General features: G+C 38.8%; 1 non-coding gene across 1 annotated transcript; it reads left to right on the top strand.

The window, feature by feature from the left end:
- Positions 1-45,768: 45,768 nt before the first annotated feature.
- Trnah-gug (transfer RNA histidin (anticodon GUG)) lies at positions 45,769-45,840 on the top strand. The gene has a single exon. It is a non-coding gene; the product is annotated as a tRNA-His (tRNA).
- The last annotated feature ends 26,249 nt before the right edge of the window (positions 45,841-72,089 follow it).

Genomic DNA, 72,089 nt, shown 5'->3' with positions numbered 1-72,089 from the left:
GTATCAAGTTACTACGCCTATCACAAAAAGTGCAGAAAAAGTTAATTAAAAATATTTTACACACACTTCTTTCCTTTCTGTATTTGAAATATTGATACAAAATTTCATTAACAATTTTTCTATTTAACACTTGCTGTTACAAGTGAAAGCAAAAATCCAAAATTGAAAAAAAAGCAATAAGTAAAAGCTAGATTTGTAAGCGAAATAAGCTTCGTGACCGAATCAATCGAAAAAGAAACCTTTTAAAAAAATCAGGAAAATGTAATCAAAACGAACCTTATGAAAGTATATTAAATAATAAAACTTCGATCTGTCCTTACAAGATCCTTCAAACCTAGGTCACGAAGGTCGATTCCGATTTGGTTGACTCAGAAATTTAATATAGACTCGACTTCTACCAAGAGAGGCTTCACCAGCTACGTAATGGTTGGACTGACCTATTTCTGGCTTTACTTCCGCTTCAGAAATATGACGGGGGTGGGGGGGGGGGGGGGGGGAGGGGGGGAAGCGACATTTTTTTTTTCTGAGTTGTGTTGATGATAAGCAACGGATGCACATTGTTATTTTTGTCAAATCCCGTCAGGGGGGTGGGGGGGGGGGGGGAAGGTTAATGACTTAATGTTGACGTCACTTAGGAGAGGATCACTGAGGTACCCTGATATAGAAAATGATAATCACATTTTGACATTCTTTATTAAAGCCAGGCTATTTTAACTAGCGCAACTCGTTCACATATTAAGCCATCGACTATCAGAAGACTTACACACTTTAATCTGGTAAGAAATAGTATAAGTGCTAAAGATCGCTCTACATTATCAACTAGTCTTATCCAAAATAGATGAATTATGAACAGAAAATACAAATGAGTAGCCTTTCTATTGCCAAAGTATTTTACATTCAAATAAGCGTAATAATATGACATTTTTTTTGTAAATCAACTCCTTGGTAGGCTACTGTTAAAAATATTCACATGTACATTAGTAGAAAAAAATTGTATCTGGCTAAGTTGTCAATTCCTTTTGTTACTCGGTTCTCTTCAAACACAAACATTAATTATTAAGATCTATACACTAAATAGTGAACTTTATCCGTGTTCATTAATTAAGAAGACCTTCAGATTAAATATTTAACTTTGTCCATATTGATTAATTAAAAAGACACACACATTAAGTAGTGAACGTAGTTAATATGCATTCACTAAGAAGATCTACAGATTAATTAGTAATTTTCGTCCATAGTCATTAGTTAAGGACCTGCAAACGCGAAGTCTCAGAAACAGGTGAACTCTACTTCCCCTTGCACCATGGAACGCAAAGAGAACGTTATACTTTTTACAAAAAAATAAATAAATAACTGACCATAGACATCAATTAGATACATCACTAATGTCCTGAACTCTTGACTTAAACCTGGACATAGATTAGAGAGACCACACAACCTTAACGATTTACTCAGTTCAGTTCGTAGATTATACAGATTATAAAAACAGTTCTAACTGCTATCCCCCAAATCGTTCAACCTTTGACCAATAGATCAAATACTAGCTCAATATCTGCTATCCCCCATCTTTGACTAATAGATCTAATATTAGCTCATTATCTGTATCTCCAACCTGTGACTAATAAATCTAATACTAGCTAATTATCTGCTATTCCCCAAACAGTTCGACCTTTGACAAACAGATCTTATACTAGTTCAATATCTTCTACACCCCCCAACCTTTGACTAACAGATCTAATACTAGTTCAATATATTATACACCACCCCCCCCCCCCCCCCCCCCGCAACCTTTGACTAACAGATCTAATACTAGTTCAATATCTTCTACCCCCCCCCCCCACCTTTGACTAATAGATCTAATACTAGCTCATTATCTGCTATCCTCCAACCTTTGACTGATAAATTTAATACTAGCTCAATTAGTGCTACCCCCCCCCCCCAACCTTTGACTAACAGATCAGTTCAATAACCGCGCCAGCTTTTATCTCCCCATTAAGTTGCAGGCATATACGAAAGAGAAACAATTGCACCAGATTACTCCTTAAACTAGACACAAGCAGATGCAGATGTGCATATCTGAATAGCAGACAAGATTTGTCTTCACAGCGGTGAGACAGGAGAAAACAGATGAGGGTGTTGTCTGTTTCAAATATCACGGTGTGTGGACATTGTCCAGAGGTTGACACTGGGTGCGGGTGTGTCTATTGTTTATCATTTTAGTTCTTTGTAGAAAAGGACTGTTTGTGTCTATTGGTTTTGGCAACATGACTATCTTTTCGGTGTCTATTAGTATGTTTAGATTATGATAAATGGGCTGTCATACAGCACTGTATAACATGTAAGAAAAAGGCTAACCTTATATTATAAAACATTGTATAAGCTTAGACAAACGAGCGGTTTCTAGCCATAGTTTAGATAACTATTGATCTTATTGAGCACCTCTATATACTTTCCATACGTTGCTAGCTTGGATTCAAAGTAGAAAATACATCTCCATTATTTAAGTCTCAACTCCACACCCCTACATAATATATATATATATATATATATATATATATATATATATATATATATATATATATATATATATATATATATATATATATGTCCGCGACCGAATTAAATGTGCTAACACTTGGAAATCTAGATATTATGACATTAGCACAAAAAATAAATTTAATAAAACTACCACTTTTAAGTTTTATTTATTGATTTTTTAATACCATTTATAATTTTTCTGAATACAATCATTTTAAACGGTGCGGCCCTCCGCTCAAATCCGCTACCAAAAAGTGGCCCTTGAGCCAATACAATTACCCCCTACCTCCACCCTCCACCCCCACCTTATCTAAAGCACACCCAGCTACACCACGGTGGAACTTAAAAACATATTTAAAGATGGAACTATTTTAAAACCGCTGTGTACTACACGAAACAAACTTTGACCTCAATTACGATAAGATGGCGGATAAGTTTGAAGACAAAATCAATCGCAAAGGCCTAATTACAAACAAGAACAGAATTTGATCAGTAAAAAAAAAAACCTCTTTAGAATTTTTGCCAAAAATCATTCACTTCAAAGTTTGGTGAAAAAATAGTTGCTCCGACCTGAGTTCGTTCCTACTCCTTTGATATCGTAAACCGCATTCCAGTATTTACCCGATCATAAAATTCGCACGCCTACATATTTGACTTCAAACACAAAGAAAGGGAGATAAAATAATTACATCATCAAAGTTTGTCAACTTTTTGAGCAGCGTTTTCAATAATGTGATCAATTACCTCCCTTCTGATGTTTTTTATTCCAGACTTTTTCTTGTGTTGGTAATGATGGTTTCAAAGTTCTATTCAATGTTCAGGTGTGTTTTATAGAGATGTAAGCGGTTGTGTAACGTAGTTTCTAAGTACTATACAATGTTCAGGTGTTTTATATAGATGTAAGCGATTGTGTAACGTGGTTTCAAAGTTCTATTCAATGTTCAAATGTGTTTTATAGAGATGTAAGCGGTTGTGTAACGTAGTTTCTAAGTTCTATACAATGTTCAGGTGTGTTTTATAGAGATGTAAGCGGTTGTGTAACGTGGTTTCAAAGTTCTATTCAATGTTCAAATGTGTTTTATATAGATGTAAGCGATTGTGTAACGTGGTTTCAAAGTTCTATTCAATGTTCAAATGTGTTTTATAGAGATGTAAGCGGTTGTGTAACGTAGTTTCTAAGTTCTATACAATGTTCAGGTGTAAGCGGTTGTGTAACGTAGTTTCTAAGTTCTATACAATGTTCAGGTGTAAGCGGTTGTGTAACGTAGTTTCTAAGTTCTATACAATGTTCAGGTGTGTTTTATAGAGATGTAAGCGGTTGTGTAACGTGGTTTCAAAGTTCTATTCAATGTTCAAATGTGTTTTATATAGATGTAAGCGATTGTGTAACGTGGTTTCAAAGTTCTATTCAATGTTCAAATGTGTTTTATAGAGATGTAAGCGGTTGTGTAACGTAGTTTCTAAGTTCTATACAATGTTCAGGTGTAAGCGGTTGTGTAACGTAGTTTCTAAGTTCTATACAATGTTCAGGTGTAAGCGGTTGTGTAACGTAGTTTCTAAGTTCTATACAATGTTCAGGTGTGTTTTATAGAGATGTAAGCGGTTGTGTAACGTGGTTTCTAAGTTCTATACAATGTTCAGGTGTAAGCGGTTGTGTAACGTGGTTTCAAAGTTCTATTCAATGTTCAAATGTGTTTTATAGAGATGGAAGCGAATGTGTAAGGTTATAATCAGTGGCGTAGCGAGGTCAGGTGTCACCCGGTGCGGCACTTAATGGTGTCACCCCATCAGAGGCGTAGCGACCCTTCCCGGGGACAAATTTACGATTTGCACCACCCCCCCCCCCTCAAACTTTCGATTTGCACCCCCCCCCCTCAAATTTTTCTCTATATATTTTACTATTTTTTGCCTTGGTGTCTACCCCCCCCCCCTAAAAAATGTCACCCGGTGCGGTCCGCACCCCCCGCCCCCCCTCCCCCCCTCGCTACGCCTCTGGTTATAATAGTTTTGAAGTTCTACCAAAAGTTCAGGTGCGTTGTATGGAGATGTAAGCGATTGTATAAGGTAAGAATGGTTTTAAAGATCTACCTAATGTTCAGGTGTGTTTCATATAGTTGTAGGCCATTGTATAACGTGGGTCCTACGTTCTAAACAATGTTCAGGTGTGTTTTATATAGATGTAAGCGATTGTGTAAGCTAATAATGGTTTTAAAGTTCTCCACAATGTTCAGGTGTATCTGTACAGTGTTGTCTGCGGTTTCCAAAAATGTTGTTTCTTCACCCCCCCCCCCCCCACCTCTTCACCCCCCCCCCCCCCCCCCCACCCATAGAAAACCTTAGAGCTCTCCAACTCTCATCCTCACCTCATATATATATGACCCACACACACTCACACACCTACCCACACAGACAGAGGCACACACATATATGTATATATATATATATATATATATATATATATATATATATATATATAAGGCATTTTTTATTATTTTTTTTTGTTGAATATTTTATTTGATTTGTAATCTCTGGTGCCAGGTTACAGCAACATCAGCCACCACACAACAACCTCAGCCACCACAACAACCTCAGCCACCACAACAACCTCAGCCACCACAACAACCTCAGCCACCACAACAACATACACAGGCATTGAAGAATAATAAAATATTTCTAAAGCGCAGCCGAATGTCAAGCCACCTGAGTAATCAACATACGCCACTTTAATGTTATTTATAATTTAATATAGCTTATAACTTTCTGCTAAAACTAGAGTAAATATTAACTTTTATATCTAAGATGTCTACAAATATAGACCAAATTCAAATAAAAATTAAACATTGACATTTTTTTTTATATAAAAGAAGTCTTGTTTTTATGTTTGTTACTACTGAATTTCTCCATTGGTTAACGAATAAGAAAAGCCAAAGCTACAAATAGTTCCCCTTTGTTTTATATAAGCATTAAACGGGAAGTAAAAAACGTATTTTTTAAACGTGAAATAGGCCTAATTCTAGCTTATTATGGAGATGGAGTGGATTTAGGTGTTCCATAAAAGATTTCCCATGAGCTCACGAGAATGTATGTGTGTGTATGTGTGTTTATTTGTTAAACACATTAGCTACACATAGAGTTGGAACTCTTATAATAAATGGGGAAGCTGTTTTAAACTCTAGGTCATTGACCTGCTAATTTATCTGAACGCTGATGTTAGCTTAGGTTATTGACAACATTTTTAGCTAACGTCCACCCAACCCACACAAGACACCCACACACTCACTACTCTTCCACTCCACCCCACACATCACAAGACGCCCCACATTCACTCCTCTTCCACCACACACATCACAAGACACCACAACATTCACTCCTCTTCCACTCCACCCCACACATCACAAGACACCCCACACATCACAAGATACCCCACATTCACTCCTCTTCCACCACACACATCACAAGACACCACAACATTCACTCCTCTTCCACTCCACCCCACACATCACAAGACACCCCACACATCACAAGACACCCCACATATCACAAGACACCCCACACATCACAAGACACCCCACATATCACAAGACACCCCACATTCACTCCTCTTCCACTCCACCCCACACATCACAAGACACCCCACACATCACAAGACACCCCACATTCACTCCTCTTCAACCCACACATCACAAGACACCACAACATTCACTCCTCTTCCACTCCACCCCACACATCACAAGACACCCCACACATCACAAGACACCCCACACATCACAAGACACCCCACATTCACCCCTCTTCCACTCCACCACACACATCACAAGACACCCCACACATCACAAGACACCCAACATTCACTCCTCTTCCACCACACACATCACAAGACACCCCACATTCACTCCTCTTCCATCACACACATCACAAGACACCCAACATTCACTCCTCTTCCACCACAAACATCACAAGACACCCCACACTCACCCCTCTTCCACTGCACCCCACACATCACAAGACACCCCACATTCACTCCTCTTCCACCACACACATCACAATACACCCACACACTCACTCCTCTTCCACTCCACCACACACATCACAAGACACCCCACACATCACAAGACACCCCACATTCACTCCTCTTCAACCCACACATCACAAGACACCCCACACTCACCCCTCTTCCACCACACACATCACAAGACACCCCACACATATCCTCTTCCACTCCACCACACACATCACAAGACACCCCACATTCACCCCTCTTCCACTCCACCACACACATCACAAGACACCACACACATCACAAGACACCACACATTCACTCCTCTTCCACCACACACATCACAAGACACCCAACATTCACTCCTCTTCCACCACACACATCACAAGACACCCCACATTCACTCCTCTTCCACCACAAACATCACAAGACACCCCACATTCACTCCTCTTCAACCCACACATCACAAGACACCCCACACTCACCCCTCTTCCACCACACACATCACAAGACACCCCACACATCACAAGACACCCCACATTCACTCCTCTTCAACCCACACATCACAAGACACCCCACACTCACCCCTCTTCCACCACACACATCACAAGACACCCCACACATATCCTCTTCCACTCCAACACACACATCACAAGACACCCCACACACACTTCTATTCCACCCAACCCACACATCACAAGACACCCCACACTCACTTCTCTTCCACCCAACCCACACATCACAAGACACCCCACACTCACTTCTCTTCCACCCAACCCACACATCACAAGACACCCCACACTCACTTCTCTTCCACCCAACCCACACATCACAAGACACCCCACACTCACTTCTCTTCCACCCAACCCACACATCACAAGACACCCCACACTCACTTCTCTTCCACCCAACCCACACATCACAAGACACCCCACACTCACTTCTCTTCCACCCAACCCACACATCACAAGACACCCCACACTCACTTCTCTTCCACCCAACACACACATCACAAGACACCCCACACTCACTTCTCTTCCACCCAACCCACACATCACAAGACACCCCACATTCACTCCTCTTCCACTCCACCACACACATCACAAGACACCCACGCACTCACTCCTCTTATACCCCACACATTTTAAAGTGGTTTATTATAAAGATTATCCTCAAGAAAATAGATATATAATTGGAGTTTTTTTTAAATCTATATTGAAAATTGTCAATATAATGGGTCTAATGACTAGCGATTGTAATCTCAAGCAAGCATTTGTTTTGTGCATTGTGAGAATAACACACAAAAGCTAGGTAACATATTTAAGATTGTTGTTTTATCGACTTTTAAGCACGAATTTAAATCGTAAAGACGTTCTATTTATTTAAGAGGATATGTTATACAAAGATCAATAAAAAATCTTTAAATTGTGTCTGCCGTATTAGCATGCAAGTTTAAACACAAATGGCACATCTAAATTTGCTCAGTTACTTTAGAATCATACAATAAACTCATCAGAGAGATGTAACTTAAGGTTTAACATCTTCACTTAATTCAGCAATTTTTGCTGACGGTACTACACGAATCTTGAATATAAAGTTATTTTAGCAAATATCGCAGACGGTATTAAGCTGAATCTTGAATATATAGTTGTTTTAGCAATTATTGCATACGGTACTAACACGAATTTTGAATACGAGCCGACCCGCGGCGTATCACACGCCGCTATTTAGTTGTTTTATTTTCTACTTTTCAGTAATTCATAATTTGTGAATTCGACAGTATCGATGCTGTCACTGAAAATATTTGCTTTAAAACACTAAAACCCTCCCCCCCCCCCGTGAAGATAGCCTCCTCTTAGTTACCACCCCTAAGTTTAAAATAGTTTCAGACTAAATTATCTGCCCCTAATAGCCGTCACTAAACCCGACTCTACGATTGTAAACATTTAGCGTGAACCACAGCTCACCAGAGCATGTGGGGTGGGGGGTGGTTGCGATATGCCTGGAGAGGAAGAGAGGGGACTGCTAGGCGCGCTTACAGCTTGGTGTTTTCTAGCGTCTCCAAGAAAAGAATAATATATATAATTATTTTTGCAGACGGTACTAATACGAATTTTGAATATATAATTGTTTTCGCATTTTTTGTACACGGTACTAATACGAATTTTGAATATATAGTTGTTTTCGCATTTTTTGTACACGGTACTAATACGAATTTTGAATATATAGTTGTTTTCGCATTTTTTGTACACGGTACTAATACGAATTTTGAATATATAATGGTTTTCGCAATTTTTGTACACGGTACTAACACGAATTTTGAATATATAATTGTTTTCGCAATTTTTGTACACGGTACTAATACGAATTTTGAATATATAATTGTTTTAGCCATTATTGCAGTCGGTACTAACACGAATTTTGAATATATAGTTGTTTTAGCCATTATTGCAGACGGTACTAAGCTGAATCTTGATATATAAATTTGTTTCAGAAACATTTTAGGCAGGACCCAGTCGAACCTTGAATATATTCAGTTATTTCAGCAATTTTTAAAGGCGATATTAACTCAAATCTTGAATATATTCAGTTATTGCAGCCATTTTTAAAGTCGATATTAACTCAAATCTTGGATACATTCAGTTATTGCAGCAATTTTTAAGTCGATATTAACTCAATCTTGAATATATTCAATTGAGTTTGTTTCAAGAACATAATTATTCAGTTATTTCAGCAATTTTTAAAGTCGATATTCACTTGATTCTTGAAAATTTTCAATTGAGTATATTTTATGAACATAATTATTCAGAACACAACAGACAGAGCTTGGTGGAGTCTTTAAGGCTCTGGTTAGGTCAGCTCATCTAGTGTAAACAAAACAAGCATGAAGTCAAATCTAACAGGTAGCCAAGCTCCTTAGGTCGCCAAACTCTCCATTTTTGCTGCTCTCTCATCTAGCGCGGGATTTTTTCTTTCTTCCCACGGCGCAGACGTGAGTAGCAGGAGACCGCCGGCACGTGCCCTCGCGAGCGACTTGGCGGGGCGAGGCTGGGTCTGTAGTCGCTGCCTCGTTCTGGCGCGGCCGTCGTCTGTCTGCTGGACTAGGCGATTACGATTTTTAATTTGAATAGTACGTGATACAGAAATTAAAGTTTTAAACTGCTAGTTCTCGAAATTATACTTTTTAGACAGCTCATTTTTATAAATTATAGTTTTTAGTTTCCTGGCTTTTATAATTCCTAGTTTTAAACTATCTATGCTTATTTTGTCGAAGGCTGGTTTTCTAAATAAGGATCTTGGACTACTTATTTTCTAAATTATAATTTAAGTCTTTTTTATTTTTATCTCATGTTTTAGACTACTGGTTTTGAACTGCTGTTTTTTTTTTTAAATTGTTTTTGATTTTATGCTTGTTTTCGAATTTTAAGAAAAGGCTAAGATTTACTGGTTTAACTTTTCGTCTAGTATTACGTTAGCAGTCATTATTAATAATTGTTATGCAAAGTCGTTTGCATTTTGAGTCATATTGTACTTCATGCTCAAATTCTATTTCTAAAATAGTTAGCACTTAATTTAAGCAAGTTAATACAAAAATCTGACAGACAATATGAAGAGAAATAAGTGAAACGAAAAAACAATCTCGCACTGTTATTTTGCTGACCGTTTTTATACTTTATTTCTCTGGTCTATAAATCTTATGAGGCTGTTCTTATCAGTCAGTCAACACGATTCGTTGTACGTCATACAATTCACTCCGTCGTTAAAACGTCGTAGTCGGGCTAGACAAGCGTTGTTCTTGTGTTCCATTCATATTTTAAATTAAAAAACAAGAAACTCGATTTTTGCTCAATTCGGTTTCACGAGTATTTTGTTTCGATCAAAATTTGTTTATAGTGATTTGTTTTTACCGAAATTTATTTCCTCTGAACACAGTTCACATTTTTAAATTTGTGACAATATAATCACGGAGCTGTCAAAATTAGTTTTTTTTTTAATTTGTGACAATATAATCACGGAGCTGTCAAAATTAGTTGTTTTTTTTTAAATTTGTGACAATATAATCACGGAGCTGTCAAAATTAGTTGTTTTTTTTTAATTTGTGACAATATAATCACGGAGCTGTCAAAATTAGTTGTTGTTTTTTGTTGTTAAAAAATAAAACCCTAGTGTTGGAATTTTTCTGAGACTTAATGTGAGTGAGCAGTTTTACTTGTGGACATTAACTGGTCATTTTGCACATGCTGAGGTGAGTACCTTTTATACATCTGTGTAGTTTTACTCTATATCCACGAAACATATTTAAACACTCTTTCTTATTAGTCGATATATGCGTTTTTCTGTTTGTTTTTGAAAAACCAAAAACGGCTTTAAATTGGCTTTAAGTATTCGTCTGTTTATTAGCCAGCTTCGTTATCCTCTATGTAAGTAAGTTTTAAATAGTAAAGTATCAAGTGTACGAGTTCGCGATTTCAATAAAATAGTTTCAGTTCTTTATTTCGCATAGAACTAGAAAACAGAGGCGAAATTTTTTAAAATCAAAATGAAAATGAATTTTCGTTTACAAGCTAAACGTTCTAAGATATTATATTATTTGACGGCTGAAGAAAGAATTTTTCTGGGAAAAAATTTTCGGCTACGCTTTCACAACAGAAGCTGTCAGTTGTTTTTCGTTACTTTGACGATCGACACTGCTTCATTTAAAATTTTTCCCGGTGTGATAATGACAAGGGAATCTCAATAATTGTACAAAAATGAAAACAAAACAACTTCTAATTTTGGAGTCGTCAAATTTTTCCGACGATTCAAGGATCTTGTACCGTAAATATTCCAAACACACGAATTTTACAAAGTAATTAGTTTCTTATTCTTCTTGCATGCTACATGTAGTAGGTGCGCCACTACCCTTTGCTAGAGAACTAGATTTAAAGTTACTGTCTTTATCTTTCGCCATGTTATTCCAGCATTCCTTGGTTGCTTCTCAGATGATCTCTAAAGCAGTGTCGTTTCTTTTTTGTTTTGTGTTATGAATGAGGTTCGAGATATATAATAGACATGACTCTTCATTGAACAGTATTCCAATATTCCTTTCTTTTTCATTCATATTATCTCTCTCTCTCTCTCTCGCTCGCTCTCTATCTTTCAAAAACACACACACACAGACACACACACAGACACTCACATTCTATATTTCACAAAGACACACACACAATATCTCTCTCAAACACACACAGACACACAGACACAGACTCACATACATTCTATATTTCACACAGACACTCACACACCCTCTCCCTCTTATCCTTACTCTGCCTATGTTTTTTGGAGTCATCACACAACATCATAACGCGTATACGTCTGTACTGGTTTTGCTTGGCCCTATGCAGGTAATAATCAATAGTCGATGCGAATTAAGCTTTGAGAGTTCTTGCACATAGGCAATAGTAAAATACGTTTGCGCTACATAACACTTTTAGAAAAGTACAGAAAAGTTAAGTTGTACCGAAGCAAAGATAATTAGAATAGGAAGTTTTACCTGCTTGATATATATATATATATATATATATATATATATATATATATATATATATATTGTTACGACCCCAAGTGGTCTTTACCTGGGTTTGGTCCCATCGAGGAGGGCCAGGTAATTAAAATGAAATGCTTAGGCATGTTAATGCACTGACCAGTGCTGGTCGTGAGAATCTTTGGGCCGTGATGGCCACACCGGATTAGATTCCACGCGTGTAGGCGTGGCAGACTTGGGGTCTTGGGGGACTCGGCTATTAACGTGGCCAACAGCCCATAAATTACCTGGTGACACCACGGGCTGACCGTTGATGCTTGATCTAGGCTAGTGACGGTCCGTGTTTTACGGCTGGGAAAAACCTTCCAGGTCGGAGGGGGCCGAGGGGACCGTCATGGACGGATATGACCTAGGGTCAGGCCTTAATTAAAATCGTTCCCACGGTGTAGGGCGGGGGACGAGTACTTTAGGAGGGTAGACCGGAGACTAGGGGGACACACTCGACACAGACACTCGGGACACACACACGGAGACGGACGGACGTCTCGAATAGCTAGGTTTAGGGGAGACAGACACGGGTCGTCTCTGAGAGCTAGTGGAAAGCCACGACATGTTTTAGACTTAGGCTAGGCTAGACGGTTAGGGACAAGTAGGGTAGTCATACTAAGTACTTTAGTTGTAGATACTTGTGTATTTTTCCTATTGTGTTCCATGTGGTGGCGGGTTAATGTTAGATGTTGTATTTTGTGGCGAATAAATAGAGATTACTGAAGTTGGCTTTTATTTATTTTTTAATTTTCTTCTTCTTGTTTACGATCCCCTGACTAGTTCGAAAGGATTAGAGAAGGGGGTACGTAACAATTGGCGGCTAGCGTCTGGGATAGGACAGACAACGAGTTGAATAGTTTCTTTTGATGCCATTTTCAGTTGGGGGCTCACGAGCTTGTGTTTTAGTTTTAAGTTTTATGAGTAGTGAGAGTAAAGTTGTTCACGAAATCAGGAGAGTTTTCCAAACATTGAGTAAGTAGCGAGCTTATCACCTTTGTATTGACACTGAGTTTATTTTGCTTGATTTTTATGTTGGTCCAGTAGAGCTGGAATTTTTTTTGTTGATTCAGTATAGCTGGAGGGATTAATGCCCAGTATACTCGAATATTTTTGTGTGGTCCAGTGGAACTGGAGTGTTCGGGTTTATTCAGTACAGCTGGAGGGTCATTCCCAGGTACGTGAATAAATTCGTAATTTTTATTTGGTTTGCTCAGTATAGCTGGAGGGTCAATTCCCAGTATACGTGAGTAAATCGTTTGTGATCCAGTGTAGCTGGATATTTAGTTTGGTTGGCCCAGTATAGCTGGTGTCTACCTGTTCAAGTGTCAAAGGTGATAGCCCTACTTTTAATGTTTAAGTTAAAGTTGTTTGTTGTGAGCCACATTTTTAATAGTTAACCGCCACCATTTAGCTGGATAAGTTCCGTAAGTGTGAATCATGGACGTAATGAGTTTTATTGAGTGTCCAACTCTAGAAGTTTTAGACAGGTTTTGTCGCGTAGAGTTGTTGCGTCTAGTTGAGGAGCTAGGACTAGAGGTTGATGTCTCGGATAGAGATAGAGTTCTACGAGATCATATTTGTGTTGAGTTGGTAAATACAGGTAGATTAGAGGAGGAATGTCTAGACTCGATAGAATATTATGAGATAGGACGTATTAGAGTAGAAGAAATTGAGAGAAAGTTTCAAGCTAAGTTGTTAGAGATCGCGAGAGAAAAAGAGGATAAGTTGTTAGAGATCAGGAGGGATATATTCATGTCAGAATCTTGGAAAGAAATTAACATTAAAAGTTTAGAGAAACTGTTCGGACATGAAGTTAAACTATTAGAGATCAGGAGGGAACGGGATTTACTTAGGCTATGGGAGGAGGCGCAACTTAGTGGGTTGTTTGACTTTCCAGAATCTGTCTCTGTTTTCTCTCAGGCTAGTGTAGTAGTTTCCGAGGATCGGTATAGAAATGAAGATAGTTCGTTGTCTGATAGAGTTGGTAGTGAGTTTTGTCAGTCTCAGACTAAGGCTGCCACTAGCTTTGGCTCAGTCCCTGAAGTCGACTCTAACCTAGCAGAACCAGCACAAACGTCAAAACGTGCTGATAGCTTACGAGTTGAGAGTTGTGTGCCGACAAGTACTGAAGGCAGTCAGCAAGTTATTGGTTTAGATAAAATCACGGCGACCACTCTAATGTTGACCAGTCATGAAAAGGGGCTGTCAATATCTGACCCAGTGGATACAACCACCGATGATATCACGGCGACCACTCTGTTATTGGCCAGTCATGAAAAGGGGCTGTCAATATCTGACCCAGTGGATACAACCACCGATGATATAACGGCAACCACTCTGATGTTGACCAGTCATGAAAAGGGGCAGTCAATATCAGAACCAGTGGTTACAACCACCGCTGAAATCACGGTAACCACCGAGAGAGTGAATACCCATGAGAACAGGCTGTCCTCGTCTGAACCTGAACCAGTAACTGCATCTGATCAAGACCTTACTACTTGTCATCTTGATGGCGTCATGACCTTATCCGGAGGTCATGTGAATGGTGACCTACACCTTCAGTTAGACGAGTCAACGAATCTTCTGCCAGCCGCGGTAACAGACGAAATTGTTACCCATTGTCTTGGAGGTGAGCCTAACACGGGCTGTCCTCCCATGATCCCAGCAGTATTTAATTTCTCCCCGACCAAGTCCAGCAACCCAGAGGCCATGACCTCACCTGGAGGTCACGTGGATGGTGTTCTACATCCAGAGATCGAAGAGTCGGTGAATCTTTTGTCAGCGGTGACGAGCAAAGTCGTTACCTTTTGTTTAGGAAATGAGCCGAGCTCAGGCTTCCCTCCCCTTATCTCGGAGGTGATTTATTGTTCTCTGACCGACCCGGTCAAGACCAGCAACCTGGAGGCCATGACCTCACCTGGAGGTCACGCGGATGGTGTTCTACATCCCGAGTTTGAGGAGACGACGAATCTTTTGTCAACGTCGGTGACAAGCGTAGTTGTTACCTCTTGTTTAGGAGTTGAGCCTAACTCAGGCTTCCCTCCCCTTATCACGGAGGTGATTTATTGTTCTCTGACCGACCCGGTCAAAACCAACAACCCGGAGACGGTGACCTCAGCGGGTCACGCTACTTCTCTCAACCGAGGGTGCGTACAAGCGAGCGCACACCCCATTGCTTTCACGGAGACGGGGCGTGTACTCGTTCCCTCTTTGTGTGACCCGATGTTCAGGATTAACATCGTGTCAAAACATGGCTACACTGCAAGAAGTCCTGTGAAACCACGCCTTATGTGCGAGTTGTTGTTGTTGTGGACGGACAATAACTCTGTCACTAAAATTGTGCTGCGCCGGTATAAAGTTCGGCTAAAGATTTATATTTACGGACTCATGATGACCCGCAAGACGGAAACATAATGACAATGTGTACCTTTGTGTTTCAAACCTATTAGAACTGTTCCCAAGATAGACTGTTTCATGTTTTCCCAGGATGCAAGTGTTCTAATCAAAATGAACTGTTTTCAGGCTAAAAGAATGTACCTTTTACATGTCTTGTTTTAAAAAAAAAATAATATGTGTTATTGATGTTTTACATGATGATGAATTCGTGACAGTTTTTAATTGTATTGACAGGTTTTGTTGACTGATGACGTAACTATCAGTAAAACGAAGACTGTTGGTTTCAACATTGAGATTATGTGCGACAGTGACATATGTGTTGCAGATTTGCGGTTTTATTTACTTTGATGTCTATGTTTGATGACATTGTGTTTGGGGTATTTGGTCAAACTTGTTATTGTGACTAAATCATCCACTTTTCTTATCTTTTTGATGATGATGATGTTAAACTGTTTTAGTCCTATTTAGGTTTATTCTGGGACTTTTGAGGAGTTGTGAGATTGGGCTGGTGGTCTAATAAGAAATGTTCAATTAATTCACCAAGGGGCGAATTAATTTCTTGAAGGGGGGTGGTGTTACGACCCCAAGTGGTCTTTACCTGGGTTTGGTCCCATCGAGGAGGGCCAGGTAATTAAAATGAAATGCTTAGGCATGTTAATGCACTGACCAGTGCTGGTCGTGAGAATCTTTGGGCCGTGATGGCCACACCGGATTAGATTCCACGCGTGTAGGCGTGGCAGACTTGGGGTCTTGGGGGACTCGGCTATTAACGTGGCCAACAGCCCATAAATTACCTGGTGACACCACGGGCTGACCGTTGATGCTTGATCTAGGCTAGTGACGGTCCGTGTTTTACGGCTGGGAAAAACCTTCCAGGTCGGAGGGGGCCGAGGGGACCGTCATGGACGGATATGACCTAGGGTCAGGCCTTAATTAAAATCGTTCCCACGGTGTAGGGCGGGGGACGAGTACTTTAGGAGGGTAGACCGGAGACTAGGGGGACACACTCGACACAGACACTCGGGACACACACACGGAGACGGACGGACGTCTCGAATAGCTAGGTTTAGGGGAGACAGACACGGGTCGTCTCTGAGAGCTAGTGGAAAGCCACGACATGTTTTAGACTTAGGCTAGGCTAGACGGTTAGGGACAAGTAGGGTAGTCATACTAAGTACTTTAGTTGTAGATAGTTGTGTATTTTTCCTATTGTGTTCCATGTGGTGGCGGGTTAATGTTAGATGTTGTATTTTGTGGCGAATAAATAGAGATTACTGAAGTTGGCTTTTATTTATTTTTAATTTTCTTCTTCTTGTTTACGATCCCCTGACTAGTTCGAAAGGATTAGAGAAGGGGGTACGTAACAATATATATATATATATATATATATATATATATGTTTATACATAATATTGCATTGACATCGGAGACATGCTTACATGTTACGTTCGAAAAGAAATTTATTCATTAGAAATGAGTGAAGACTGATTTCGGAATTGCACACACACACACACATTTTTAATCATTTGATAGTTTATATCGAAGAAATTTCTTTAAAAATATATTTATGAAATACAGCCTACTACTACAAAAGTTACAACATTTTCACCGAGAAATGAAACCTACTCTCAGCTCTGTGACCAAGAAAATACAAAATGAAAAAAAAAATTATTCCACTACTGAAATAAAATTTGCATTGGACCCCACTTGAAGTCCGAGACACGCTCGCTTTGATTTCCGGATGAAAGAAGCCCCCGTACCCGACCCACACGCATTTCCCCGACCCGTACGCAAATCCCGACCCACACGCATTTCCCCGACCCACACCCAATACCTGACCCACACCAAATACCTGACCCACACCCAGTACCCGACCCACACCCAGTACCCGACCCACACCCAGTACCCGACCCACACCTAGTACCCGACCCACATCCAGTTCCCGACCCACATCCAGTTCCCGACCCACATCCAGTTCCCGACCCACATCCAGTACCCGACCCACACCTAGTACCCGACCCACACCCAGTACCCGACCCACACCCAGTACCCGACCCACACCCAGTACCCGACCCACACCTAGTACCCGACCCACATCCAGTTCCCGACCCACATCCAGTTCCCGACCCACATCCAGTTCCCGACCCACATCCAGTTCCCGACCCACATCCAGTACCCGACCCACACCTAGTACCCGACCCACATCCAGTACCCGACCCACATCCAGTACCCGACCCACACCTAGTACCCGACCCACACCCAGTACCCGACCCACATCCAGTTCCCGACCCACATCCAGTACCCGACCCACACCTAGTACCCGACCCACACCTAGTACCCGACCCACACCTAGTACCCGACCCACACCTAGTACCCGACCCACATCCAGTACCCGACCCACACCTAGTATCCGACCCACACCTAGTACCCGCCCCACACCCAGTACCCGACCCACACCTAGTACCCGACCCACACCTAGTACCCGACCCACACCTAGTACCCGACCCACATCCAGTACCCGACCCACATCCAGTACCCGACCCACATCCAGTACCCGACCCACACCTAGTACCCGACCCACACCTAGTACCCGACCCACATCCAGTACCCGACCCACATCCAGTACCCGACCCACATCCAGTACCCGACCCACATCCAGTACCCGACCCACACCTAGTACCCGACCCACACCCAGTACCCGACCCACATCCAGTACCCGACCCACATCCAGTACCCGACCCACATCCAGTACCCGACCCACATCCAGTACCCGACCCACACCCAGTACCCGACCCACATCCAGTACCCGACCCACACCCAGTACCCGACCCACATCCAGTACCCGACCCACATCCAGTACCCGACCCACATCCAGTACCCGACCCACATCCAGTACCCGACCCACACCTAGTACCCGACCCACACCTAGTACCCGCCCCACACCCAGTACCCAGTACTGAGATGTATGTATACAAGATCTGTTCTATCCTCGGATAAGCTATAAAGGTTTGTGTGATTTTCATATCTATTAGGTTTACCCGAGAGTGATTCTATAGAACTTTGAGAGTTACATGACCCTGGTTGTATAAATCTTTAATAGTTGCCTGCCTTTATTTGAAAAATCTGTAATGGTTACTTACCCTTATTTCGACACATCGTTGATTGCTACCTACCTATGTAGACACATATCTTCGATGGTTGCCTCCCCATATTCGTACATATCCTTGATGGTTACTTGCCTTTATATGTACACTTTGATGGTTACCTGCACTTATTTGTACAAATATTTGATAGTTACCTCCCCCTTATTTGTACAAATATTTGATGATTACCTGACCCTCTTTGTATACATAAACATCTGTGAAAGTAATTTCATCCGTTTATTAAAGTGAGGGCGGTTGGGCGAGGTGCTGACAAATCAACTACCGCGTAACAAAAATATTTTTTTTTTTTATTCGCCATTATAGAATCACTTATCAAAGCTACATACTTTTTTTTTTTAAAGTTTTTTGCTTCTTTCGCAATATTTTCTTTCTGACTAAATCCTTATATTTAATTATAATTTGCTTGTCTCAATATACATTGATATCAGGTCTTATTTCATCGACCCGGGGTTGTTGCCCTTGATGGAGCCGGCATCAAAGGATTGCCTCCACTTACATGGGCTTTCAGCTTTTTGAAACCCCAGCTCAAAATTATTTCATAAAGCCTGCTCAGGTCACAGATGCTAATCAATACATAAAAAAGGTACACATAAAATGTAGAGATAAAAAAGTTAGACAATGTTTCGCCATACTGTCTTCGTCGGATTTAAGATAAGCGTTAATCTTTATTGAACTATGTATCTTTTCTTTTTTTTAAATTTATTTGTACTTTTCGCAAATTTTATCCCTAGTAAATCGGAACATGGTGCATATGCTATAAAATTATATTGTAATACGAAAAGTTTTTTTAATATATTACTATTAATAGCATGTATGATGGCCGTCGTTATTTATACAATAAGATATAGCTTTAATGCCAAAAGTTAATTTAAGAATTGAGATCAGGTAGAGTTTAAAATTTAGGTCTAAAATAGCTCAAAGTATATGTAAGTATACCATGATGGTTATTAGTTTAGGATAAGACTTCTGATGTGCGAAGACCAAGCTATGATGCCATGTCTAAATATAGAATCTGCGAATAGGAAAGTACGTTTTATCAAGCATGGATGATAATGTTATAGAAACAGGTTGAGCCTTGTCGACGGACAAATACCTACGGATAACATTTTAAAGCACGCCGATAAGAAAAGGGTGCGCACAAGGCACCGGCTGATAATTACACATTCATTGCGTCTGGTGTTGCCCATAACAACAGGGGAAGACAACTCTGACAAGTCGCACCGCACGTGGTATTGTTTACGTTCGCGCGTCTAAATCTCGGCGATCCGAGATCTCGCGATAGGCGAATCATTAGAAGCTAGAACAGGGAGACATGTTTCTTATTTGAATACACGTGTGTGGGGGGGGGGGGGGTGGGGAGTGGTGGGAAATACCTGTAATGTGTAGATCAGCAAGCAACCCTCACCCCCCACCCTACCCCAACACATTCACCCAGACATCACAATACACCAGATTAAATCTTTAGCGTGTATAAGCAATACTTAAAACAAAACTGTAACAGCAAGTAACTATCACATGTTATATACCTATCGGCGTTGCTAGGGGGTGTAAGTGGAGGGGCGAAGGGAACACCCCACCACATTGCGTAGCGCCACCTAAGTCCGTACACATAACAGTCTAGTATCTTTAAAAGAAACATATCAACTTACCATCACCAACCTATCACCTTACCATCACCAACCTATCAACTTAACATCACCAACCTATCGACTTACCATCACCAACTTATCAACTTACCATCACCAACCTATCACCTTACCATCACCAACCTATCAACTTACCATCACCAACCTATTAACTTACCATCACCTAACTATCAACTTACCATTACCTACCTATCAACTTACCATCACCAACCTATCAACTTACCATCATCAACCTGTCAACTTACCATTACCAACCTATTAACTTACTTTCAGTACCAACCTAAAAAAAATTAACATTTTCTGTCTATTTTGACTATAATACTTCTTTTTCTGTCTACCTAAATATTAGTCTAGTTTTATATTTCTTGAAAATCTACTTTGACTTAATAGTCTACTTTAATGTTGTGTTTATATTTCTTGAAAGTCTACTTCGACATAAATATCTACTTTTATATTTCCCGCAACTCTCCTTTAACAATAAAGTCTACTTTAATATTTCTTGAACAGCCGACAAGTATAGTTTCTTAAAAAAAAACCGTGGTCAACGCTTCGAACACAACCTTGGTGCGGTTACCATGACAACGCGACCTCCGGTTTCACTTCGCAGGAGGGCAACCTCATCACGTGACTAGCTCCAAGCAGGCGCCATTCAGATTCTATGCAATATGTGTGCTCGAAATTGCATAAAATTTTGATGGCATTTACTTGGGATTTAAATCAACTGGTGTTTTAAAATATGTTTTAACACGGACGAAAACTACCAACGGTTTAGAAATCTAGATTTAAAAAAAAAATATTGTGTATTTATTTGTTTAGGGTCTTCTACAAACCACATAAATGACCAAAATACTCCTGCATTGGGTTTCCATGAGTGTAAATATAGAAAAAGAAAGAAGAAAAAAATAAAATGCTCCGAACAAACAGTTGAGACGAATGCATTAGAACAAGCAGATTCGTTTACCTCGAGAAAATACAGTTTACACTGTGGAGCATAGCAGGAATGGACGGATTGTTTAAAGTTCGACCTGGAGATTTTCGTTAATTGGAGGCAGGACGGTGGTTAGCGTTAACAGCTGTCGTCTTTAAGTTCCAGGTGTCGCAGTTCTGCTGAACATCAGGACGGAATCTCGGTTTAATTTATCTCCATTAGTCCAAGATTTGAATAAACTTTGAATCTTGGTTTAATTTATCTCCATTAGTCCAAGATTTGAATAAACTTTGAATCTTGGTTTAATTTATCTCCATTAGTCCAAGATTTGAATAAACTTTGAATCTTGGTTTAATTTATCTCCATTAGTCCAAGATTTGAATAAACTTTGAATCTTGGTATCTCCATTTGTTCAAGATTTGAATAAACTTTGAATCCATTAGTCCAAGATTTGAATAAACTTTGAATCTTGGTATCTCCATTTGTTCAAGATTTGAATAAACTTTGAATCTTGGTATCTCCATTTGTTCAAGATTTGAATAAACTTTGAATCCATTAGTCCAAGATTTGAATAAACTTTGAATCCATTAGTCCAAGATTTGAATAAACTTTGAATCTTGGTATCTCCATTAGTCCAAGATTTGAATAAACTTTGAATCTTGGTATCTCCATTTGTTCAAGATTTGAATAAACTTTGAATCCATTAGTCCAAGATTTGAATAAACTTTGAATCCATTAGTCCAAGATTTGAATAAACTTTGAATCTTGGTATCTCCATTAGTCCAAGATTTGAATAAACTTTGAATCTTGGTATCTCCATTTGTTCAAGATTTGAATAAACTTTGAATCTCGGTTTAATTTATCTCCATTAGTCCAAGATTTGAATAAACTTTGAATCTTGGTTTAATTTATCTCCATTAGTCCAAGATTTGAATAAACTTTGAATCTTGGTTTAATTTATCTCCATTAGTCCAAGATTTGAATAAACTTTGAATCTTGGTATCTCCATTTGTTCAAGATTTGAATAAACTTTGAATCCATTAGTCCAAGATTTGAATAAACTTTGAATCTTGGTATCTCCATTTGTTCAAGATTTGAATAAACTTTGAATCTTGGTATCTCCATTTGTTCAAGATTTGAATAAACTTTGAATCCATTAGTCCAAGATTTGAATAAACTTTGAATCCATTAGTCCAAGATTTGAATAAACTTTGAATCTTGGTATCTCCATTTGTTCAAGATTTGAATAAACTTTGAATCCATTAGTCCAAGATTTGAATAAACTTTGAATCTTGGTATCTCCATTTGTTCAAGATTTGAATAAACTTTGAATCCATTAGTCCAAGATTTGAATAAACTTTGAATCTTGGTATCTCCATTTGTTCAAGATTTGAATAAACTTTGAATCTTGGTATCTCCATTTGTTCAAGATTTGAATAAACTTTGAATCTCCGTTTACTTTATCTCCATTAGTCCAAGATTTGAATAAACTTTGCAAGTTGTTTTTTTCTAATCCAGTGGTTCGTAAGCTGTGTTAGATCGAACCCCAGCGATTTGGAGAGCCAGTGTCAGGGGTTCGGCGGAGGTTCAAAGCACACATCCGACTCATATGATTAGATGAACGGGCATAAGAAGCTTGTCGTTCAGTACCTCCAAAAATGTTGAGAACCACTGTTCTAATCTTTTAAGATATGTTGTTAACAAAGACAATTCTAGGTATAAAAAGAGTGTGTGTGTTGGAGGGGAGGTGATTAGTTGAGTGTCGATTGAGTTGTTTTATTTTTTGTAGATTCAAGTGCAGAATGCTTGAGAGCTAAATTCTAACTGTTTATAACCGTACAATCACAGGACCACAAGGAACAATAAACATCTGTAGTAGTTTATATAAGAGAAGCTTTCGAAAAAAAAAACCAACGAGTCTTCTTGTAATGATCGATAAAAATCAGCAAGAAAAGATCGATGGTTTGAGTGATGATTGGTTCGAAACCTGACTTTTCTTTAGTGCAGGCGGAGCAGAGTTTATGAAATTTCGAATGTGCGTTGCCACCAACAATCTATGCTCAGAATTTTGGAATAGACATCGGATACCATTTTCATGACTTTCACATAATGTTGGCCAAAAGCATGATCTCATATCAAGATTCGAAATCTGACCAGCAATTGTCTACAACTTACGTTCTTCTCCTCGACCAAAGTCATTGATATAGGACAACACGTTTTTGAAGCCCGGCTCAGTTTTCAACGTTAAGCAAGATCTATTTTACATTTTTCCAAAATATCGATTTATTCGAATAACTGAACTACACTTACAACATGTTTATCACTCATTACTTATAATTATATCATTGGCCAAGCTCAATTATCGGATACAAGAAAACAAAACAGCTGCTTATTGATCACGTTTACACAGCTACAGTAATCCTTTCGTATTTTCAAAACAAAAGCCCCGTGTGAAAAACTCTTATGTTTACTGTGAAATACTCTCGTGTTTACTTTGAAATACTCTCGAGTTTCTGGTTTAAAAAAAAGCTCTGTATAGACTAGAAACCTTTCGTATTCCAACCACAGAAATGCGCTTTGTAATTTGAAATCCTTTCGTGTAGTTAGCTATAGCAGCGCCCTGTGCTCACAATTTTCCATCGCCGCAACTCACTGTGTAGGCTAGCCGCCCTCGTTTTTCCGTCTATAGGGCTGGTAAGTAGGTCACCAACCAGTTCTACGGCTGAATAAAATCTACATGAGCCATAGAGCTGGTTGGTGACCTACTTACCAGCCCTATAGACAAGCCCCTTGTAGACTACACTGTCCTCGTATTCCCATCATTCAATGCCAATGGCAGACTGAACGCCCACATTTTTTCATCAATGCAATTCCTGTGTAGGCTATATGCCCTTGCATTTACACCATGACAGTTCCTATGTAATCTATATGCCCTTGCATTTACACCATTACAGTTCCTATGTAATCTATATGCCCTTGTATTTCCACCATTACAGTTCCTGTGTAGGCTACATGCCCTTGTATTTACACCATTACAGTTCCTATGTAATCTATATGCCCTTGTATTTCCACCATTACAGTCCCTGTGTAGGCTATATGCCCTTGCATTTACACAATTACAGTTCCTATGTAATCTATATGCCCTTGCATTTACACCATTACAGTTTTTATGTAATCTATATGCCCTTGCATTTCCTTAATTGCAGTTCCTGTGTAGGCTATATACCCTTGCATTTACACCATCACAGTTCCTATGTAATCTATATGCCCTTGCATTTCCTTAATTGCAGTTCCTGTGTACGCTATATGCCCGTGTATTTCCAACATTGCAGTGCCCCCCGTGTTGGCCAAATGCCCTCGTAATTCCAGTTTAATGCCCCGTTAAAACGAATCGCCCTATAACTCCCACCACCAAATCGCAGGCCAAATGCCCTCGTATTACCCCCCCCCCCCCCCCCCCCATTGTAATGCCCTGTGTAGGCTTATGATTGACGGTATAAGACCCCAGCGCTGATGTTCTCTGCCTTTCCATCAGGCAGGCGCCACGCCCGCCTACACCACGTGATGGCGTGCCTATCCTCCGTTAGGGCCCGCAATCCACTACCTCTCTGACATTAGCAGACATCAGTGCTCGTTCCTGGACTATAAATTACGTCCCTTTGTAAACGTCACACGCGCCGGCGTCACCACTGTGGGACCGCGGTCCCCCGTAAACTCAATCTGGGGACACGCTAATGGGGGGTGGCAGTCCCTGCTGGAACTCCACGCCAGGCTAGACAGCCATAAAACACATTCTGGATTTTCCATAATGAACGCACGACATATGGGCTGAGAGAAGGTAATTTTATTTACTCGTAGGTAAACTGTAAGTGGGCAAGGAATTTGACAGCTGATTGCATTAAAAAATGTAATAATTAGCGTAAATTAATTTGACGTTACGCGATGGTTATCGACCCAAGAAGTAATAACTTTAGGGGGAAAATTGTGAAATGTTTGTAGTTATATTTTATGTGATAAAAATGGCCACCCAGGATATACTAGTGTTAAGAATTATTGTTTTAAAATGTAGAGAATTTACATAAAATGTGTTTTTAATTAATGATTTGTTTTTAAAAACAATGCTGCTGGTAATATTAGTTCTAGAAAATCTAATAATTGGCTATTATGCATTCGTAATGCATTTTTTAACTGTAGTTTTTGAAGATGTTATCAAAGTAAGGCGTCAGATGTTGAATTTTATTTTCAGTTGTTTTTTTTACATGAGAATGTTTTTTTTTTAAATTCTGTTATATGTTTTTGTTAAATAACATCAAACATTCGTGTGTTTTATAATTCATTGTGGTTATCAAATCTTTGCCATCTTTGATGAGTTTATCAACTTAACGTTGGCCATCTTTGATAAGTGTATCAACTTAACGTTGGCCATCTTTGATAAGTGTATCAACTTAATGTTGGCCATCTTTGATAAGTGTATCAACTTATTAATGTTGGCCATCTTTGATAAGTGTGTCTAGTTTATATTGGCCATGTTCGATTAATGCGACAACATAATGTTGGCAATAATGTATACTTTAAAGGAGGCTTCTGTCATTTTGAGTTGAGGCCCTAAAATAACGAGCTGTTGTAAAATGTATTAAATGTATGACATCCAAATACAACATTTCTAGAAAACAATTAAAAACCAAACACGCCGACATCCAAAGAACTAAAATGGAAGACTAGTAGTGACCCTATACTGGTAGTGACCCTATACTGGTAGCGACCCAGGGATGGTAGTGACCCTATACTGGTAGCGACCCAGGGATGGTAGTGACCCTATACTGGTAGCGACCCAGGGATGGTAGTGACCCTATACTGGTAGCGACCCAGGGATGGTAGTGACCCTATACTGGTAGCGACCAAAAACTGGTAGTGACACTATACTGGTAGCGACCAAAAACTGGTAGTGACACTATACTGGTAGTGACCAAAAACTGGTAGTGACACTATACTGGTAGTGACCAAAAACTGGTAGTGACACTATACTGGTTGTGACACTAAGTTGGTTGTGACACTATACTGGTAGTGACCCTATACTGGTAGTGACTATAATGCAGGGTAAAATTCGTGTGCAGGATGGGTGTCAGAAGACACGACCAAAGTTTTGATATCAGAAATATTGATTGTACCACGTGACAATACTGACACATAGGCCAGGCCGGAGATTAAAGAATAACATCCGCCATCTTTACTCATCTTCATGTGAGAATGGGTGGAGATGAGGGGAGATGGGGAGAAATATTTTTTTGATACTCAAGATTATGTGCATAATTAGGGATTTGCGCACACTATTGAACACAATGACGTATACGTTAACTAAACCTAACTTATCCCCAAATGATTAATACAACTTCTTAATGAAATTGTTTTTTCTGCCTTTTTTTGCCCGTTATGGGTCAAAACTGACAAGCGAAATTTTGACCACTTCTAACGGACCTATTTCTTTCAAAATTGGCACGTGTGTGAAGATCTGATGACAACGCAATGAATAAATCGGATGCTTGATTAATTTTTAAATAATTAGCTAAAAGGTCATATTTACAGTACTATTTGAAATTGCTTTTAGCTTTGTATATTGGGACCTAGCAGTATTGTATGTAAGGACCTAGTCTTCTATGTAGGGACCTAGAGCTGAAACATTCTTAGTCTGGTATATTGCGACCTAGTGTTGAAATAAAATAAGCTAAGTGCTGTATGTAGCGACCTAGTGTTAGATGTAGGCACCTTGTCTTTTATATAGTGACCTACTGTTGTATGAAGGGACCTAGAGTTATAACAAGTTGAGTGTTGTATATTTGGATCTTGTGTATGAACAAGCTTAGTTTTGTATATAAGGACATATTCTTGTATGTAGGGACCTAGCGTTGTACGTAAGGACCTAGTCTTGTATGTAGGGACCTGCTGTTGAAACAAGATGACTCTGGTAGCAGGTTGTAGGGACCTACTGTTGTATGTAGGGACCTACTGTCGTATGTAGGGACCTACTGTTGTATGCAGAGACCTACTGTTGAAACCAGCTGACTCTGGTACCAGTGTGTACTATACCCAACAGTTGAACGAGCGAGACTGCTCGTGACCCACACACTAATCTCCCGGGGGAGGTGAAGGACCAACGGTCGCCAAGTGGACAGTCTTGGACGTGGATGGGAATAAGGTCCGTGTAGCAGCCCAGTCGAGGGGGGTGGGGGCGTGGGCGGGGGTGAAAGGGTTGATGAATGGGAGAATAGGGGACAGCTATTTATAGAAGAAAAATATTGGTGCGCTAACAATGGTCGGTTTACTTAGTCAGTGTGTAATAAAGTGTGTTTATATTGGTTGTTTACTTAGGTTACGCGAAAATATGCATGTACACATACACGCATATATATATATATATATATATATATATATATATATATATATATATATATATATATATATATATATATATATATATATATATATATATATATATATATATATATATATATATATATATATATATATATATATATATATATATGCCTACATATATATACATATATATACATATATATATATACATATATATATATATATATATATATATATATATATATATATATATATATATATATATATATATATATATATAATGTACACATACACGCATATATATATATATATATATATATATATATATATATTGTTACGACCACTTGGTGTTTAACCTGGGCTGACCCGTATGTTGGGGTAGCGATCTCACGCTCATCCATCAACCTGGCGGTGGTCAGAGGCTGACCAGTGCTGGCCGTGAGAACCTTTGGGCCGTGACGGCCCCACCGGATTGGGTACCACGCTGTGGGCAATGCATACCTGGTGTCTTGGGGGACTCGGCTATTAACGTGGCCAACAGCCCATAAATTACCTGGTGACACCACGGGCTGACCGTTGATGCTTGATCTAGGCTAGTGACGGTCCGTGTTTTACGGCTGGGAAAAAAACCTTCCAGGTCGGAGGGGGCCGAGGGGACCGTCATGGACGGATATGACCTAGGGTCAGGCCTTAATTAAAATCGTTCCCACGGTGTAGGGCGGGGGACGAGTACTTTAGGAGGGTAGACCGGAGACTAGGGACACTCTCGAGACACTCGGGACACGCACTCGGAGACGGACGTACTCGTCTCGGATAGCTAGGTTTAGGGGAGACAGACATGGGGTCGTCTCTGTGAGCTAGTGGAAAGCCACGACATGTTTTAGACTTAGGCTAGGCTTGACAGTTAGGGACAAGTAGATTAGTCAAATTAAGGACTTTAGTTGTAGATAGTTGTGTATTTTTCCTATTGTGTTCCATGTGGTGGCGGGTTAATGTTAGATGTTGTATTTTGTGGCGAATAAATAGAGATTACTGAAGTTGGCTTTTATTTATTTTTATTTTTCTTCTTCTTGTTTACGATCCCCTGACTAGTTCGAAAGGATTAGAGAAGGGGGTGCGTAACAATTGGCGGCTAGAGTCCGGGATAGGACAGACAACGAGTTGAATAGTTTCTTTTGATGCCATTTTCAGTTGGGGGCTCACGAGCTTGTGTTTTAGTTTTGAGTTTTATGAGTAGTGACAATAAAGTTGTTCACGGAATCAGGAGAGTTTTCCAAACATTGAGTAAGTAGCGAGCTTATCACCTTTGTATTGACACTGAGTTTATTTTGCTTGATTTTTATGTTGGTCCAGTAGAGCTGGAATTTTTTTTGTTGATTCAGTATAGCTGGAGGGATTAATGCCCAGTATACTCGAATATTTTTGTTTGGTCCAGTGGAACTGGAGTGTTCGGGTTTATTCAGTACAGCTGGAGGGTCATTCCCAGGTACGTGAATAAATTCGTAATTTTTGTTTGGTTTGCTCAGTATAGCTGGAGGGTCAATTCCCAGTATACGTGAGTAAATCGTTTGTGATCCAGTGTAGCTGGATATTTAGTTTGGTTGGCCCAGTATAGCTGGTGTCTACCTGTTTCAAGTGTCAAAGGTGATAGCCCTACTTTTAATGTTTAAGTTAAAGTGTTTGTTGTAAGCCACTTTTTTGTAGTTAACCGCCACCATTTAGCTGGATAAGTTCCGTAAGTGTGAATCATGGACGTAATAAGTTTTATTGAGTGTCCAACTCTAGAAGTTTTAGACAGGTTTTGTCGCGTAGAGTTGTTGCGTCTAGTTGAGGAGCTAGGACTAGAGGTTGATGTGTCGGATAGAGATAGAGTTCTACGAGATCATATTTGTGTTGAGTTAGTAAATACAGGTAGATTAGAGGAGGAGTGTCTAGACTCGATAGAATATTATGAGATAGGACGTATTAGGGTTGAAGAAATTGAGAGGAAATATCAAGTTAAGTTGTTAGAGATCGCGAGAGAAAAAGAGGAGAAGTTGTTAGAGATCAGGAGGGATATATTCATGTCAGAATCTTGGAAGGAAATTGACATTAAAAGTTTAGAGAAACTGTTCGGACATGAAGTTAAACTATTAGAGATTAGGAGGGAACGGGATTTACTTAGGCTATGGGAGGAGGCACAGCTTAGTGGGTTGTTTGACTTTCCAGAATCTGTCTCTGTTTTCTCTCAGGCTAGTGTAGTAGTTTCCGAGGATCGGTATAGAAATGAAGATAGTTCGTTGTCTGATAGAGTTGGTAGCGAGTTTTGTCAGTCTCAGACTAAGGCTGCCACTAGCTTTGGCTCAGTCCCTGAAGTCGACTCTAACCTAGCAGAACCAGCACAAACGTCAAAACGTGCTGATAGCTTACGAGTTGAGAGTTGTGTGCCGACAAGTACTGAAGACAGTCAGCAAGTTATTGGTTTAGATAAAATCACGGCGACCACTCTAATGTTATTGGCCAGTCATGAAAAGGGGCTGTCAATATCTGACCCAGTGGATACAACCACCGATGATATCACGGCGACCACTCTGTTATTGGCCAGTCATGAAAAGGGGCTGTCAATATCTGACCCAGTGGATACAACCACCGATGATATCACGGCGACCACTCTGTTATTGGCCAGTCATGAAAAGGGGCTGTCAATATCTGACCCAGTGGATACAACCACCGATGATATAACGGCAACCACTCTGATGTTGACCAGTCATGAAAAGGGGCAGTCAATATCAGACCCAGTGGATATAACTACCGCTGAAATCACGGTAACCACCGAGAGAGTGAATACCCATGAGAACAGGCTGTCCTCGTCTGAACCTGAATCAGTAACTGCACCTGATCAAGACCTTACTACTTGTCATCTTGATGGCGTCATGACCTTATCCGGAGGTCATGTGAATGGTGACCTACACCTTCAGTTAGACGAGTCAACGAATCTTCTGCCAGCCGCGGTAACAGACGAAATTGTTACCCATTGTCTTGGAGGTGAGCCTAACACGGGCTGTCCTCCCATGATCCCAGCAGTATTTGATTTCTCCCCGACCAAGTCCAGCAACCCAGAGGCCATGACCTCACCTGGAGGTCACGTGGATGGTGTTCTACATCCAGAGATCGAGGAGTCGGTGAATCTTTTGTCAGCGGTGACGAGCAAAGTCGTTACCTTTTGTTTAGGAAATGAGCCTAACTCAGGCTTCCCTCCCCTTATCTCGGAGGTGATTTATTGTTCTCTGACCGACCCGGTCAAGACCAGCAACCTGGAGGCCATGACCTCACCTGGAGGTCACGCGAATGGTGTTCTACATCCCGAGTTTGAGGAGACGACGAATCTTTTGTCAACGTCGGTGACAAGCGTAGTTGTTACCTCTTGTTTAGGAGTTGAGCCTAACTCAGGCTTCCCTCCCCTTATCACGGAGGTGATTTACGGTTCTCTGACCGACCCGGTCAAGACCAACCACCTGGAGACGGTGACCTCAGCGGGTCACGCTACTTCTCTCAACCGAGGGTGCGTACAAGCGAGCGCACACCCCATTGCTTTCACGGAGACGGGGCGTGTACTCGTTCCCTCTTTGTGTGACACGGTGTTCAGGATTAACATCGTGTCAAAACATGACATTGGTGCAAGCAGTACTGTGAAACCACGCCTTATGTGCGAGTTGTTGTTGTGGACGGACAATATCTCCGTCACTAAAATTGTGCTGCGCCGTTATAAAGTTCGGCTTAAGTTTTATGTTTACGGACTCATGATGACCCGAAAGACGGAAAACTAATTTGTTTCAAACCTATTAGAACTGTTTCCAAGATAGACTGTTTCATGTTTTCCCAGGATGCAAGTGTTCTAATCAAAATGAACTGTTTTCAGGCTTAAAGAATGTACACTTTTACATGTCTTGTTTGAAAAAAAATGTGTTATTGATGTTTTACATGCTGTTGAATTCGTGACAGTTTTTAATTGTATTGACAAGTTTTGTTGACTGATGACGTAACTATCAGTAAAACGAAGACTGTTGGTTTTCAATCTTAGCATTATTTGCGACAGTGACACATGTGTTGCAGATTTGCTGTTTTATTTACTTTGATGTCTATGTTTGATGACATTGTGTTTGGGGCATTTAGTCAAACTTGTTATTGTGACTAAATCATCCACGTTTCTTATCTTTTTAGTAATGATTATGTTAAATGGATTTAGTCCCATTTAGGTTTATTCTGGGACTTTTGAGGAATTGTGAGATTGGTATGGTTGTCTAGTAAGAGAGGTTCAATTAATTCACCATGTGGTGGCGAATTAATTTCTTGAAGGGTGGGGGTGTTACGACCACTTGGTGTTTAACCTGGGCTGACCCGTATGTTGGGGTAGCGATCTCACGCTCATCCATCAACCTGGCGGTGGTCAGAGGCTGACCAGTGCTGGCCGTGAGAACCTTTGGGCCGTGACGGCCCCACCGGATTGGGTACCACGCTGTGGGCAATGCATACCTGGTGTCTTGGGGGACTCGGCTATTAACGTGGCCAACAGCCCATAAATTACCTGGTGACACCACGGGCTGACCGTTGATGCTTGATCTAGGCTAGTGACGGTCCGTGTTTTACGGCTGGGAAAAAAACCTTCCAGGTCGGAGGGGGCCGAGGGGACCGTCATGGACGGATATGACCTAGGGTCAGGCCTTAATTAAAATCGTTCCCACGGTGTAGGGCGGGGGACGAGTACTTTAGGAGGGTAGACCGGAGACTAGGGACACTCTCGAGACACTCGGGACACGCACTCGGAGACGGACGTACTCGTCTCGGATAGCTAGGTTTAGGGGAGACAGACATGGGGTCGTCTCTGTGAGCTAGTGGAAAGCCACGACATGTTTTAGACTTAGGCTAGGCTTGACAGTTAGGGACAAGTAGATTAGTCAAATTAAGGACTTTAGTTGTAGATAGTTGTGTATTTTTCCTATTGTGTTCCATGTGGTGGCGGGTTAATGTTAGATGTTGTATTTTGTGGCGAATAAATAGAGATTACTGAAGTTGGCTTTTATTTATTTTTATTTTTCTTCTTCTTGTTTACGATCCCCTGACTAGTTCGAAAGGATTAGAGAAGGGGGTGCGTAACAATATATATATATATATATATATATACATACATACATATACATTTGTTTAGTTGTATTCAAAGCTAAGGCATTATGTGGTTGGATTGATAGCACAAAAGTCTCGAGTTCTAATCCCGTGCCGGAGTCTATTGTACGTCACTGAGTCTACCCAGCTCCGGTAGAGTTACTAATGTGGCGGGGCATAAATTCTAACCACTCTATCGCCATGTACGTCGACGTCATTGAATAAGCTCTACTTCATCTGCCCCATGTCTTTGGAGAACGAAAAAAATAATGATTTAAAATTACCGAGATAATTCATAACATTAGCCCTTAGACATCTTTACAAATATGAAGTCTTTTTTTTCTCTCAATTAAAAAAACAAATTTCTACTATAACACAAATAAGTATACCGGGTGTTTTAAAGACGACCAGTAACCTGATGTCACATACTAACCCCATGAACACATGATGGCTTACAGATGTGTCTTTGATGTGTGGCCTCGCGTGCCGTGTGACACACCAGGGGTGTCAGGCGGCTTAGGTGTGTCTTGACACCACCGCATCACGTGACTGCGCCCCATTAAAATGCCAAGAACGCGGATCATAACACCCCCAGCCCTAAGCGCCTGAGTACATGCTATTTTTACCCACATGTAAGACGATACCTGCTGTAAAATGTATAGACACAGACGATACTTGATATCGTAAATATATTCGATTATACCCTGATGGTTTAGTACTTTGTGTTAGCATTTATCCTTATATTTTCCAGTTCGTGCCTAAGAAACATGGGAGAGATGAAGAATTCATCTATTGTGTAGTAGTATACGTTATTATAAATGGTTGATGAGTTTAGTGATAAACGAATTCCTACGCGAATACTTCACCACCACAAGAATGCAAATAAAATATTGGTTCACAATTGTGTAAATTTATGTGTATGTTTATGTACACACACATTTATCAAAGAATTGCATTTATGTCCGCGTTTATGTCCCCCACGTTCTGTAAAATTTGACAAGGACGACGACCAAGGATTACAAAGTAGTTAGATGCCCCTTGCATGTTGTGTTTTTATGGCCATTGATTGGTTCTGGTTTTCCCAGCATTCATTGTCAATATCCGGTTTTTTTTCGCTTGTTTTTTTAGGTGCGTTTTTTTGGGTGCGTTTTTTTGTCATCAAATCACGGCAGTGGTATTGCTCATCCCCCGGGGCAGCGTGACCCCCCCCGGGCTTGTCTGTAATAGGATCAAGGTAAAGCAGGCTTTAGGCCTGAGCTTGTGTCACCATTCTGGTGTGAGGGGGAGGGGTGTGGTAGGTGGTATTTACTCAACAGATGCTGTTGTGTTGTGGTGTGGTTGATTGGATAGGCGAGAGTCTTGGAGCATTTGGGTGATGGTGTGTGGTGATGCTGTTGTGTAGTGGTGTGGTTGTGTTGTGCTATAGTTGATTGGATAGGCGGGACCTAGTGTTGTGTATATATGGACCTAGTCTTGCTTGTAGGACTTGAATACGGTGATGGTGTGTGGTGATGTTGTGCACTAGATGTTTGGGTTGGTTGTGGTGTTGTGGTGTTGTGGCATAGTTACTGTGTGTAGGCGTGTGGTGGGAGTGTTCTTATATAATGTTATAGTTCACGGAATAACGGAATATGGGGTGACATTTGGAAATTATGTTAGCCATATAATATATATATATATATATATATATATATATATATATATATATATATATATATATATATATATATATATATATATATATATATATATATATCGCACCCGCCTATACGTAAAAATACTGAATGAACGTTGACCACATATAATACTGACCAACACATGCACGGCAAATTATATCGCCGAGTAATCATTTTTTAACTACATGATAGGAAATGAACTGCACATCCAATTTCACCATGTTATATCTCATACAGAAACTTGAGAAACAATCCATACTTGTTTATAGCACAATGTAGCACACATCACCTTTAAAATAGTAAAGATCACAGATCATAACAGGTTGTGACAAACGCCACTAAAAAAGCACATTTTAGCACCAGGATCTGCAATCTTAGTTGAAACAACTGACATAACATGGACTCTATAAAACAATGATCCCATCAGACATTGACCCCCCCCCTCGAACATTGACCCCATCAAACACTGACCCCTAATAACATCCATACCCTTCAAACAGCGACCCCTAATAACATCCATACCCTTCAAACAGCGACCCCTAATAACATCCATACCCTTCAAACACCGACCCCTAATAACATCCATACCCTTTAAACAGCGACCCCCATCCAACATCAACGCCCAATCAAACATCGACCCCTCATCAAACATTGACCCCCCACATAACATCAACTCAAACATAAGCCCCCATATAACATCGACCCCCATATAACATCGACTCCCCATCAAACATCAACCCCAACCAACATCAACCCAACCACACTATTCCCATGAAACATTGACCCCCCCCCCCCCCCCGCCCCACACCCATCTAACATCAAACCCCGAGGTAGATATTCCTTTCGCCTGTCATCTTCTAAAGTAATCGCTCATGTCTCTTTCGATAAACCTAATTGAGTATCGATATACAAGGTTACCCAAAGTCTAACTCTGTAAACGATACCCATCTTTCCTCGTCTAGTCTAGTCGAACCATGGAGCTGATTCATCAATCTTGCTGGCTTTCATACGAAATCTATGCGCAGATTTGAGAGGTTTTGACGTCAGGTGGTGAAGTATGGGGATCTTTGTGGACAGGGAGTCAGATTTTCGTGCTATGTCCATCAAATTATTTCTTATCCAAGTTTTATAGCTAGGTAATTTTTAAAGGCAGGTATTTCTGAAATCAAGTTTTTTTTAATTTTTTTTTAGATCAGGCGTTATTTAAATGGGATAGGGGTTATTTCTGAAGTTATGCATTTTTAAAGTCTGGTATTATTGGAATGGGATATTTCTGAAGTCTTGCATGTAAGAAGTTAGGAATTTCTGAAGTTATGTGTTTTTAAAGAGAGGCTATCATTAAGTCAGGATTTTTTTTCTTACGTCAGGCGTTTTTTTTTTAGGTCAGTCATTTTGAGAGTCATAGTAGTTTCTGTACATTGAACATCTGTTTTATAAAAGATATTTTATCTGACAAAAATTGTCCGGCGACCTCTGCGGTTTAAATGACCTGACTCATTGTTTGGGTAATTGAATAAAACCAGTCTGTTTCTTGTTAATTTTTAAAATAGGAGACGAAACTAGCATTCATAAGGAAGTTATCTCCCATTTTAAACATACACCAGAGACTGGTTGGCTTGATTCAGTTCAGTGAAATTAGGAGGCTCTCGTCTAGTCTGTATTACAGCAGACTTATAGGGTAATTTGTTATAGGGCAGATTGTTATAGGGAAGTTTGTTATAGGGAAGTTTGCTTTAGGGCAGATTGTTAAAGAGCGTATTACTGTAGTACACATGACTTTAAAATATACTTTAGGACTGACTGTTACAGAGTAAATTGTTGTAAAGTAATAGCTTGAGGTAAGCTTACTTTAGAGCAGATTGCTTTGATGAGTTTCCTTAAGGGCAGATTGGTGAAAATTCAGATAAATTCAATGTATGTTGCTTTAATACTGGCAGCTGTAGGGTAGATTGTTTTACGACGTGTTAAGCCCATTACCAAGTTCATACACACATTAGCTTTACTGTATTTTAATTTTACCTCTTCGTTTTCCTCCAGTCTTCCTCTACCCTCCCTCTCTCCATCCCCAATGGTAAGCGCTGTTTACACAAAAGAAAACTCTCAGGCAGGCCAACACAATATCATAAATAATACAATTCACAAAATAAAATACAAAATGTTTTTATGTCAACTGCTCACCAATTTAACAAAATAGATAAACAATACAAATAAAATAAAAAGTTTAATATTCAACATTCTTTTATCGAAACAACACACCTCAAGACTAAAAAAAAAATATTTAAGATACACTACAAAAATATCCGTATATTACAGGAATGTATGCTTTTAATAAGCTCCCTAAGGGGCAGGAGAATATTTCTTGTGCATTTTAAAAACGATACTAACAAGGGAAAAATACCCCCCCCCCCTCATACACACACTTATATTGATCTGGCCTCGATTATTTAAAAATAAAATCTCATGGCCGGAAGGTGCAGAAAAATCCTGGCCAAGATGTTGCAATCCATGACGTAGTACTTAGAATCTGCACCGCAGAGCTGAAAGCAAAGCGCCTTGCTTCCCCTGCCAGCTATTAGGATCCATTTCCACTTTCTTCCAGGTGCTGTGCGTGGGGTATTAATAGTTTTTTTTTTATTTCTCGGAGAAGTAAAGGACATCAGAAGAAAGATATTTGCAGGGCAAATATTGGAATGGGTCTCTTGAAAAATAAAACCTTATCAAAAATCGTTCGTTGCTGCGCTAGGAACAGATGTACGAGTACATAGGAGCAAGGTTGCAGGGGTTTGTGTTGTTAGTACGGCAAAACTGATTTTGAAACCCATAGATCCAAACCTTAGTTCTGACAAATGTCACCCACAAATCTTTATTAGACACTTTTAAAAACCGTTTTTAAAGAAAATGTTTTGGTTAAATGTTAATTTTAAATCCAAATGGGCATATTAAAAAAAACTTTTCGTTAAAAATTATCTTGCTTAAATGTAATAAAATAATACTTTGTAAGTTTTTAAACCATTTTCATGAATATTTTATTAAGTTGATTAAAAAAAAAATCCTTTTAAGAAATCTATGTTTGGTTAACTTTTCATAAATATTGATTCGGACATATTTTAAAACACATTTTATAGATATTTCTTTGGTTAAATGTAATTATTAGCTTCGCCTTTTTAAATATTTCATTAATTAGTCATAAAAAATCCTTTTCAGGAATATTTCTTTGGTAGATGGTAAATTAATATTAATTTTAAAAAAAACGAATTTCATGAAAACTTATTTGGTAAAAGGAACATTAATTCTTAAAAGAGATTTTCAATGTTGATAAAAATACAACTTCAGAAATTAAACGACAGCAAATAAGTTGGCACACGGCGTGGTCGGATGGTAGAGCGTACGACCGCTAACCTAAATGTCTTGAGTTCGGAACCCGGGCTTGAGACCGTAGGACTTCACTGAGTCCACCCAATTCGTATAGGTACCTGACTGGGCATAGTTCTGACCAATCACTCTATATGCTGAGGTCCCCCAAACCCGTGAACTCTACTTCATCTGCCCAGAATAAACAGATACTTAACGAATGTTTTTTTTTTATTTCTAGCAGCTTTGCGGCCAGTGAAACATTCAAAATATTTTTTCATTGTTTACTGACCAACTTGTTAATAGGTTTGACGTTATTTAATTGTACGCTGGCTTTGATAGTGAGAAAGCTAGTGGTCTACTTGTTGATTAGCTGCCAGACGACCGAGAAACGCCTGTCGTCTGCAGACGATGTCGCTGAATGTAAGCGATGGCTCTGGCCGGCTCAAGTGCCGGTGTTTTAGTCACGTGTTAGGGGAGTAGTCGTCTGTTGGTCAGCTCGTTTTCTTTTTAGTTATTTTCTTTGATTTGAACTTGAAAACGTCTGATTTACAAATTAGTTGTCGTAAACATACACAAAGATAAACACGCACACACCATATATATATATATATATATATATATATATATATATATATATATATATATATATATATATATATATATATATATATATATATATATATATATATATATATAGATGTACATAGATTATAATTTTATAACTATGATATTTATCGCATCTCTGTACCTTCCACAAGTTTTTGCCTCGATCACAAGATCACAGTGTGTGTTAGTGGGTTAGCTTTTAAATCCTCCAATACAGTTTTGACTTATGTATAGGCCTATATTCATTGCTGACGAAGGTACAATAACATCAGTAACATTTCTCACATATTTCTCCCTACTAGAATTTTACTACTGAGAGTTTTGTTTTATTGTGTCATTACACCTGTGCTATTTGAAAGATTCTCTAATATTCGTTTCGATTGGACACACTCTACGTAAACCTACAGGCAACCTCCCCAGACAGGCCCTGGATTGGAATCCCCAAGGAAAGATGAAAGTGGGAAGGGTAAAACAAACTTGTGGAAAAGATCAGTTGACAGTGAAGCGGCAGCCGGAATGTCGTGGGCCGAACTTGGAGGAATTGCACAGAACCGAGTACAATGAAGAGGTGTGGTTGCTACACAACCGGTCCACAGGGGGATGATGATGATGATGATGATAATGATGATGATGATGATGAAAACGATGATGATGATGATGATGATGATGATGATGATGATGATGATGATAATGATGATGATGATGATGATGACGATGACGATGACGATGACGATGACGATGACGATGATGATGACGATGATGATGATGATGATGATGATGATGATGATGATGATAATGACGATGATGATGATGATGATGATGATAATGACGATACTTATGACGATAACGAAAATGATAATAATAATGAAAATGAAAATGATCATTATGATGATGATGATTATGATGACTATACTGATGATGATGACGATGATGGTGATGAATATGTGTTTAATAAGATTGTATTCCTTAATTATTTTAGCCCAACCCACACCCACCTGGGCCATAGCCATGAACATTTTAGCCCAACTGACCATGGCAGTTGTTCACATCCAAGTTTTTAAAACCTTGTCACTTGAGTCAATGGAAACAAAATGGCGACTCAGCGATGCTCACGTGGGCTCTCCAGGGTCGTCTGCGACACTCCTGCTGAGCAAGTTCCCACGCTGGAAGCGTTAATTGAAAAGAAAAGTAAACAAAGATTTAGCTCCGGCCTCGCAACGTGCAGGGATCTAAGGAAAATACATTGTGTCTCAGTCTTCTATACATTGTGTCTCAGTCTTCTATGGGAGAGTTAGAATTGTTGGGTAAGTTTTGTGTGAGGGTTAGGTTTGGAGGTTAGGAGCGGTTAGGTTAAGTGATTAATGAGTTAATAAAGAGTGGTTAGATTAGGAGGTTAGTGAAAGAGGGATTATGTTAGAGGTAAATAAGACTGATTAGGTTCAAGATAATAAGTAGTATGTTAGGTTAGGAACATATTGAGAATGGGGTTAGGTTTAAGGTTACTGCGACAGGGTTTAGGTTAGTAGTTTAAAGCAATAAGGGTTGTGTTAGAAGGCTAGTAAGAGTTAGGTTAGAAGACTAATGAGAGAGGGGTTAGGCTAGGAGGTTAATTATAAACAAGTTAGGTTGAATGTTAATAACATAGCTGATTTGGTTAGAAGGTAAATGAAAGATAGGGTAGATTAATAGATTAACAAGAAAGGGTTTAGGTAAAGATATTAATGTTCGAGGGGTTAGGCTAGGAAGTTAATGAGAGAGTAGTGGTTATGTTAGAAGTTAAGAGTAGAAGGTTTATGTAAGTAGGTTTATGAGAGGACCTGCATCACAAGATTCCTGAGAGGAAACCTGAAAACATGCCTTAGAAACAACCTTTGGGCCAGTACTCATCATTACTTAGTGTTGAATTATTGTGAACTACAAACCATTTTAAAGAAAACAGAGGCGAGATTACGTGTTTACTTAATGATGCCTGAAACCAAAACTTTACTTATCAATCCAGACCTAACGGCCAATGAAGTAGAGTCCTTCTGTTCCGTTGACCACTGTATAGACATGAATTGTATGGTTACTGGTCAGCACTAGTATTAAAACAGGTAGTCGCTTCACTATTTCAAGACACTATTGGTTTTGAATTTGTAAGGATATTAACACTACCTGTTTTTAAACTATTTGGATCAACCTTACTGCAGCTAACATTTGTATTTATATTTATATACATAGTCAGTTCTACGGATAACCGAATAAAATGTGAATTTTTTTTTCGACTTAAATCAGGTATTTTTTAGTTTTTAGAGATAACCATACTCCTGGAGATGTAGACTACCGAACTCTAGACATTAGGGTTATTAGTTGTATAGTCTGCATTGTTAAATAAAACGCTCGTTCAAACATTCTCTATAATCATTTTTTTAATTAAGACAACTCTAAAATTTCTAATTAAAATAAAAACTTTGATCGATTTACTTTTGAACTGTCATTTTAATGACACACTTCCACGATCTTAAAAAAAAACAACAACGCAAAATCTCAACATTTCATGCAGCAGCCTAGCTCCTTCATTCTTCATCCCCCTCCCTCCCCCTCCCTCCCTCCCTCCCTCACCCCATTCCCCCCCCCCCCCCTCCTTCCTGCCAGCACAACCCGGCCTCCCAAGTTTTAATTGTGTTTGCCCGTGTTTCACAATGTCGACCCAAAGTCCTGGCCATTAAATTTTTTAAAAGAAACCCCGTGCATTAAACCCCACATTTGTGTATCGTGTTTTTTTCCTTAGGGTAGGGGTGGAGATAAGGGTGGAGAGGGGGAGGGGGTTGGAGAGGTGCGGGGAGGAGGGATACGGGGGTATCAATGCAAAGCTTAGACAGGTTTGAAAGACATTTTTAAAAAAGGGAAATCTGCTTATGCATTTCGCAACAACATTTATCAGTTTTAAACCATCAGTTAATTAATTAATCTTCGAAAAAAAAAATAAGGGTATTTACATATGATGTATTCGATGTTATGTTTCATTTTTGGAATCGACACTTTAACCCTGATTTAAAACCGCCTATCAACAAAATCTTGATTCTAACCCTGAGGCCTAAACTGACACTGACTCTTAACAGCGATATCTCATAAAAAGAAAAGTATCGATATTGTATTTTCCTGTTGCGTGTAAACAATAACCAAAACAAGGAATATCTGAAACACAAATATCATCGTAGGTTGCCGCCAACCTAAGCTCCCCCCCCTATACACAACCTTATAATTCGATATTTTAGGACCCATCCTCTTTACCCCTCCGTATGAATGACCTAACCCCTCCCCCCCCCAAATATAACCCCCCCCCCTTCCCCCCCCCCCCCTCCCCCCACAAAAAAAAACAACAACCAAAAATCTTAGTTTCACTTTACTAGCATCCCTAGTCATGTTCAACACCCCTCCCCCCACCCCCACCCCTAAGAATACACAACATTGTCAGACGACCTAATCTTGAAGCTACTGGCAAACTTGTTACCAGTGAGATAAATATCAAGTCAATATAATTAATTTAATTAAGTATTAATTATTAATTAGTTTTAAAAAATTAAACTTTAAATTAAAAATAACCAGCCATGTATTCTCAGTAAAGAAAAATAGCGTTATTTCTTCTGTTAAGGATCACATGCGTTGACCTTAACCCTAACTAAAGTTGAATTTGATTATAGTTTTACTTTTCTCATTGTAGAGCAGGGGTCTCCAAACTTTTCAGCCTGAGGGCCGCATTAACTATCAAATATCAGTTCGGGGGCCAGTTTCTTCCAGGCATCTCTCTGGGTTGGCGGTGCCCCCCCTACCCCCCCCCCCCCCCCCCAACGAAATATAATGTATATAGAAATATATACAAATTTCAACACATTCGAGGTCCAGGTTTGCTCTCAAATTATTCTTCACGTATTTTATTTTTGAATATATTTGTTTCCACAGGTATCTTGTTCCAAAATTTGAAAAGTACTTTAATGCAAAAGTTTAAATATTCGGAAAGTCTTCCAGAGGCAAAAGCTTATAAAAACCCACCCGCCCTTCTTTCAACTTGCCTCTAAGGATTTCATTTGTTTGCAATTCAATGACCTCCAGCTGCAGTTCATCTGGGCAACTGGTCACATCTGCTTCAAATTGGTTTTGAAACACTCTCACTTCTTTTGTCTTTGAACCCAAGTCAGAAAACCGCTGCTGAAGGTCTTTGATGATCTCGCATGCAAATGATGCGGGACAATTAGCTGTTGCTCCAGCCATGAAGACCTTGCACTGCTGAAAAAGTGTAAGAAGGTTGGCATGTACTTGCTTCAACTACATGCCAAGTTTGGATCTGAAGGTCTTAAGGTGGGTGTATAGATCAGAAAAATAGATTTCCCTCTCTTGTTTTTGCTTCAGAAAATTAAAATGACTAGTTGTGTCTGCATCAGAGACCAATTTCCATACCCACTCTTCATCAGAAAGTAATGGCTGTGGTTTGCATTTACTTTCCAGAAAGTAACCTATTTCTTTTCTGAAAGATTTTTGACAACTTAACCATCTTACTGCTGTATAATATTGTAAATCTTGCGATTCCGTGTTTGTTTTTTCGACATGTCTCTGAACTATCTTTGATTGAGCCCATTAGACCGTAAGAAATTCACCATCTTCACCACAGGATTCAGTAAACTGTTAATGTCCATATATTTAGCACACAAAGCTTGCTGGTGAATAATACAGGAACATTGGTTATAGAAAGTTTTTCTCATTAGCTTGTCCAACCAAGCCTTTCTTTATGCCACTCATGTTCTTTCCCCCACCAACTGTCAGGCAACTGAGGTTAGTCCAAGTTACAATCAGCAAATGTTTTTAACTCATGGAATATATCCTCTCCGGTAACAGTGCCATACATGTTATGTAGGGAAGCCAGCTCTTGTCTTCATCCACATCCTTTATGAGCACAGGAAGTTGAGAGATGGAACATCTGTCCCGCGACTCATCCATTGGAATTAAAAAATGGGGAAACTTGCTTGCATTTTATTGCGATTTGAGCCACGATGTTTTCACCAATGTCTGCAACACGGCGGGCAATGGTATTTGCACCCAAAGCTACATTTTCAAATTGTTTTGAATTTTCTGGGCAAAGTTTCTCAGCCATCTCCAACAAACATTTTTTCCGTTGACAAAAAGAGCTCCGCGGGTCGGATGAGAGGACTTCGCGGGCCCTAGTTTTGAAATCCCTCTTGTGGAGCATACGGCCTCAACCATAACCTTCTATTTTGTCCTGTCGCCGGCTTGAGTTATGCTGTCTCCAAGTCTGATAAAAATTTCTCTGTCGTAGCTTGAACGGCTCTTGCACACAGATTCAAAGAACATCGCATCAAATTACGTTCATCGCTTTACTACAGGAGGTGAAGTCTCAGGGATGGGGGATGGGGGGTCGAAATCTACTCTCAGACGGCGATTCCAGAAAGCTTTGATCTGACAAGGCTGTCATTCACAGAAGACAGAAGCCGCATCTATGTATCGGGTTCTAATACAGCTCAGACGATGAACTTGGTGATAAAAGTCTGAGCTGGTGGCGAAGGACTTGAGCGTTGGGAGGTAGAGATTCACTTATGATAAGGTGCTGATTCACTTTAGATCAGCTACCGGTTCACTTTTAATGAGCTGCATACTTGGGTCGATTTTTTTAAAGTAACAGAAAAAGTCAGAGATTCACTTTAGAAGATGATATGTGCTCAGTTTTGATGAGGTGCTTGTATGATTGGTGACATGTTCACTTTTAATACATAGCAGAAGTCATGGATTCACTTTTGATAAGTAACAGAAGTCATAGATTCATTTTTTTATAAGTAGCTGAAGTCATAGATTCACTTTTGATGAGAAGACATTTTACTGTTTGATTTTAAACAACAATTGTAAATAACCAAACCGACGCGTCATTTTGGGATGTGGAAAAAATAAAATCATAAATTAACATTATAAATACGATCAAAGACCACTACTTTGTACAAGCTAAGAAACCCCTCAAACAAAACCGTCCTATAGTGTGTAACATTACCATCTGTACCCTCAGCTGCGCTCTACAAAAAAAAAGCTATTCTTTAATCCTTGAATTTTCAAAACGAAAATTAAAATATTAAATAAACAGGAAAAAGTTTAGTTCAGCCCTTCGGCCAGAAAGCTGTAGTCCAGATGAGATTTTTCATTCATTGGGGGTAGACTTCAGATGCGTTTTGAAGCATCTCTTGATGCGAGAGCACTTTGTTCTAAAAAATACTTACGCTTACTTCTAAAAATGTAATGTTGTCAAAATGCTACAGCGATGTATGACATAAACATATAGTTTTTAAATATTCTATTTCTTCATACATTAGAATTTTCGAAGTTGAATTATTTAATAAATCATTTTTTAATTGTAAGATTTTTACTGAATAATATCTGCAGCAAAACACGTCAAACCAAAAGGTGTCGAAAATAATTTTCTTTAAAAATTGAAGTCGTTATCTAAAAATAACCCCCCCCCCCCACGTGACCTCCTGTCCCAAACGTCAACATCGGCTGCCCTAATCACGCTCGCCCATTTAGAATTAGCATGTCCTTTCATTACCCTCAAAATGGACACGGCCGGTAAGATGGCCGGCCAACAAAAGGCCCATTTCTCTGAGCCGGTCATTCCGGCTGCAGCCGGCTTGTAATCTGCACGTGCAATTATCCACACGCGCTTGTTCGCTTATCTCGGCATGTCCGACAGAGGGCGCTTCTTAAGTTCCGGTTCGATGGACTCGAAGTTCCGGTTTAATGCCAAGCCCCGTGGCTATTTATAACTTGACGTCCTGTAAGTTAGAGCCTCCGTCTGTTCAAATGGTCTGAAGGTTCCTGTTTGATCCTAATGGGATAATGTTGATGATAAGGATAAAAACGGATACAGACTTAAAGCGCGATAAAGAAATGTAAAAGTAAACGAATGGTTAAAAGTTGAACTGAAATATTGTATTTGTCATAGAAGATAACAAAACTTTTAATATTCCTCCGGGTTTGGTCACGTTATTTCAAATTTAATTTTTAAAAAGTAGGAGTGATCTCCCTTAATTAGTTTCTGGTACACTATTTTTAACACGTTTTTCTTAACTCAGCTTCGCGTTTGTTTGTTTGTTTGTTGTTAAAATTGACATCGAAAATTAGCCCACTTCTGATTGCTCTAGAGATCTGAAATTTGGCATGCAGGCTATTTTCGCCTAACAATTTCAGATGCAATCATAAAAACTAGCAATTAGAGACCTAAATTAGCTTAATTAAATTACGCCCCAAGGACCATAAAATTGAGGACATGATTTCTAAAGATACCGACAAGACTGGAGGCCTATTGACACAGTTACTTCGACCCCAATCGATGTGAGCGCGCTGGCCGTGATCGTATAGTGGTTAGTACTTCGCGTTGTGGCCGCGACAACCCAGGTTCGAATCCTGGTCACGGCATGTAGGCTTAATTAAATTACGCCCCTTCTCGGTTTAAAGCGTATCGGTCGCTTAAGATTTTTAGTCCGTGTATTTAAAAACACTTAGTCAAGTCATACTTAATCAAGTCATTAGATAAAGTAGAAAATAAACTATATAAAGACTTTTTAAAATCACGTTTTTCATGGGTAGCAACGGACTAAAAAGGAGAAAATAAAATACTTAAAAAAACTTTTTAAAAAACCACGTTTTTCTTGTGGACTAAAAAGTAGAAAATAAATTTTCATACATTTGATGACAACATACATGGGTTGGGCAGATGGGTCGGGAAATTTGATGGTGAACGTATCCACGTTTTCTGTCATCAAATGTATGAAAATTTATTTTCTACTTTTTAGTCCACAAGAAAAACGTGGTTTTTTAAAAAGTTTTTTTAAGTATTTTATTTAACAGCTAGGGTTGGATTGAGAATACTTGTAGAATCGGGCTATAGAAATATAACTGTTTGTTGTACACAAAAAATCACTCGTTTTTTCGAGAAAATACCAAGGCGAATAGTTCTTTATCAAATTAGAAAGTTTTTTTTGAGAAATCAGCAATAAAGTGTCACTTCCAGTTACTGGAAATCGCTAGAAAAGTTTAGAAATTAATCTACCGACAAGAGCTAATACTTATGTATGAAATCTCGTCCTCTGAACAGCTTTAATAAGAAAGAAGAAAAGGGGAAGGTGTGCCAGTGCATGATGTCCTGAACCCCTACCGTCACATCTGATCAAAAAGATGAGAAATCATATATATATATATATATATATATATATATATATATATATATATATATATATATATATATATATATATATATATATATATATATATATATATATATATATATATATATATATATATATATATATATATATATATATATATATATATATATATATATATATATATATATCACATTTACATAACTCCCGGGGGTGCTTCATAATTCACTTCAATTATGCCCTACAATTATTTAATTTACAAAGTTAGTAGTCACTTTGATGTTAACTTCAATTAAAAGACATTTAACATTCGCCCTCAAGCTGCTTCACGTTACATTGTCTAGGAATACAGTAGCTTATGATCACCTATCCTTCAGTGTTAAAGTGATAAAAATGTTCTTGTGTGTTGTCACTTAACATCAGACATGACTCGCTGTGAACCCGCTCACTACTGTGTGAATTAACGCTGTGTAAACAATTCATTAAAAACCCGTTTTCTGTCAGTTCCTCAAACAAGCCTCTCTTTGAGTACAGCACCGCTATGATTGGTGCCAGAGTTGAGGGTGGGGGTGGTCGGACTTGGGGTGGGGGTGCTCGGACTTGGGGTGAGAGGTAACACCGCGCTGTGTGGAAGAGTTTTTTGATGTTGGTCAACATAGCGATCAATTTTGGGATGGAATTTTCTTCACGGCGGGGCCAGGCTAGACCTTTTCAAGATGTTGGGTGGCTCACAGGGTGGTGGTGTGTTTGAAGTTTTTAGCTCAATGTGATGTGGTAGTTAGAAGTTTTTAGCTCAATGTGATGTGGTGGTTGGAAGTTTTTAGCTCAATGTGATGTGGTTTGAAGGGTTTAGCTCAATGTGATATGGTGGTTGGAAGTTTTTAGCTCAATATGATGTGGTAGTTGGAAGTTTTTAGCTCAATGTGATGTGGTAGTTGGAAGTTTTTAGCTCAATGTGATGTGGTAGTTGGAAGTTTTTAGCTCAATGTGATGTGGTAGTTGGAAGTTTTTAGCTCAATGTGATGTGGTAGTTAGAAGTTTTTAGCTCAATGTGATGTGGTGGTTGGAAGTTTTTAGCTCAATGTGATGTGGTTTGAAGGGTTTAGCTCAATGTGATATGGTGGTTGGAAGTTTTTAGCTCAATGTGATGTGGTAGTTGGAAGTTTTTAGCTCAATGTGATGTGGTAGTTGGAAGTTTTTAGCTCAATGTGATGTGGTAGTTGGAAGTTTTAGCTCAATGTGATGTGGTGGTTGGACGTTTTAAGCTCAATGTGATGTGGTAGTTGGAAGTTTTTAACTCAATGTAATGTGGTACTTGGACGTTTTTAGCTCAATCTGGTGTGTTTTTGTAAAGAAGTTTTTAGCTCAATGTGATGTAGTAGTTGGAAGTTGTTAGCTCAATGTGATGTGGTTTAAAAGTTTTAGCTCAATGTGATGTAGTTTTGGAAGTTTAAGCTAAATGTGATGTGATGTTTAGCTCAGTGTGATGAGGTTTTTGGAAGATGTTAGCTCCGGTCGGGATGGGTTTTGAGGTTTTAACCCAGAGTGAGGTGGTATTTGATGTATTACATCAAAGCGAGGTGATTTTATTTTAGGTTTTTGCTCGGTTGTACATATCGATTTATTTCAAGAAAAAAGTTAAACAGGCTAAATGTGAATTACACAAATGTTTATTCCCGTTGATGTGTGTATTATTTAAATCAATACCGTGAATGTTCTCAATTGCTTTAAATCTAAACGACATTTTTATTTAACTAGATGTCTAGTTAACCCAGCCATTCAAATGTAATAGGGTAATAGCTCCTATCTACATAGCAGCTCTAAAATAACATATAATATCGTATATCATGTTGGTTAGCTTTATAGCCTGTTTAGACGCAGTTTCCTGATAACAGCTTTTAGCTAAAAGCTCATTGCTGACTCGTAAATGCTGACTCCTCATAGCTGAAACCTGATAGCTGACCTCCAAGCTGACTCCTTATATCTGACCTCCTAGCTGACTCCTTATATCTAACCTCCTAGCTGACTCCTTATATCTGACCCCCTACTGACTCCTTATATCTGACCTAGCTAACTCTTCCTAGCTGACTCCTCCTAGATGACTCCTCCTAGCTGACTCCTTATATCTGACCTCTTAGCTGACTCCTTATAGCTGACTCCTTATATCTGACCTCTAGCTGACTCCTTATATCTGACCTCCTAGCTGACTCCTCATAGCTCACTCCACCAAACTAATGCATCATAACCTAAATAGTAGCTTCTAAAAATAGCTCATAACAGGCTATAACTAACCGCCCTCTGCATCTCAAGGACATTGATATCCCCCCCCCCCCTCCACCTACAGATACCATTTGTCATTCATAAGATGTATGAGTTATCGCCCTCTGATTGACAAAGGGACCGCGCGTGCTGACAAAGGTTATGACATGCGCAGTGCTGCGTTCGGGCACACGGATGTACTCGGGGGTTGTATCTACTTACCGCCCCTGGCTGACCCGGGGTCTAGCGTTACATCATTAGCACCGAATGTTGGATGAACGTTGGATGAATGTTGGATGAATGTTGGATGACGGGCGGTACAAGAAACGGAGCGCGGTTGTCTGAAGGATGGGACGTATTCGCTGGGCGAGTCTGGCATCAGTTTACCGTAAGGATAATGAGGCTTGGGGGAGGGGGTGGGGGTGGGGGTGGAGATGGGGGGGATGTGAAGTGGTGCAGCGCAAGAACTTGTGACGTCACGGTGACTGCGGGTGGAGTGGTGTTGGTGTTTGAGGAGGGGGAGGTAGGTCGGCGAGGGTGGCAATATTGTGAAGTGGTCTTAGTTAGGAGAAAAGGTGTCAGTGACGTCACTGTAGTTGGTTTTTTGTTTTAGTGGTGATGTGAAGTCACAACGGTGACATGTTGAGACTTGCTAAAAATACTTTTTTCTGTGGCTCATTGGAATTTTTTGTTGCTGTTGTTGTTGCCTGGTGTTTAGGTTGTAGCGCTTAAATCTGAAGGTAGAAGGCAGCTCTGTTTTTCTTCCAGAGAGCCTGTTTTGGTTTGGTTTCTAGCTGTTACGTTACTAATCTCGTACATAGAACACAACAGCAGACGCCATCACGTTTACTTACATACTTGATGAGGTATGTGTAAGACAGTATCTGACTAGCTCTCATTACCACGTTTTGTAGACAGGCAGTGTCAGTTGTAAATACAGGGATTACACTTTCAAGGGACATAACTGTGATATACAATACAAGGGACGTAACAATAAAGAAAAAGACATTACGTAACATCAGCTCATTTTTCTTTTTGAGAAAGTGAAGGGGTATTACAGTTTATAAACAATTTAAGAAAATCATAAACATATACATATAATATTAGCTTTTCGCTATGTTCCTTTTGTCGGTATATTTCTTTTGCTGACGAAAGGGGATACAACTTTGGTGGTGGTGTAAAAATAATTTTTATTTTCAAAATATCAATTGTGCCCGTTAATTCTGTCTTTGGCGACTTTAATTTTCTTTATATGTACATTTAAATAATCAAACACACCCACATGTGTATATATATATATATATATATATATATATATATATATATATATATATATATATATATATATATATATCACAACTTAAAGAGGTCTAAAAATTCAATGCATCAACCACCAATATTAACGCCGCAGCTAATGGTGGGGGACGGGCCAAGAACGGTAACTGTGTGTCGCTAAGCTGGTCAATGATCGGGAACTGAACAGATCTCCCCTTTAGCTCATTACCGTAAGCCATGAATAAAGATTGGATTATAAAGGGGAGAGAACTTTGATGGCCAGCTCTCATGGCAGCGGTGGTATCCCCTTACAGGAATTAAATATTTAGATGCTTAAGGTTTTCTGGATAGAGACGTGAAGCAATAAAGCTTTTGTGTGTCAAAGTCCGTAGGAGGGTGGGGGAAGAAGGGGAGGGGGGGTTTGGTAATGATGGATATTATCTTTAGATGCTGATCTAGTTTAGGCGTGTGTTTCTTATACAGTTGCCAATTTTAAAAGTACTACTTATTTAAATATATCTAAACCGATTCTTGTTACAACGTTGTTTGATTTTTATGACTTGATCACTATAAAGTACAACAATTTTCTTTAACTAACCGTAAAAGTGCAAGCAACTTCAGGCAACTTTTCAATACATTTAAGCGAAACTTTTAAACTTTTTATTGTATTCAAATTTAAATATTCTTGTATTGTCATCATACCGTTATTAAATGCAAAGATTGAAAGAAATCGACAAGAAACAAATTTGGTCAAAAATGAAACTAAGTTTCTTACAACGACCCGAAAAACACAGTATCACGAATCCTATTCTCTTGTCTATTCATAGTTTCTTCCAGGCATCTCAACCCTTTCCCCCCCCCCCCTCCCGAAGAAAGTCTACCGCACCCGAACGAAATGGAATTTATATAGAACATCTATAGTTTTAACAGTATCCGCCCCCCTCCCCCCCCCCCTCCGTAAATTTGAGTCCTCCCCCCCCTCCCCCGGAGAAAAAAGTCTGGAAGAAACACTGTATATATTCCTTACTCGTTGTGTTAAAAACTGCACCCAAATGCTTATGGATTTTAACGATTTTTTTAGCTAAGTGTTGCATCGTATAATGCGTAATTACAAATTTCATCCAAAACGAAATTTGGTCATTTTATATATCTAATTTTTAAATCATGAAATGCATGGGTACATATTTCAGTCATCCAGAAATTTGGTCATTGTATTTTGTGTTGCTTTATAAAACGCATACATACATATGTTACTTCAAACAAAAGGCTTTACTCCAAATCTAATATCTGTGTCATACAATGTGTACCCAGGTATTTTATTTCGACGAAATTTCGTTAGTTTTATTATTTTAACCCCGAGCGTTATCGTCCAGTTCTAAAGCATTTTCTTTTTATCTCCTAAAATGCTGATGAGAATCTGGAGTGTTTGTTCCAGACATTTAACAAATATTTTCTTTTGTTTTTTACACATATTTTATTCTTTTTTACTGTGTGTTGTATAAACATATTTCATTATCTTTTACTGTGTGTTCTATAAACATATTTCATTATCTTTTACTGTGTGTTTATATGTTGTTGAGTGCGTCTTTAATATTTATAATTTTACGACGCTTTGTGTGTGGGCGTCTCGAGCAAATCTATATTAAGATTTGTTGACGTTGCCATCGTTTGCTTGTTTGTTAGTTCGTTTGTTTGTTTGTTAGTAGTGACGTCCTATTTGCGGCTACATAACTTACCAGTGGCGTAATGCTAGGCTGTATTTTTTTATCAGTATAGGCGTATGTCAGTCTCCTTTTGTTATGAATGACGTTACGTGTTATTAATCTATATTTGCTGACATGAACTTGCTGGGGATCTTTTATCTTGGAGCGAAACGTTTTATCTGTGAATGGTTGTCTTGGTCATGTGACAATGTGCTGACCCCCCCCCCCGCCCCCACCACCCCGGGAGATAGAAAACAGCTCTATTAGATTCACTAAATACATTAAGGAAACTAACGTGGCTGGTCCTAATGTTGACCATATTATCCATCTCTATGCTGAGCTTATGTGAAACAGACGAACTCTACTTCATCTGCCCTATGTGTATTGATAACGAAAGGAGGAAAAAAATGCTAACGATAGCTATATTTTATCTTGGATATAAAAATTTCGCTTTCTATTCTTGTCAAGCTATATTGATTTTTTTAAATATATAACTTTATGCTTTTTAAAAACTGTTGATTTATTATTATTTTTTTTATATTTACTTTGTAAAAAAAAAAGCAAAGATCTACTTGATATCAGAAAAAAAATTAATTAAACCTCTCAGGTTTAACACGTGGAATATCAGGGTGAAATGGAACCCGTAGTTCAAATTTTTAATCAATGGGTGTAGACAGGGCAGGTTGCTGTCTATACACAAGCTAGATAAGCGAGTTTCCGTTCTGTAATTAACTTTCGGTAATTAAAATATCGGGTTCCTGGAGTTTGGGGTTGAATTTTAAAAGTTTGATCAAGTTGGGGTTAATTCGGTTACTAACTAATAGAATGTATTGTAAAGTAGGTTTGGGCAGCCAATAGAATTTATTGTACCGTAGGTTTGGGCAGCCAATAGAATTTATTGTACCGTAGTTTGGGCAGCCAATAGAATTTATTGTACCGTAGTTTGGGCAGCCAATAGAATTTATTGTACCGTAGTTTGGGCAGCCAATAGAATTTATTGTACCGTAGTTTGGGCAGCCAATAGAATTTATTGTACCGTAGTTTGGGCAGCCAATAGAATTTATTGTACCGTAGTTTGGGCAGCCAATAGAATTTATTGTACCGTAGGTTAGGGCAGCCAATAGAATGTATTGTGCAGCAATTTTGTACAATCAAAAGAATTTCTGGTAATGTAGACTTGTACAATAAAATAAAATATTGTACTCTAGATATAAAACAAATTTCGATGTGTGGTTTTTTAAATTTAAACTTAATGTCTTTTTCTAAAACTGCGTTCTTTGTTTACAAAAACTTTAACTTTTACATTGCTTGAATATTAAATATCTTCTACCAGCGCTAAGCAATACATTTCCAATTAAATATATTTCTTTCAGTGGCTATTTACTATTTACTAGTTATTTTGATCCTCTATGACTTCTGTTTTGTTTTAATTACTTTTGTTTGTTAATAAAAATCTATTGACATTTCCGTGGCTCTGTAGAAAAGCGAAAAAAAAAATTACAGGCAAAATCCTCATAGAATGGACACAGTCTATCTCGATTGTACACAGTCTCTCTAAATGATACACAGTCCTGATAGATTGGACACAGTTGACCTAGACTGGACACAGGACACAGTTGATCTAGACTGGACACAGGACACAGTTGATCTAGACTGGACACAGGACACAGTTGACCTAGACTGGACAAAGGACACAGTTGACCTAGACTGGACAAAGGACACAGTTGACCTAGACTGGACAAAGGACACAGTTGACCTAGACTGGACAAAGGACACAGTTGACCTAGACTGGACAAAGGACACAGTTGACCTAGACTGGACAAAGGACACAGTTGACCTAGACTGGACAAAGGACACAGTTGACCTAGACTGGACAAAGGACACAGTTGACCTAGACTGGACAAAGGACACAGTTGACCTAGACTGGACACAGTCAGCTTTAGATGGGACACGGTCCTTCAAGCCTGTACACAATTCCTATAGATTGGGCCAGAATGTCTAGATGGGACACAATCCCTATAGACTGGACACAATCCTTCTAGACTGTACACAATCCTCAAACACTGGACAAAACACAGACATTCTAAACTCGACACAGCCGGTCTATACTAGACCTTAATTCCCTCCGACTAGATGAGGCTGCCCCAGAGATGCAAGCATACAGCTGGCATTGCTAGTTAAACATCAATAGTACAATAGATTAATTCCATCGTATCTTCGCGTCATGTGCAGCAAATTAAATTGAGTTGATTCCCTTTGTGGTTGTTTGTTCAACTTTTTAATTTACATGTTAGGTCCCTGTCACAAAAGTGAGGTCTCCGCTAAGGTTAGGTCCCTGTCACAAAAGTGAGGTCTACGATTAAGTTAGGTCCCTGTCACAAAAGTGAGGTCAACGCTAAAGTTAGGTCCCTGTAAAAAGTAAGGCCTCGGCTAAGGTTAAGTCCCTGTCACAAAAGTGAGGTCTCAGCTAAGGTTAGGTCCCTGTCACAAAAATGAGGTCTACGATTCAGTTAGGTCCCTGTCACAAAAGTGAGGTCTCAGTCTCAGCAATGGTTAGCTCCCTATCATAAAGATGGAACGGCGCATGCGTTTAGGCCCCAGTCTAAAATTAGAACATGCACATATTTATCTGACAATTATTTACTTTCTACGTTTCGGATATCTTTATGTTTTACGTACATGGGCCTATATTGTAGAAAAGTAGAGAAAAAAAAAACTTGCTGAAACAATCTTTGTTGACGGCATAGAAGGGGGATAATTGTTGAGGGTTATGGAAGGGGGATAACCCTGTCATGACAATAACATTTGCGGTGGCTTAAGGTTAGCAGTTGTCTTTGATGTTGATGACTTGGCTGTTTGTTTAGTCGATACAGCTGGGATACCGTGTTGGGGCATTGGGTCAATAGAGGTTTTATAAAATACATAGAGGAAAGAATGGGGGGGGGGGGGGTAGGAAGGAGTAAGAAGTGCACTATTTTGATTTCAGGAGCGTAGACTAGAACACGCTTTTCTTTGACGGGCTATCATCAATATTAAAGGGCTATCATCAATATTAAAGGGCTATCATCATTATTAAGGGGATATCATCAATATTACGGGGCTATCACAAATATTACGGGGCTATCATCAATATTAAGGGGTAAAGCTCATTAGAAAACCCGGAAAACAAATCTTTAAATAAACTCCCCCCCCCACTCACGCCGTCGCTGGTAAAACTAAGACGATTGGCGGCAGTTGATTTAGAATGAACTTATAAATCTATGAATATAAAGTGGGCATTACATTTTAAAGTCCCCCCCCCCCTCCCCAAGAAAACCAGTATAAGAGTATCACCATTTGGTAATCAGGAGGAAGATGTGCCTGCAAACATACCCAACACCACACATACAACCTAACCCCCACACCCCATCCACGACACACCCACACGCCCACACAATTTTCCGATCATTGTTCGGACGCCAAAGCAAACGAATTGAAGATCGAACCAGACATATCGTACCAGGGTTCCTCACAATTTCATTAGCACGCGTTAGTTTTCGCTCGAGGAGCTCGCTATGAATTGTTTCATAACATCCACCGTTTGGGGGGCACGCGAAGGGTTGTCCCATATCCACCGTTTGGGGGGCACGCGAAGGGTTGTCCCATATCCACCGTTTGAGGGGCACGGAAGACATTGTCTCAAATCCACAGTTTTAAGGAGCACGCAAGAAATCGTCTCAAATACACAGTTTTAAGGAGCACGCAAGAAATCGTCTCAAATCCACAGTTTTAAAGGCACGCAAGAAATTGTCTCAAATCCACAGTTTTAAAGGCACGCAAGAAATCGTCTCAAATCCACAGTTTTAAAGGCACGCAAGAAATTGTCTTCCTTCATTTGAGGAGCACGCAAGAAATTATCTAAAATCCACCATTTAAGGGGCACACAAGAAATTGCCTTAGATCCACCGAAAAAAGGGCACACAAGAAATTGCCTCAGATTCACCGTATCATAAAATGTACCATTTCAACTAGAAATAAAGCGTATCTGAAGGACTCGTGAATCTAGAACGTCAGAAAAGAAATCTCAATGATAAAAAAAACAACTCACCAAACCGGAAGTCGTCAGAGAGAATTGTTCTGAGAAGAAGAGGGGAAGATGAAAGAGAGAATGACGCAGAGGACTAACTGATGAAGAGGGTAAGGAGGAAACAGGAAATGATGTTTTCTTTCTCTTCTGGGGAATTTATTCCTTAGAAGATTCCGTCGAGAAGTAGCGTAGGATTTCGTAATTCAAAAGTTTGAAAGATAAAAAAAAAAGCAACTAAGGACATAGCTATTGTTGGTTTGGATAGCTTATGATGTGTTTGTGTTGGTTTTCTTGACGTATTGATGAGGTTTAGGGACATAGTACACTCCGTTATGTTTAAAACTATCCTCACAGCTTGGATAAAATGCACTACGCATACAGACACGACCAAAAAACGGTAATAAAGACTGACAAGTTTATAGAATCTACGTTTTTGGTACGTTAAAACATACTGTGAAAAAAAACACTCGAAAGATTTGTTCAAAATAAAATAAATTATTAAATAAACATTACGTTCACATTCATTTTTTTTAACCCTGTTCGTACCCAAGATGTGCTATGATTAAGTTATACCTTCCTCACTTCACATCACCACATAACCACACGGAGAGCTCACCCTATTGCCACACACATACACATACACATACCTACACAAACACACTTCATCCTCCATCACACACTACACTCCCCATCACCACACATACACACAAACCAAACCCCGTATTGTATTGACCGCTATTTCCAAAAATTGTTTTGCATTTTACGCCCTTAACCGGGACCATAAGAAAAGATGGGTCCCATTTTATCTACCGGGACCATAAGAAAAGATGGGTCCTATTTTATCTACCGGGACCATAAGAAAAGATGGGTCCCATTTTATCTACCGGGACCATAAGAAAAGATGGATCCCATTTTATCTACCGGGAACATAAGAAAAGATGGGTCCCATTTTATCTACCGGGACCATAAGAAAAGATGGGTCCCATTTTATCTACCGGGACCATAAGAAAAGATGGGTCCCATTTGATCTACCGGGACCATTAGAAAATATGGGTCCCATTTGATCTACCGGGACCATAAGAAAATATGGGTCCCATTTGATCTAATTTGCTGTCTATACAGAATATTTCTTTCTGTTTGGAGAACCCACTTCTGCATTATTTAGTATCCCCATTACTGGCTTTCAATCTTATAAATACACAGTATAACTATTTTATTTAAAAAATAATATCAACACTGTCTAGAGAAAATTCTGGATGTTTCCACGGACTAATATTAAATAAGTTTAATTAATTATGTAATTATACTAAGGATTCAGTCTGCGGGCTCATTACGTAAATACTCACGGGGATTTAATTATTGATTGAGGGATGTCTGAAGTGTTTTTAAAAATATGGTTGCAATGAAGGGAAAAAATTAACTGACTGCTGATTTAAACTATGGGAGTGGGGGTTGGGGGGGGGGGGGTGTTGGTTGGTGTGTTCAGAGGATTAAGTGTTCATAAGGTCGGGGTGGGTTAGAGGATTAAGTATTTATAAGGTCGGGGTGGATTAGAGAATTAAGTATTTATAAGGTCGGAGTGGATTCGAGGATTAAGTATTTATAAGGTCGGGGTGGATTAGAGGATTAAGTATTTATAAGGTCGGGGTGGATTAGAGAATTAAGTATTTATAAGGTCGGAGTGGATTCGAGGATTAAGTATTTATAAGGTCGGGGTGGATTAGAGGATTAAGTATTTATAAGGTCGGGGTGGATTAGAAGATTAAGTATTTATAAGGTCGGGGTGGATTAGAGGATTAAGTATTTATAAGGTCGGGGTGGATTCGAGGATTAGGTATTTATAAGGTGAGGTTGATTAGAGGATTAAGTATTTATAAGGTCAGGTTGATTAGAGGATTAAGTATTTATAAGGTCGGGGTGGATTAGAGGATTAAGTATTCAGAAGGTTAGGGTTCAAGGCCGTTTGAGAAATACAATTTGCCGGTCATTTTCTGTAGAGTACAACACCTATTAGTTTTAAATTGAGTTACTGGGACTAATTAGTGTCTTTAATTGTCTCATTAAAGTGTTGAAGATTAGAGTCGTGGGACTAATTTTGGGGGATAGGTACAGATGTAAAGGGGGGTAAGAGAAAGGGAGGGGGGTGAATTTAAGGGAGGAAATAGCTGGTATGGGATACAGGGGAAGTAATAAATGGTAGGAGATATATAGGGGAGGTAATAGATGTAGGGTATATAGGGGAGGTAATAGCTGGTAGGGTATATAGGGGAGGTAATAGATGGTAGGGGATATAGGGGAGGTAATAGCTGGTAGGGTATATAGGGGTGGTAATAGATGGTAGGGGATATAGGGGAGGTAATAGCTGGTAGGGGATATAGGGGAGGTAATAGCTGGTAGGGGATATAGGGGAGGTAATAGCTGGTAGGGGATATAGGAGAGGTAATAGCTGGTAGGGTATATTGGAGTGGTAATAAATGGTAGGGGATATATGGGAGGTAATAGCTGGTAGGGGATATAGGGGAGGTAATAGCTGGTAGGGGATATAGGGGAGGTAATAGCTGGTAGGGAGATGTAAAGAGATGCTAGGAAATCTAAGAGAGGTAAAACATGACAAGTAGGTATACAGGAAGGTTTAAGGAATGTTAAAGATGGCAGAGAGATGTAGGGAGATGTAATAGATGAGATGGTATAAACGGCTGGGAGGTGTAGAAGGCGTAATAGATGGCAGGAAGATGGGATGTAATTGGTGCCAAAAATGTAAGGGAGGTCATAGGTCATAAGGAAATTGGTGTAGATAATAGATGTATTGGAAGATGTTGTAGGGGCGGTAACTGATGACAGACGATGTAGGAGAGATAACTGATCATAGACAGTTACAAGGGAGGTAATAGATGTTAGGAAGATATAAGGGATGTAATTGATGGTAGGCGTTTGTAGAAGGGGTAATCGTTTGTAGTAATTTTAACTGAAGTAATAAGATGAAAGTAGGCAGGTACCTGGGGGGGGGGGCTTAAATGCACATTTCAGAAAAAAGTTCTTTTATGTTTAAAAGAATGAAAAGTTGGTGACCATTGTACACTTCTTCACTGCTAGCTTGATCATGAACTGACAGTATCAGTTGTGTAAGAATTTTTACTTCTGTAAGGCGATTTACATCTGCAATTTTTTTTAACTTGTGTTATATGATTTGTATGAAAGATAGCGTGTGTGCAAGAAATGTATCAGTGCAAGAAATGTATCCGTGCAAGAAACAGCTCGTGCAAAAAAAAGCTAGCTACACTTGACAAGAGTTCAACGAATACGTCATATGATCGAGAGCGCCCTCTAACGACATTTCCCCGTCTATGGCAATAAGAAAAACCTGCGCATCAGACACCGGAAACAGTTTTTCTTCTCGATCCGGAATGTTTTCCGTTTTGTAAACTTGCATGTTTCACTAGCACGCGCAGAAATGAAACCGAGGCAAGATGGAGGTTGATCGGCCTGAGGTAGATTCAAGACGTGGTTTAGGGGGAGGTTTTTTTTTTGGAGTTTAATTAAAATAAGCAATCGGCACATCAGGGAGCATTGTGGTGTGGTGGGATCCTTGTCGAGGAGGTTCTGACGCTGGGAAGTTGTGGCCAATACAAGAGCATCGGTTCCTGATGATGTGTGTGTGTGAGGGGGTGAGGGGGGGGGGTGGAATGTCTGCTATGTGGGAGGGGGAGGGAGGAAAATGTCTGCTGTGTGTGTGGGGGGGGGGTGGAATGTCTGCTATGTGGGAGGGGGAGGGACGGGAATGTCTGCTGTGTGGGAGGGGGGTAGGGACGAGAATGTCTGCTGTTTGTGTGTGTGGGGGGGGGGTTGGGGTGGAATGTCTGCTATGTGGGAGGGGGGAGGGACGGGAATCTCTGCTGTGTGTGGGGGGGCTGGGGGGTGGAATGTCTGCTATGTGGGAGGGGGAGGGAGGGAAATGTCTACTGTGTGTGTGAGGGGGTGAGTGGTGGAGGGGTAGAATGTCTGCTATGTGGGAGGGGGAGGGGGGGAGGGAAATGTCTGCTGTGTGATGTGCATGTATGCCCAGCCTGAATGGCAAACAAAAGGATGAGACACACAAACAAGAGCGAGGTTTTATTGCCATGTATTAAAAAACGTACAGACATGAAAGCTTGCATCAGTCTTTGGCCAACAAAATATCAATATTTTTCTTTTTTGTGTTATGCTTGTGTATAAAAATGTATATATATATATATATATATATATATATATATATATATATATATATATATATATATATATATGTATGTATATATATATATATATATATATATATAAAATTATATATTGATCGTTTAGTGTATTGGTAAATTGTGTTATAACCGATGCGTGATGGCTTTGAAGTGAAGGTGTGCCTTTGTGATGTCGTGTAATGTTTTGATATAAAAGGAGTATTTTGGAGTAGTCTTGTGGAGTGGTGTTTTGGAGTGATGTTGTTAAATGGTGTTGTAGGTTTGTGTTGTCGTTTGGTGTTGTGGAGTGGTGGGTGTTGTGAAGTTGTGTTGTTGAGAGTTATTAGGAGTAGTCTTGTGGAGTGGTGTTTTGGAGTGATGTTGTTAAATGGTGTTGTGGAGTGGTGTTGTTAAATGGTGTTGTAGGTTTGTGTTGTCGTTTGGTGTTGTGGAGTGGTGGGTGTTGTGAAGTTGTGTTGTTGGGAGTTATTTTGGAGTAGTCTTGTGGAGTGTTGTTTTGGATTGATGTTGTTAAATGGTGTTGTGGAGTGGTGGTGTGTAGTGCTGTGTAGCGGTGATGAGGTGTTGTGAATTGGTGTCTTGGAGTAGTAAATGATGAATTGCTACGACGTAAAAAAAACTCTAGTATGTGATGGTCTGCGAGTGTATCTAAACTCAACCAAACAGACACCCCCCCCCAATCATCTGTCCAAACCATCCCCACCCACTCCCTCCCTCATCCACCCCTCCCATCTTCCACTTCCACGAACCGACTCGTCAGTCTCTCTCGTGCACGTGACGTCACCACCAACGACACCAAGTAAACAATGCACGTGCACCGAGGCCAGCGTGAGCGCTGAAATGATTGAAAGGAGATGGGACGGATGGATGGAGGGGATTAGGGAGGTATCAAATGAGCTCTGGCGTTATCGGGTGAATCTCTGTCATGTTTCTACACGGGGGAAAGGTCTTGGGGACGGTTAGGGTGAAAATTAGTTTCTATCGTCTGGTCTGCTGTGGAAGGAACATATTTTGTGAGATGAGGAATGAAAGAAGGAAGGAGTGGATGTATAGCATAGAAAAGTAAAATATCAAACATTTTAGATTTACAATTAATTTTGTACATACCAACAATTTTATAAATAAATGCTTATGTTTATTTTGATAATATATTTCAGTAAGTATAGGAAGAAGAGGATGTGTTGAATACTGAATGATTACTAAAAATGTATTGGTAAAACTTGTTGTATAGTTAAAGAACATGTTAAATGGATAGGGTAGAGGGTGCGGGGTGTTAGATAAAACGAGATACCGAATACAGCGGATTAATTTACTAGTCGAGTTATCTATAAAATAAGCTTTGAATATTTATCCAATAACTTTCTTCCCCTACCGTGTGGATGATTGAGATTACATATATATATAGTACATTAATGTCAATTAATTACATCAAAAACGGTTTTCTATAAAAAGAAAAAAAAATGAATTTATAATCTATATTACGTGTTTTATTTATAATTACAGCAAATGATTTTAATTATGAATTATTAACCTACTGTGATAAAGAACACATGCACTGATGAGTTTGAGGGAAATATTTCTAATCGTCGATTACATAATCATTTTTAGTTTCGTTAATTTGTACATGAACTACACACACAAACCAACATAAAAACAAAAACACACGTCTAGTATCGAATATTTTAGTCCACATAGGCAACAATTTTTTTCTCAATTCACACCGGACCTAGATCTAGCTAATGGTGTAAAACAAAACCCCGTTCCAAGTCTCATTATAAATAAGGGGAGAACAGCGTATAAGTTGATAAGCTTATTAACGCGTTCATCAATAGTAATTACCGGCCTTTGTTGTTCGCCTTGCAGTTCTGTCTGTCTCGATTATCAGTTTCATGGGATGGACATATTCAGTGGATGGGCACAAATAGTGGATGGATACAGTGGATGGATACAAATAGTGGATGGATACAAATAGTGGATGGACACATTTAATGGATGGATACAAATAGAGGATGGATACAAATTGAGGATGGATAAAAATTGTGGATGGATATAAATAGTGGATGGACACAAATAGTGGATGGAGACAAATAGTGGATGGACACAAATAGTGGATGGACACAAACAGTATTATCAACGGGCCATACTGTGTATAATATGTCGTGATGTAAACCTTATGGCGATGGAGAGTATTGTTTACAATATTTACAACCAACAGCGAAGAAGAAGAAAATGGTTGCCCAAAGCATCAGTTTCAGTGAGGCCAATGCTGTCAGTTTTAATGATCGTCTACATCATATGGTCGCATGTCTATGTGGTGTATTAGCTCCTTGTTGTATGTCCGTTTGGTGTATTGGCCGCATTTCATGTATATGTTTGGTGTGTCATGGGATTTTCACTTGAGTTAAAGCGAGGATACCATTTCTAACTGGCCTTTACAGTGGAATTATGGAGATGTGGTATGTGGCTCTCTTATAGATTCTGTTTCAACCAATATTCAAACACGGCTGTTATTTGAAACACTGGAAAGCATTCATGGATTCATTTCTGGAACTCTTTGTCTCTCTCTCTCTCTCTCTCTCTCTTTCTCTCTCTCTCTCTCTCTCTCTCTCTCTCTCTCTCTCTCTCTCTCTCTCTCTCTCTCTCTCTATATATATATATATATATATATATATATATATATATATATATATATATATATATATATATATATATTGTTCTGTAGTTATGGTTTGCTGTCTTCAAGAACTGTTTTTTAAATTTATATTTGTGTTCAATCTCAGTTTACACTGGTGGACGGCATATGCAGATGGTAGAGCGTAGGGCTGCTAACCCGAAAGTCTCAAGTTCGAATCTTGAGTTCGTTTCTGTAGAGTCCACCCAGCTCTGATTGGTACCTGACTCACGTTAGGGAAAGTATTCGTTTCTGGGCGTAGTACTTACCACACTATTCCTTTATACAACGAGGTCACCGAAACAGGTGAACTCTACTTCATCTACTCCAAGGACCTTCAGGTTCGAAGGGGTATTTTACTATTTAAATGCGTTTACAGTAATATTTATAACGTAGCTTTGCTTGTAATATTTTTTAATGTCGCTTTGTTTCTACTTATAGTTATGATGAAGCTGTAGACTATTTGCGATGGTGTCCATGGTTGAGCTCTGTTTACAATTATATTTACGCTGCGGCTAAGCTTAAACTCCACACTGAAACTGGGTTGTGCTAACCACACTTAGGGCATGTTGACGCCATCTTGGTTTACTTAGCCGTGACTTTGTGTAGAAGATAAAGATTAAAGCATTTTTTTTTTTAAATCTTTACCCCAACATTAACAAGAAAACCCCTTAATGAATGGGAACCAATGAATCGCCACGTGTGAGGGTGTGAGGGGCGGGGAAGGGGGGTTGTGTGGGAGTGGAAGGGTGGTTAGGGGAGGGGAGGGAACTTCACTGCTAGCATCAGTTTTCCATCAAGTTTGGATAATCCTGAAGGGGCCACTACTCATGTTTAAAAAAAAACAGAACTGCGTCAAAGCGTGGATTAACGCCTTAAATTTGTGCAGAGTTTACATTTTTTAGCCTCATTCTCTGAAGATAAAGAAAATATAATTACAAAGGTAATGGCGGCTCACCTGTACTCAGGCAGGTTAAATTAATGATCTACCTGAACGAGGAGTACATAATTGCCTCCCGTTACGACAGCTTAAATAATAATTTAAAAACAGAAGATCGGTAATTTTACAAGAAAGTTAATGAAGTAGCTTATAATTGCTTGTCTATTCATAAATATTGCTTGCCGAAAAATACCTTAACAGCGTTGTTTTGTATTTTTAAACTTGCTGCAACCATTAGTAAAGCTCAAAGGAAATAGCGCATAGTGAAAATGCTCCCAAAAATGTTCACCTGAAATTTCAGCTTATAAAAAAAAGGCGCACGAAAATAATTGCGCATACAGAAAAAAAGCGCAAAATAATTTTTTTTCGCACACTAAAAAAAAATAGCGCAAAATTATATCGCACAATGACAACAGCTTACTAAAACGTGTATTTAAGCATACAAATAAACATATATGAAACTTCTTTTTAACAACACTTAACAAAAGTTTGATACATGAATATAAAAAACATGAAATTACAGCTAAACATATATTATACGTGTGTATTTAGTATTTAGAACATCCAGCGTTCTCTGAAGATAAGCTCCATCAAAATTGCATATAGGAAACTGTTTTGATCGTTTACATCTTTAAATCTAATGTTCAAAATGTGGTAGGTTAGAACAGTTATATTTGTCTAGCTCTAATTCTAATGCCCTAATGTATCAACTGAGAACAGTTAGTGCCGGTGTAGTTAGGTTGGCAAAGCTCATATGTGCAAAACCGAACCCTTCTAGGGAAGGAAACTCCAAAGTGCTTCCTAGTAGTCTATTCCTTGATGAACAAAGGCTATGGAAGCAAATCCCCCCAAAAAAGCAGGCTGAAATCGGAGCAAACAGTCGATGTGGCGCATAACGTGTTGACAAGAAATACTTAATTGTATTGGAGAGAATCCCTTCCAACATTACAATTAAGAACGAAGAAGAAGAAGAAATGTTTAATTGTTCTACCATTTAGTTTAACGTTCATAAGATGATAGTTGACCTACCTAGTATCACTGTAGAGATCGCATCTATAGTTAGTATTACTATTTCCTTGAACTACTTTCATACAAGCCCCCCCCCCTTTCCCCCCTCCCCCCCCCCCCCCAAAAAAAAAGTAGACCTTCACCATTGATAAAGCCCCTATGAAGTCTTAATACCTCCACGCCTCATGATAAATTTAACACTGTTTGTCCACGTCACAACTATCCGTTCTCCCCTATTCTAAAAGCATATCTTTCCTTTCTCCTTTCATCTCATGTCCAAACAGGACAACCCCAACACGCTCGCTATCCCATAATTTCATAAATTGATTGCAATTAATCATGTCTTGATCGTCATCTATTGATCGAAAGAAAAATGGGCAGATTTTTTTTTTTCACCGCCTCACATTTTCATCAACTCTCAAATATTTTGCTTGGCGATTGTATAGAATATTGCCCTGGCAATCGTCTGAACAAAGAGACCATTTTTTTTATTGTAGTTTGTCACGAAGCTCAGGAGAATCTGCTTCTACGGCTCAATAGAAGCAGTGCCACTACGTCTTCAATCCATTTTGGAAACAGCTTATCATTTACTCCCATTTCTATTGAAGTAAACTTCATGATCTTCTTCTTCTTCCTTCTTAATTGTAGTATAAGAGGTTTCCTCCAATACAGTTAAATATTACGTTCAACATGTTATGTGCCATAAGGCATTTTCGACTTAGGCTGTTTTTCTTTCTGAATATGCATTCTTAGTCTTTGTATATCCTATAATAATATACAGTTGTTGTTTGATTTTTGAGTTTTCTATCTTCGATCAGTTGCTGTCCTCAGCGATCGAGCTTTATATGCCCGTAGATCCGAACTCGGGAATTTTCAGTGGCGTCACCAGGTCAGGTGTCAACTTCTGCGTCACTGCAGGTGTCACCCCACGCAAGCACTTTGTATTTTCAGTTTGATTTTACCCCTCTCCCTACTATTGCACCGTTTTAATTGAATAAAACATTATTTTATAGTAAATTTTACAATTTGGTGTCCCCCTCTAAATGGTGTCACTAGACCCCGCCTTGTGACGCAACTGTATACATAGTGATTTTATATTTAATATACTAAACAAAACACCATTGACCGAGTTTTGCTTTATAAAATTAAATCCTATGAATTATATCCATTTTGGGTTTTTTAGAAAATGTAAAAATAAAAAAAAAATATTGAAGAAAAATATATTACGCCTGAAATCCTAAATAATGATTTACCGAACATTGTCATAATTCACAGTTTGAAGTACATAAAAACATCATGTTCTTCTATAAATAAAGTTGTGCAATATTTTTAGAGTCAACACTACTGAAGACCTTCAAATGACGCTTGTGGTTATGTATGAGATTTTTTTTTAAATTTGTTTTACAATTTTTTGCCATATTTTAATTAAATCCTCAGCCTTTTCCAAAATAAAAAAAAAATATTTAAAAAATAGAATTTTTGCGAGAGTAAGATTAATAGCGAGAAAGATTAAAATTTCGTTTCGAAAAGGAACACAATATTTTTTTCAAAAACAGATAGAGATTATGTTATGGATGAACTTAACACGAACACTAACCGTTTTGGGAATCGATACTTTTTTATGTGTTATGTAAAAATGTACTCACTTCAAGGGCATGTGTTTTTTTTTCTTTTAAATAATTAATGAGGTAATCAAAGGCTTTGTGTTATATTTTTACATAAGTTTTGTTAAATGATATATATATTTAAATGATATTTAAATGATATTTAAATGATATATATATATATATATATATATATATATATATATATATATATATATATATATATATATATATATATATATATATATATATATATATATATATATATATATATATATATATATATATATATATATAATTATATATATATAGTAGGCAGTCGAGTTAATTTCACTTGCCATCTCACTCTTCTACACTACAGTCAAACTTCACCCACTCATATAATATATTAACTAAACAAACACAAATGCCTGTTTTACACCCCCAACCATACATTCCTTACACAAAACAAAGAAAAAACCTTACTTTAACTATGTTCTTTTCTTTTCAGCGCAGCAAATTATTACGATGTAATTTCAGAGTCATTTTACCAACATAAACATTAATACCGAATAGCATAAAACCATTATGTATTACTATTCTTTAAGATTGACTAAGTTGTTCTTAGAAACGTACCATATTATCGCTTGCAATTTATTAAATTTGAGTTTAAAACGCCTGCATTAAACCATCTATCCTATACCAATATCCAGAATGTTTTTTTAATATAATTGATTACGCCTTTATAAACCATTAACCCTAATATCACAAGCAGTTTATTTTATTAGAATCAATTACACCCGTATGCAGTTTATTTTATTAGAATCGATTACACCCGTATAACACAACGAATCACTCCAAGAAAGCTATTGTTGGGTTACCTTAATCCTTTAATCCTACCAGCTAACCTCGGGTAATTGTCAATAGACCCACACAGCGCACTAATCAAGAGCTTAAATCTCATTATTTGAGCTTCATTTACCTGTAATGTTAAGTAAGCTGGCTGGAAATCTAATCAATTTTACAAATTTGTGAGATTATCAGAGAGCTAATTAATTACAACCATGAGTATAATCTAGACATGAGCAATTAATTACAACCATGAGTATAATCTAGACATGAGCAATTAATTACAACCATGAGTATAATCTAGACATGAGCAATTAATTACAACCATGAGTATAATCTAGACATGAGCAATTAATTACAACCATGAGTATAATCTAGACATGAGCAATTAATTACAACCATGAGTATAATCTAGACATGAGCAATTAATTACGATCAAAATAATGTAAATTCAGCCCGGGCGAAATTAAGATTTTTTTTTCCCAATCATTTTTTTTTTAAATTTTATTTTTAATCTTCAGAACTTCAGATAATGTACGAACTACACGTCATATATATTTATACCCGTCTGATAATGTACGAACTACACGTCATATATATTCATACCCGTCTGATAATGTACGAACTACACGTCATATATATTTATACCCGTCTGATATTACACGTTTAGATGGTTTTTAAAATTCAACTGAAGTTTAAATATAATCATGTTTATTTTTTTCCCATAAATGTCTCAGACATGACATTTACAGCGTCAGTTTTCCTTGCGTGTTCGCTTTAGTATTACAGTTTTCATCATCGGCTTGGAAGGACTGATTCAGATTTACAATTGTAATAATTCTTTTTAAAAATATATTCGTTCATTTAAAAGAGAGTAGGCTCCAGAAAAAAAAAACCCAAAAAAAACTTCTTAATTAAAAAGTTTTATTTATTTATTAATGATTATCTAAGTTAGGGTACTTAAATTGGAAATATTTGCAAACTCCAGGGACTTTTTTGAAAATATGGTTGCCATTGTAACGACGGCCATCTTGAAAAAAACAACGTTTTGTGGAGTCCTAAAATTTCATAAACTAACATATATATCGGCCATATAACCATTGATCTTTCTTTTACTAACACTAATAGAGTCAGCTGGCTAGTTTTTTAAACAGAAAAACCGCTAGAAATATTTTTTTTCAAATTTTATAAAAAAAATGTATGGTGAAAGACCGTTAAATTTTGCATTGTTTTTAATGATTTTACTTATACATAACACAAAACATCTAATTAAAATTTTTAGATTTAAACCTGAACATTTAATTTTTTAAATATAATCACGTTTAAAAAAAACAACAAAAAAAAACTTTTTATAGACGACTGGAGTTGCATTACTCTCCTTAGAGTAATAATTACAGTTACATTTTTTATTTATTTACAAAGCCTTAATTACTGCCCAGGGAATAATTGATGGGTCAAAGGTTTAATTCATCAATAGCAAGGACGGACACAATAGGAGCACCCTAATTGTCTACGTCATGCAATCTGACGCGTGGCTAAAATAAACGTCCTTGACATTAGTTCTGTTTTGGACACATTTTAATATGCGAAGGTTTTAAAAAACAGCTATTGAGCTTTCATACAATTATTATTCACTAAACAAACCGAGCCACATGCATTACTTCCCTTTATAAGAATTTGTAATGAAAAATAAAATTTTATAATTTAATTTAGTGTTCAATAAAATTTTATAATTTAATTTAGTATTCAATAAAATACCTAAATATGAAAAAAAAAACACACACACCGCCATAACTTTTTAAAATAATACCTCCCCTTATTAGAACCCCGCGTTTGACTATGTCCGCGAAGGTTTATCATTGCATAGTAGGGTGCCATAACGTGCAAAGGTCACAATGTTCTGATAGACGATCAACACGTAATTGCCCCACTCCATCACTCCTCCCCTCCTCGACACCTAATCGCTGATTAGCGAGGGCAGTCATCACTGTACTCGAGTTCAGGTCAAAGGTCATTCACGCGTCGGTGAGTGAATTAATGTAAACGCGCGCCTGCAAAAGGCCGAGAAAGGTCAGCACGCGAGGCCTCGTTAAGATCGTACCTGATATAAATTACCCATTATGGGCAGCAAGGCTAGAGGTTTTACGCTAGGCCGAGAATGCTGGGAAGAGGTTTGAGGATTAGCTTGCACATAATTTATATTCACTCAACAGCATTGTGTATGTTGATACAGATTTGAGCGTATGTGCACCAGTGGCGTAGCAAGGTCGGGTGTCACCCGTTGCGGCACTTAATGGTGTCACCCCCCCCCCCCAGAGGCATAGAGACCCTTCCCAGGGACAAAGTTTCAAATTTTCGATTTGCACCCCCCCCCCCTCAAACTTTCGATTTGCACCCCCCCTCAAGTTTTCGATTTGCACCCCCCCCCCTCAAACTTTCGATTTGCACCCCCCCCCCTCAAACTTTCGATTTGCACCCCCCCTCGAGTTTTTCTCTATATATTTTGCTATTTCTTGCCTTGGTGTCACCCCCCTAAATGGTGTCACCCGGTACGGTCCGCACCCCCCGCCCCCCCCCCCCCTCGCTACGCCCCTGATGTGCACATACATCTGTATGTATTTCAGTGTGTTTGTGTGTGTGTGCGTGTGTGTGCGTGTGTGTCTCTGTATGTGTGGGTGCTTGGCTATACGTACGTGTCTGCTTATTCGTGTATGTGTGTATGATTGGCGAACAAGAAAGCTGAACATTGGGGGAGTAGCTGAAAAGAAGAAGAAAAAAGGCAGCTTGAGAATTTTGTGGTAAATATAAACCAGGGACAAGTCTAGTAATACGGTGCCAGAAGGCAGCTTAGCTTAAACCCTCTACGTCAACAGCGACCCAAAGTCTAGAGTCAACGTAAGGGTTTGAGCTAAGGTTCAGTAAGTAAGCGTTTAAACCCTCTAAACCATGACTCAATGTCTAGAGTCAAAGTAAGGGTTTGAGTTAGGGTTCAGTCAGTTAGAGTTTAAACCCTCTAAACCATGACTCATTGTCTAGTCAAAATAAACGTTTTGAGTTAAGGTTAAACTAATAGGAGTTTAAACCATTCTAAGTAAACTTTGAGCCAGTGTCTAAATTTAGATTTAGAATAAGAGTTAAGATTAGTGTTACACTCATTATGTAATGTTATAATCGATTGGTTAAACTAATCAAACACAAGAGTCTAACAGCTAGTGTAGCTACGACTATGGAGGGAGGGAGAGGGAGGGGGGAGAGGTTAGACCCGGATGTTTGGTGTAGTCCTGTCAAAACTTTTCACTTTTTTTGTGTTGATAAATCGACAGCGCTAACATTCCAATATTTAGCCAAGCCATTGTTTTTTTTTATATATATTTTTTATATTTTGTTTTCTTCCTATTATTTTATTAAAAGTTATACTTTTTAAACTTTATTTCACTCACTACGTGATCTAATTATAAGCACAAAGCAACAAATAATGATAATCGACTAGTAAGTGTAATCAAATCTACAAAGCTTAATCCTAGCTGATACTCGATACCACAACAGTATCGATCTATTTCTCCTACTTCGACAACAAGGGGTCGACAAACTCCGCTGTACTTTACAACTACCAACGAGTCATCTCCCCTTTCAATGCTTTACCTGACCTCCATGGCTAATCAAGTTTGGAAACAATTTGGCTGTCCCCTTGGTGACCGCAAGCACGGAAGTCGCCATTAAAAACCGTTCAAATGTTGCCGTAGAGGTGCTGGTACTATCAAGGGATTACAATTCAAGTCCTTCTCCAAGGGTCTATTTCATTGTGATTTAATGCCAATAGTACGCCAAACACATTGAAGCGAGATATTTATAAATTAATTTAATTATCGTTTTAGAATAAGAGGTCTCGTGCATATTACAGGGTTAAAGGGAACGCATAATTTAGTTAGTTAGTATTGGAAAATAAAAATTTGGAGTTAAAAGATTGAAACTTTTTTGTTAAAATGGCAAAGGAGTTCAGGATTATGGGAGTATAGGAATGTTGGATTATGGGAGTAAAGGAATGTTGGATTATGAGAGAATATGAATGTTGGATTATGGGAGTAAAGGAATGTCGGGTTATGAGAAAGTATGAATGTTGGATTATTTAAGCATTAAATGTTGGATTATTTGAGTATAGGAATGTTATGGGATTATAAGATTACTTGAAAATGGATGTACGTAGGAAATGTTATGTGTGGGAATAAGTGATTGGGGATTTATGGTTGGGTTGAGTAATTAATGGGGTCTGTTAGTATGGGGTACTGAGATATGAGATCATCTGAAAACTAATAATAGATGCGTGAGAATATATGATTAAAGAAATAAGTAATTATGGGATACCTGTAGGAACAGGGGGGTGTCCACACTTAAAATCAATAATGAAATATGGATAAGGGCTGGTAAGTAGGTCACATACCAGTTCTACGGCTCAATAAAACCTGCATGAGCTATAGAACTGTGTATTGACCTGTGTATTACCAGCCCTATAGGTACAATGGAAGGAACATATGTGCTTAGAATTATGCAAGTATCGTCCAGTTTATGTAGGTTTAAAGTTTAAAGAGACGATTTTTTGCCATAACGTCAATCATAGAAAATACACTCTATGTTCCCCCCCCCCTTCTCCACCCCCAACCTCATTAGATATGCGGACGTACTTCCGTTTTATTTTTTTTTAAATCTGGTTAATAAAACGTTTGATTAAACAAACAATAGAGCAGCAGCATCGTTTTATCTCCAAAGACAAGTAATCGATTACTTAGTTGTATAGGCATAGTTTTTTTACTCCAACCATATGTAGTCGATTACTTTATTGTATATTTTCTTTTCGATTCGATACAATCTTTCACATTTGATTGCTTTATACTTTTCATTGATTCGATACCATACAAATATATT

This window comes from Physella acuta, unplaced genomic scaffold, assembly GCF_028476545.2.
Source record: "Physella acuta isolate Inbredline_101_S28 unplaced genomic scaffold, ASM2847654v3 ptg000261l, whole genome shotgun sequence".
Lineage (NCBI taxonomy): Eukaryota > Metazoa > Mollusca > Gastropoda > Physidae > Physella > Physella acuta.
Note: the sequence above shows the minus strand (reverse complement) of the source record. Positions and strands in the feature narration are given on the sequence as shown.